The sequence below is a fragment of the Ovis aries genome, chromosome 7 (genome assembly GCF_016772045.2).
Source record: "Ovis aries strain OAR_USU_Benz2616 breed Rambouillet chromosome 7, ARS-UI_Ramb_v3.0, whole genome shotgun sequence".
NCBI classification, from domain to species: Eukaryota; Metazoa; Chordata; class Mammalia; order Artiodactyla; family Bovidae; genus Ovis; species Ovis aries.
The window spans coordinates 19449736-19521824 of record NC_056060.1 but is presented as its reverse complement, the minus strand read 5'-3'; positions in this window follow the sequence as shown (position 1 = coordinate 19521824).

The following is a 72089-nucleotide window of genomic DNA, read 5'->3' as shown; positions in this document are numbered from 1 at the left end:
TTGAGAAGATAAACAAAATTAACAAACCTTTAGCCAGACTCATCAAGAAAAAAAGAGGGAAGAATAAATCAACAAAATTAGAAATGAAAAAGGAGAGGTTACAACAGACAATGTAGAAATACAAAAGATTATAAGAGACTATTGTGAACAACCATATGGCAATAAAATAGATAACCTGGAAGAAATGGACAGATTCTCAGAAAAGTTCAATCTTCCAAGACTGAACCAGGAAGAAATAGAAATGATGAACCACCCAATTACAAGCACTGAAATTGAAAATGTGATCAAAAATCTCCCAAAGAAACAGAAGCACAGGACCAGATTGCTTCACAGGAGAATTCTATCAAACATTTAGAAAAGAGCTAAGGCCTATCCTTCTAAAACTCTTTCAAAAAATTGCAGAGGAAGGAACATTTCCAAACTCATTCTACAAGGTCACCATCACCCTGATACCAAAACTAGACAAAGACAACACACAAAAAAGAAAACTACAGACCAATATCACTGATGAACATAGATGCAAAAATCCTCAACAAAATATTTGCTAACAGAATTCAGCAACATATCAAAAAGCTCAAACACCATGATCAAGTTGGGTTTATTCCACGGATGCAAGGATTCTTCAATATATGCAAATCAATAAATGTGATATACCATATTAACAAATTGAAAGATAAAAAGCATATGATCATCTCAATAGATGCAGAAAAAGCCTTTGACAAAATTCAGCACCCATTTTTGATTAAAACTCTTCAAAAAATGGGCATAGAAGGAACCTACCTCAACATAGTAAAGGCCATATGTGATAAGCCTACAGCAAACATTATTCTCAATGGTGAAAAACTGAAAGCATTTCCCCTAAGATCAGGAACAAGACAAGGGTGTCCACTTTCACCACTATTATCCAACATAGTTCTGGAAATCCTAACTACAGCAATCAGAGAAGAAAAAGAAATAAAAGGAATCCAGATCAGAAAAGAAGTAAAGCTCTCACTGTTTGCAGATGACATAATACTGTACATAGAAAACCCTAAAGATAGTATCAGAAAATTACTAGAGCTAATCAGCGAATTTAGCAAAGTTGCAGGATAAAAAATCAATACACAGAAATCACTTGCATTTCTATATACTAACAATGAAAAATCAGAAAGATAAATTAAGGAATCAATCCCATTCACCATTGCAACAAAAAGAAGTAAATATCTAGGGATAAACCTACCTAAGGAGACAAAAGAACGGTACACAGAAAATTATAAGACACTAATGAAAGAAATCAAAGATGACATAAACAGATAGAGGGATATTCCATGTTTCTGGGTAGGAAGAATCAACATTGTGAAAATGACTATACTATCAAACATAATCTACAGGTTTAATGTGATCCCTATCAAATTACCAATGGCATTTTTCACAGAACTAGAACAAAGAAATTTCACAATTCATATGGAAACAGAAAAGACCCTGAATAGCCAAAGCAGTCTTGAGAAAGAAGAATGGAGCTGGAGGAATCGACCTTCCTGACTTCAAATTTTACTACAAAGCTAGTCATCAAAACAGTATGGTACTGGCACAAAACCAGAAATACAGACCAATGGAACAAGATAGAAAGCCCAGAAATAAACCCACACACCTATGGGTACCTTATTTTGGCAAAAGAGGCAAGAATATACAATGGGGCAAAGACAGCCTCTTCAATAAATGGTGCTGGGAAAACTGGACAGCTACATGTATAAGAATGAAATTAGAACACTTCCTAACACCATACACAAAGAAAAACTCAAAATGGATTAAAGACCTAAATGTAAGACCAGAAACTATAAAACTCTTAGAGGAAAATATAGGCAGAACACTCGATGACATACATCAAAGCAAGATCCTCTATGACCTACCTTCTAGAGTAATGGAAATAAAAACAAAAATAAACAAGTGGGACCTGATTAAACTTTACAGCTTTTGCACAGCAAAGGAAACTATAAGCAAGGTGAAAAGACAGCCCTCAGAATGGGAGAAAATAATAGCAAATGAAACAACTGACAAAGTATTAATTTCCAAAATATACAAGCAGCTCATACACCTCAATACCAGAAAAACAAACAACCCAATCAAAAAGTGGGAAAAAGACCTAAACAGACATTTCCCTCAAAGAAGCCATACAGATGGCTAACAAACACATGAAAAGATGCTCAACATCACTCATTATTAGAGAAATACAAATCAAAACTACAATGAGATATCGCCTTACACTGGTCAGAATGGCCCTCATCAAAAAGTCTACAAATAATAAATGCTGGAGAGGGTGTGGAGAAAAGGGAATGCTCTTGCACTGTTGGTGGGAATGTAAATTGATACAGCTACTATGGAAGACAGTAAGGAGATTCCTGAAAAAACGAGGAGTAAAGCCACCATATGACACAGCAATCCCACTCCTAGGCATATACCCTGAGGAAACCAAACCTGAAAGAGACACATGTACCCCACTGTTCACTGCAGCACTATTTACAGTAGCTAGAACACGGAAGCAGCCTAGATGCCCATCAACAGGTGAATGGATAAAGAAGCTGTGGTACATATACATGCTGGAAAATTACTCAGCCATAAAAAGGAATGCATTTGAGTCAGTTCTGATGAGGTGGATGAACCTAGAACCTATCATACAGAGTGAAGTGAGTCAGGAAAAGAAAGATAAATATCATATTCTAACGCATATATACGGAATCTAGAAAAATGATACTGAAAAATTTATTTACAGAGCAACAGTGGAGAAACAGACATAGAGAATATGGACATGGGGAAAGGGGAGGAGAGGGTGAGATGTATGGAAAGAGTAACATGGAAACTTACATTACCATATGTAAAATAGATAGCCAACGGGAATTTGCTCTATGGCTCAAGAAACTCAAACAGGGGCTCTGTATCAACCTAGGGGCTCTGTATCAACCACAGGATCGGATGGGGAGGGAGATGGGAGGGAGGTTCAAAGGGAGGGGTTATGTGTATACCTATGGCTGATTCATGTGGAGGTTTGACAGAAAACAGCAAAAATCTGTAAAGCAATTATCCTTCAATAAAAAATAATTTAAAAAAAGAATATGGGACTATTACTCAGGGTAGCCCAATAACTATTAAATTCAATTTGTAGTTAAAAAACATGCCTCCCTTCCCCCACCCCCCACCCCCACACACAAAACAAATTCTAGGCCTAGATGGCTTCACTGGTGCATTCTATCAAACTTTAGCAAAAGGAAATTATACCAGTCATACACAAACTCTTCCAGATTATTAAAAAGGAGGGAATACTTTCTAACTCATTCTATGAGAAAGTTATTATTACACTGATACCCAAATCAGAAAAAGAAGAAAAGAGAACTACCAATCTACATCCCTAATAAACACTGACAGAAGACAAAATAATAGGAAATTGTAATTAAAATATACAAAAAGTATATCAGTGCAGTGGGCTTTATTCCAATAATGTAATATTGGCTGAACATTTAAAAATCATGAAGTGAAAAATGATCATTTCTGTAGATGTATAAAAAAATTTTGGTAAAACCTGATATCCATATCTGATAATAATTTTTTTTAAAAAGCTTTCATAAAACTGGGAATAGAACAGTTTCTCAATAGGGACTATCAATAAAGACCTCAGGTGACCTCATATTTAATTGGTGAAAGACTGAATGCTTTCCTTCTAAAATCAGAAAAACCTAAAATATCAGTTCTTATCATTTGTATTTAATGTTGTACTAGAGATTCTCTCCAGTGAAATAAGGCAATAAAAAGAAAGAAAAGAATAGATTGAAAAGAAAAATGTAAAGCTCTATTTAGAGACATCTGCAAGTCATCTATATAGAAAATTCAATGCAAACTATCAAAGTAACTAGAACAAACAAATTAATTAGCAATGCTACAGGACAATAATCAATAAACAGAATCTATTTCTTTTTTATTAAGGTACGTCCAAGGAGCAGTGGCTGCACGGACGCAGAAGGGCCAAGAGGAGCTACTCCACGTTCAAGGTCAGGAGGGGAGGCTCTGAGGAGATACCCCTCGTCCAAGGTAAGGGAAACCCAAGTAAGATGGTAGGTGTTGCGAGAGGCATCAGAGGGCAGACACACAAACCATAATCACAGAAAACTAGTCAATCTAATCGCACGGACCACAGCCTTGTCTAACTCAATGAAACTAAGCCATGCTGTGTGGGGCCACCCAAAATGGGCAGGTCATGCTGGAGAGGTCTGACAGAATGTGGTCCACTGGAGAAGGGGATGGCAAAACACTTCAGTATTCTTGCCTTGAGAACCCCATGAACAGTATGAAAAGGCAAAATGATAGGATACTGAAAGAGGAACTCCCCAGATCGGTAGGTAACCAATATGCTACTGGAGATCAGTGGAGAAATAACTCCAAAAGAATGAAAGGATGGAGCCAAAGCAAAAAAAATACCCAGCTCTGGATGTGACTGGTGATAGAAGCAAGGTCCAATGCTGTAAAGAGCAATATTGCATAGGAACTTGGAATGTCAGGTCCATGAATCAAGGCAGATTGGAAGTGGTCAAACAGGAGATGGCAAGAATGAATGTTGACATTCTAGGAATCAGCGAACTAAAATGGACTGGAATGGGTGAATTTAATTCAGATGATCATTATATCTACTACTGCGGGCAGGAATCCCTTAGAAGAAAAGGAGTAGCCATCATGGTCAAGAAAAGAGTCCGAAATGCAGTACTTGGATGCAATCTCAAAAAAGACAGAATGATCTCTGTTCGTCTCCAAGGCAAACCATTCAATATCACAGTTATCCAAGTCTATGCCCCAACCAGTAATGCTGAAGAAGCTGAAGTTGAAGGGTTTTATGAAGACCTACAAGACCTTTTAGAGCTAACATCCCCAAAAGATGTCCTTTTCATTATAGGGGACTGGAATGCAAAAGTAGGAAGTCGAGAAACACCTGGGGTAACAGCCAAATTTGGCCTTGGAATACGGAATGAAGCAGGGCAAAAGCTAATAGAGTTTTGCCAAGAGAACACACTGGTCATAGCAAACACCCTCTTCCAACAACACAAGAGAAGACTCTACACATGGACATCATCAGATGGTCAACACTGAAATCAGACTGATTATATTCTTTGCAGCCAAAGATGGAGAAGCTCTATACAGTCAGCAAAAACAAGACCAGGAGCTGACTATGGCTCAGATCATGAACTCCTTATTGCCAAATTCAGACTTAAATTGAAGAAAGTAGGTAAAAGCACTAGACCGTTCAGGTATGACCTAAATCAAATTCCTTATGATTATACAGTGGAAGTGAGAAATAGATTTAAGGGCAAGATCTGATAGATAGAGTACCTGATGAACTATGGATGGAGGTTCATGACATTGTACAGGAGACAGGGGTCAAGACCATCCCCATGGAAAAGAAATGCAAAAAAGCAAAATGGCTGTCTGGGGAGGCCTTACAAATAGCTGTGAAAAGAAGAGAAGTGAAAAGCAAAGGAGAAAAGGAAAAATATAAGTATCCGAATGCAGAGTTCCAAAGAATAGCAAGGAGAGATAAGAAAGCCTTCCTCAGAGATCAGTGCAAAGTAATGGAAGAAAACAACAGAATGGGAAAGACTAGAGATCTCTTCAAGAAAATTAGAGATACCAAGGGAACATTTCATGCAAAGATGGGCTCGATAAAGGACAGAAATGGTATGGACCTAACAGAAGCAGAAGATATTAAGAAGAGGTGGCAAGAATACACAGAAGAACTGTACAGAAAAGATCTTCACAACCAAGATAATCATGATGGTGTGATCACTCACCTAGAGCCAGACATCCTGGAATGTGAAGTCAAATGGGCCTTAGAAAGCATCACTACAAACAAAGCTAGTGGAGGTGATGGAATTCCAGCTGAGTTATTTCAAATCCTGAAAGATGAGGCCGTGAAAGTGCTGCACTCAATATGCCAGCAAATTTGGAAAACTCAGCAGTGGCCACAGGACTGGAAAAGGTCAGTTTTCATTCCAAACTCAAAGAAAGGCAATGCCAAAGAATGCTCAAACTACCACACAATTGCACTCATCTCACATGCTAGTAAAGTAATGCTCAAAATTCTCCGAGCCAGGCTTCAGCAATACATGAACTGTGAACTTCCAGATGTTCAAGCTGGTTATCAAAAAGGCAGAGGAACCAGAGATCAAATTGCCAACATCTGCTGGAGCATCGAAAAAGCAAGAGAGTTCCAGAAAAACATCTATTTCTGCTTTATTGACTATGCCAAAGCCTTTGACTGTGTGGATCACAATAAACTGTGGAAAATTCTCAAAGAGATGGGAATACCAAACCACCTGACCTGCCTTCTGAGAAGTCTGTATGCAGGTCAGGAAACAACAGTTAGAACTGGACATGGAACAACAGACTGGTTCCAAATAGGAAAAGGAATACATCAAGGCTGTATATTGTCACCCTGCTTATTTAACTTCTATGCAGAGTACATCATGAGACACGCTGGGCTGGAAGAAGCTCAAGCTGGAATCAAGATTGCCGGGAAAAATATCAATAACCTCAGATATGCAGATGACACCACCCTTATGGCAGAAAGTGAAGAGGAACTAAAAAGCCTCCTGATGAAAGTGAAAGAGGAGAGTGAAAAAGTTGGCTTAAAGCTCAACATTCAGAAAATGAAGGTCATGGCATCTGGTCCCATCACTTCATGGCAAATAGATGGGGAAATAGTGGAAACAGTGTCAGGTTTTATTTTGGGATGCTCCAAAATCACTGCAGATGGTGATTGCAGCCATGAAATTAAAAGATGCTTACTCCTTGGAAGGAAAGTTATGACCAACCTAGATAGCATATTCAAAAGCAGAGACATTACTTTGCCAACAAAGGTCCGTCTAGTCAAGGCTATGGTTTTTCCTGTGGTCATGTATGGATGTGAGAGTTGGCCTGTGAAGAAAGCTGAGCACCGAAGAATTGATGCCTCTGAACTGTGGTGTTGGAGAAGACTCTTGAGAGTCCCTTGGACTGCAAGGAGATCCAACCAGTCCATCCTAAAGGAGATCAGTCCTGGGTGTTCTTTGGAAGGAATGATGCTAAAGCTGAAACTCCAGTACTTTGGCCACCTCATGCGAAGAGTTGACTCATTGGAAAAGACTCTGATGCTGAGAGGGATTGGGGGCAGGAGGAAAAGGGGACGACAGAGGATGAGATGGCTGGATGGCATCACCGACTCGATGCACATGAGTTTGGGTAAACTCTGGGAGTTGGTGATGGACAGGGAGGCCTAGCATGCTGCAATTCATGGGGTCGCAAAGAGTCGGACACAACTGAACAACTGAACTGAACTGAACTGACATATAACATTAGTACAGATGTACAGCATAATGATTTGATGTTGGTATACACATTGAGAAATGATCACCACAATAAGCCTACTTAATGTCTGTCACCATGCACACTAAAACCTTTTTATTTCTTGTGATGAGTTTTAAGATCTAATCTCTTAGCAACTTTCGAATATGCAACGCAGTATTATTAACTATAGTCACCAAGCTATACATTACATCCCTATGGCTTATTTACTTTATAACTAAAACTTCATGCTTTTTGATACCCTTCACCCACTACACACTCATTGCTCTGGTAACCACCGGTCTGTGCTCTGTTTCCTTTTTTTAGATTCCAGATAAAAGTGAGATAATATAGTATTTGTCTTTCTTTGTCTGAATTGTTTTACTGAGCCTAATGTCCTCAAAGGCAATCCATGTTGTCACAAATGGCATTCTTTTTTATAGTTGGATAATATTCCATTATGAATATAAACCACATTTTCATCAAGATGGATTCTTAAAGTTGTTTCTGTATCTGGATATTATAAATAATACTGCAGTGAACATGGAGGTACATACATCTTTTTGAGTTGGTGTTTTTATTTTCTTTAGCTAAATAACCAGATGTAGAATTGCTGGATCATATGGTAGTTCTATTTTTAATTTTTTAAGGAATCACCATACTGTTTTCCATAATGGCTATACCAATTTATATTTCCATTTACAGTGCACAAAAGTTATGTTTTCTTCACATCCCAATACTTGCCATTTCTTATCTTTCAATAATAGTATTCTGAAACGTGTGAGGTGATAGCTCATTGTGGTTTTGATTTGTATGTCCCTGATGATGAGCATCTTTTTATGTACCTGTTGGCCATCTGTGGGTCTTCTTTTGCAAACAATCTGTTCACATATCCTGCCCATGTTTCAGTTGGATTTTTTTTTTTTTTGCTATTGAGTTGTTTAGGTTTTTATATATTTTAGGTGGTAAGCCTTTATCAGACACATGATTTGCAAGTATTTTCTCAGTAGGTTGCCTTTGCATTCTATTGATGGTTTCCTTTGCTGTGTAGAAGATTTTTAGTTTTATACAGTTCCACTTGTTTGTTTGTTGTTGTTGTTTTTGGTGTCAGATTTTAAAAAGTCACTGCCAAGATCTATGACAGGGAAATTATTGCCTATGTTTTCTTTTAAGAGTTTTATAGTTTCAGGTGTTACATTCTAGTCTTTAATCCATTTTGAGTTAATTTTTGTCTGTGGCATAAGATAGTGGTTCACTGTTATTCTTTTGCATGTGGCTGTCCAGTTTTCCCAACACCATTTATTGAAAAGATTGTCCTTTCTTCATTGTATATTTTTTATTCCTTTGCCATAAATTAACTGACCATATATGTGGAGGGTTATTTGGGGGCTCTCTGTTCTGTTGCACTATCTACACTTCTGTTTTTATGCCAGTACCATACTATTTTGATTACTATAGCTTTGTAATATAGTTTGAAATCAAGGAGCATGATGCTTCCAGCTTCTTTTTTATTTCTCAATATTGTTTTGGCTACTCAGGGTCTTTCATGGTTCCATACAAATTTTAGGATTATTCATTTTATTTCTGTAAAAAAATGCCACTGGAATTTTGATAAGGATTTCATTGAATCTATGGATTGCTTTGGACAGTATGGACATTTTAACAATATTAATTCTTCCAACCCATGAGCAGGGAATATCTTTACATTTATTCATGTCTTCTTCACTTTCATTAATATCTTATAGTTTTCAGCATACAGGTCTTTCACCTTCTTGGCTAAATTTACTCCTAGTTACTTTATTCTTTTTGATGGAATTGTAAACAGGATTGTTTTCTTAATTTCTCTTTCCAATAGTTTGCTTTTAGTGCATGAAATACAACAGATTTTTGTATATTGATTCTGTATCCTGTAACATTACTTAATTCATTTGTTAGTTCCAATAGCTATTTAGTGGAGTCTGTAGGGTTTCCCATATATAATATCATGTTATCTGCAAATACTGACAGTTTTTCTTCTTCCTTTCCAATCTGGATGCCCTCAATGTATTTCTTTTTAATAGAAATCAAGAATCAGAAATTGAAATGTAAAAGTCTGCAAATGTAAATGTACCATTCCTAATAATATCAAAAAATGTAAATTAGTGAAATACATCTGATTTTTAAGTGTGTAAACTCTGTGCATTTAAAGTTACAAAATTCTGATGAAATAAATGAAAGATAACCTAAATAAATACACACAAAGATGTAGAGAAAAGACATATAGATACCAAGGGGGAAGGGGATGGGTGAATTGGGAGATTGGGATTGACATGTGCACACTGCTATATTTAAAATAGACAACCAACAAGGACCTACTGTATAGCACAGGAATTCTGCTCAATACTCTGTAATAACCTAAATGGGAAAAGTGCTTGAAAAAGAATAGATATGTGTATATACATATAACTGAATCACTTTGCTGTATGACAGAAACCAACACAACATTGTAAAGCAATTATACTTTAACAAAAATTAATTTTAAAAATAAGTAAAAAAAATTTTTAATGTAACCTAAATAAATATGTAACTGTATTCATAGCTTGGATAGCTTAATATTGCTAAGATATCAGTTCTCTCCAAGTGGATCTATAGATTCAACACAGTCTCAATCAGAATCCCAGAAGGGTTTTTTGTAGAAACTGTTATGCTTATTTTAAAATCCATGTGAGTCAAAGGACCTAAAATAGCTAAAACAACTTTGAAATAGAACAAAGTTGGAGAACTTAAGCTACCAGATTTTAAGACTTCTAAAGCTACAGTAATCAAGAAAGTATGGTATTGATATGAAGAGAGACAAATAGATCAGTGAAGTAAAATAGAGTCCAGAATACACCCATGTATGATCAATTGCTTTTCAAGAAATGTGCACAGGCAATTTAGTGTGGAAATGATGTCTTTTAAATGGATGATGCTCAAACAATTGAATATCCATGTGTAAAAGAAGAAAACAAAACAAAACCCACTTCATCCTAATCTCACACTATCTAAAAGAATGAACTCAAAATGGAGCAAAATCCATAAATGATGAAATTGATTAATTCAGTTCAGTTCGGTTGCTCAGTCGTGTCTGACTCTTTGTGACCCATGAATTGAAGCACACCAGGCCTCCCTGTCCATCACCAACTCCCAGAGTTTACCCAAACTCACACCCATCGAGTCAGTGATGCCATCCAGCCATCTCATCCTCTGTCTTCCCCTTCTCCTCCTGCCCCCAATCCCTCCCAGCATCAGAGTCTTTTCCAATGAGTCAACTCTTCGCATGAGGTGGCCAAAGTACTGGAGTTTCAGCTTTGGCATCAGTCCTTCCAAAGAACACCCAGGACTGATCTCCTTTAGGATGGACTGGTTGGATCTCCTTGCAGTCCAAGGGACTCTCAAGAGTCTTCTCCAACACCACAGTTCAAAAGCATCAATTCTTTGGCACTCAGCTTTCTTCACAGTCCAACTCTCACATCCATACATGACCACAGGAAAAACCATAGCCTTGACTAGACGGACCTTTGTTGGCAAAGTAATGTCTCTGCTTTTGAATATGCTATCTAGGTTGGTCATAACTTTCCTTCCAAGGAGTAAGCATCTTTTAATTTCATGGCTGCGATCAACATCTGCAGTGATTTTGGAGCCCAGAAAAATAAAGTCTTGACACTGTTTCCACTGTTTCCCCATCTATTTGCCATGAAGTGATGGGACCAGATGTCATGATCTTCGTTTTCTGAATGTTGAGCTTTAAGCCAACTTTTTCACTCTCCTCTTTCACTTTCATCAAGAGGCTTTTTAGTTCCTCTTCACTTTCTGCCATAAGGGTGGTGTCATCTGCATATCTGAGGTTATTGATATTTCTCTTGGCAACCTTGATTCCAGCTTGAGCTTCTTCCAGCCCAGCGTTTCTCATGATGCACTCTACATATAAGTTAAATAAGCAGGGTGACAATATACAGCCTTGACGTACTCCTTTTCCTATTTGGAACCAGTCTGTTGTTCCATGTCCAGTTCTAACTGTTGCTCCTGACTTGCATATAGGTTTCTCAAGAGGCAGGTCAGGTGATCTGGTATTTCCATCTCTTTGAGAATTTTCCACACTTTATTGTGATCCACACAGTCAAAGCCTTTGGCATAGTCAATAAAGCAGAAATAGATGTTTTTGGACATCATCAAAACTAAGAACTTCTGTTCTTTGATAGATATTAAGAGAGAGAAAAAAATAAATCACAGACTTAGAGACAATATTTTCAAAGAAGCATTTCAGAAAGACTTTATGTCTACAGTATACAAAGAACTGTCAAGACTCTGTGATGTATGTGTAATTATTAAGGCAGGCAAAAGATTTGAAGATACATTTCGCTAAAGAAGACATACGGATGATGCAAGGAAACATGCTTGACATCATTAATCATTAATGATCTAGGAAATTCTAATTAAAACCACTGTATCTCACTGGAATGTCTAAAATTAGACAGACAGACCAAACCAAGCATTGAGTGAAGGAAGTAAAACAATCGGAAGTCTCATGCACTGCTGGTTGGAATGTAAATCACGCAACCACTTTGAAAAAAAGTCTGGCAGTTTCTCAAAACATTAAATTTATACCTACCACGTGACCTAGCCATTTCACTCCCATATATTTAACCAGAATAAGTAAAAGCATATGTTCATACAAAGACTTACACATGAATGTTGTTCCTAGCAACTTTATTCAAACTACCCCAAAACTGGAAACAACCCAAATGTCCATCAACAGGTGAATGGCCAAACAAATACAATATATCTTGTGCAATAGGATAGTTCTCAGCAACATAGAAAACAATAAACCTTAGTACATACAGCAACATGGATGAGTCTCAAAAGAATCACACATGGGATCGCAAAGTGAAGTAAGCTAGACCAAAAAAAAAAAAAAACAGTACACACTGTATGATTCTATTTACATAAAATGCTACAAATGCAAACTAATCTGTAGGGATAGAAAACAAATCAATGATTGTGGAGAAGAATTACCAAGGAGAACTTTAGGGCACAGTGAATATTTTCATCATCTTGATTGTAGTGATGGTTTCCTGAATATGCACATTTGTCAAAATATATCATAGTATACACTTTAAGTCAATTACACTTCAATAAAATTGTCAAATAAACAAAGAGAACTAGGAATGGAGGGCCCAGGATGTTTGAGGAAGGTTACTTGAGAATACTTTGGGAGTCATGACTCTTGAAGATGAAGGATTCAACAGAAAGAATAGCAATTGTTTTTATGAGTACTGCTGATGCTTATTGTTCACTTGCGAGTGTGCTAAGACACTTCAGTTGTGTCTAACTCTTTGCTACCCCATGGACCATAGCCCCCCAGGTTCCTCTGTCCACAGGATTCTCCAGGCAAGAAGACTGGAGTGGGTTACCATGCCCTCCTCCGGAGGATCTTCCCTACACAGGGATCAAACCCATGTCTCTCGCATCTCTTCCGCTGGCAGGGAGCTTCATCCAGTAGTGCCACCTGTTAGCTTGCTCTTTTGTATTTACATACATGGGGTAACTGAAGCTCAGAAAAGCTTAACAGTTGTGCAAGTTCAAGTTCACAAAGCCAGTGAGTGGAAGAATAAGGCTTGGGATTCAGAGCCCACACACTTCACCAGATCATGGGGAACTTCCAGAACAGACCCACAGGAAGACCTAGGTTTCCACCAACAATGAGAAGGTGCTAACACGAGTCCAATCGCAGTGGTTCTAGCCCTCCTGGCTCTGCTAGGCCACGTAGACTCGGAGCTCCCCGGCCCCACCAGCCCTTCCCCTCCTGTTTCTTCTTAGATGCTCTGAGGCCAGGCAGGCAAAGCCATCCCTGACAAGTTTCAATTCTGGCAGCACTGATCTCATGAATTCCCAGCCAGGAGGCTGGGAGCCAGTGCTCGAAGAGACATTTGAGAAGATGAAGGCGAAAGCTGTCGGGAAAAGTGACGCATGCAGGCATGCCTGGAATATCTGCAGGTTCAGCCGCTTCTTCAAATCCTCCCAGGGCAGGGGGAGGGGGAGGGGGCACATAGGCCAGTCATGACAGGTGCCCCAGGATGTCTCATTAGGCCTGGGAGGGCGTTGGAAGAACCACAAGGGAGAGCCGCAGACACAGTGAAGCCTCAGGGGGTTTGCCAGAGGAATCAGACACCACAGAGGGCTGAAGGTTGCATTAGGTCAGAGTGGCTGGCAAGGCCACGCCTCCTCCCGATCTGGCTCTGGACTTGTGAGAGGAGGATCCCACGTGTCCCTACACTTTACAGACGGTCAGGATGCAGCCATTCCCAGCCTGGCACCATGCAGATTCTCCTGCAATCAGAGAGTCTGAGACAGTCATGCTGCAGGAATGGAGACTCCTTCCAGGGCCCAAGAATGGGCTCTTGTCTGACACTCAGAAATGAATTGTCGGAGGAGACAAGAGACTGTTGGAAAGGGGCACCGGGTGGAGAGAAGGAGGCTAAGGGAACCCAGGACTGCTCTGCCACATGGCTCACAGCCTCGGGTTTTATGGTGATGGGGTTAGTTTCTGGGCTGTCTCTGGCCGATCACCCTGACTCAGTGTCCTTCCTGGTGGCGCCACATCACTCAGCCAAGACAGATGCCAGCAAAGAGGATGCTGGGAGGTTGGTAGGACATACGCACTGGCATCTCTTCTCTCCTTTTAACCTTTCTCTCTTTTTGACCAGCTCTTCTAGTTGGTGGTGGCTTGGTAGTTCCATATTCCTTACGAAGATCTCCTATCCTAAAACAATTCACACACATGGTTCCTGCGGTGCCTGGCCAGGGTGGGCCGTTTCAGCCAGTGTTTCCCCTAACAGTCACACTCTAGGAAAGCTGGTGAGGGGGTCCTGTCAGGCTTTTTGACATGTGTCAGGGGCTTGTAACACTACATCACCTTCTCTTTGTGTCGCTGACAGTAGCCCAGATCTGCATTTCCTCAACAGTTCCCCAGAGGGTGACTGCATCAGGAACATAGAAGGGAATTCCTACCAATCTACCCCTCTCCAATCTCCCCCTACCCTACCATGCTAGTTTCCTACGGCTGCTGTAACAAATGAACACAAACCTAGTAGCTTACAACAAAGAAATTTGTTTCTTTAAATTTATTATTTGTTTGGCTGTGCCGGTGGAATCTTCAGTTGTGCCATGTGGGATCTTCAACATTCACTGAGGTATGTGGGATATAATTCCCTGACCAGGGATCGAACCCAGCCCCCTGCATTGGGAATGCAGAGTCTTAGCCACTGGACCATCAGAAAGTCCCAACAACAAAATGTATTACCGTGCAGTCTGAGGTCAGAAGTCTGAAATGGCTCTCATTGGGCTGAAATCAAGGTGTTGGCAAAGCTGCTTTCCTTTCCAAGGCTCTAGGGGGCAAATGCACTTTTCTGCCTTTTCCAGCTTTGAGAGGTCACCCACATTCCTTGGCTCCTGCCCCTTGCATCTTCAAAGCCACCATTTTGCCGAATGAAACATCTTTCTCTTATTGCATCGCTCGGACTCTGATTCTTCTGCATGCTCCTTCTCTTACAATGAGCCTTGTGGTGACACTGGGCTCACCTGGATAACCCAGCGGAATCTATGTTAAGGTCAACTGATGAGCAACTTTAGTTCCATCTGCAACCTTAGCTCTCTTCCTCCATATCACCTGACATATTCATAGGTTCCAGGGATTAGGGCAAAGACATCTTTGGGGAGTTATTATTCTGCCTATCACTCCCTCCCCCTCATATACAAAAAGCTCATATGTCTAGTTAATTATAAGGATTAAACAATTGTTATGTTTCCAAGAAAGGAGAGGACAAAGGTGAATCATAGGAGCTTCTTCAATTTGCTTTGGGCAAGAAGGTTGGTGAACAAAAGAAATGTTGCTTTAACTTGTGGCATTAAAAAATCACCAATGACACCCCACTGCTCTCTCTCTCTGATAAAAAGATCTTGGAAACCATTCAGGTAAATGCTTATCTTTATAAAGGTACTTGCAATTCTCCAAATTCGTGAAGGGAGTGATGCCGAACACCCAGGATTTCACCCTGTAGTTGGAATAAAAAGCTAGTATTGACAAAAGGGTTTTAGAAAATTCCTCCTAGCCAGTTCTGTCCTTTCTTAATTCTGAAAAGGTTGCCTCCTTTGGGCAGCCAATTTGTTGCCTGTTTACAAGTTCACATCTATTATGGCCATGGTTTTCTCAGTGTTAAGCAACTAAGGGACAGACATGGAGTCAAGCACTCATTAGAGCTCCTCTCTGGATTCCAATAACACACACTGTCAGTCTTAAAAACATGCTGGATCTAGGTTGGGCACCTGCTGGTATGTATAAGTAAACTGTGGCTGCTATAACAATTCATCACCAACCTAAAACAACAGGAATGCATTTTTTTCACAGTTCTGGAGCCTAGAAGTTTAAAAATCAAAGTGTCAAATGGTTGGATGGCATCTCCAACTCGATGGACATGAGTTTGAGCAAGCTCCAGGAGTTGGTGGTGGACAGGGAAGCCTGGCGTGCTGCAGTCCATGGGGTCGCAAGGAGTCGGACCTGACTGAGTGACTGAACTGAACTGAGCAGGGCTAGCTCTTTCTGGAGGCTCTGAAGGGAGTTTGTTGTTCCCTGCTTTTCTTCTAGCTTCTGATGGCTATCGATACAATGCTTGACATTCTCTGGCCGGTGGCTGCATAACTTCAGCCTCTACTTCCCTCTTCACATGGCCGTCCCCCTGGATTTCTCCTCCTCTGCGTGTGTCTTCTCCTTTTCTTATAAGGACACCTGTTAATGAATATAAGGTCCACCCAGTTAATCCAGGATGATCTCACCTCTACATCCTTAACTCATCCAGAACTCTTTCTTAAGTTACATCTACAAAGACCCTTTTCTCAAATAAGGTCACATTCACAAGTAGGATGACTTAGGACTTGGACATCTTTGGAGGACCACAATTCAGCCCCCTGCAGAGTAGAATTTGCCCCCAAATGGCACTGGGCAAAGTTCTGGCACTGAGCCCAAACTCTATCCCTCCGGTGTAGCAAACTAGCCAAGGCCACCCACAACATCACTGCACTTCAACCCTTTGCCAATGCATACATCTTTTCTAGCCAAAAATGTTCTCTTATATGCCTGGAAAACTCCAGGTTATCCTTCAAAATTCATCTCAAGGATCTCCTTCTTTATAAGGTCCTCCCTGGCCCAGCTCCACAAGAGATACTGATCAAGCCATCTTTGTGTTTCTGTTTCTCCAGCAAATCTGGTGTGTTCTTTTACTGTAGCACCTATTATAATGATCACTTCACACATCTGTTTCTCCCACTTAGGCTGTAAACAACCTAAGGATTCAAACATTTTCATACCTACATGCTTCCATTCATTCAGCAAATATGTACTGAGAGCCTGCTTTGCATTAGGCACATACGAGCAGCTAAGGGGAAGCACACACAGACATCTTATAATGTGAAAACACAGCTTAACTCAGATCTAGGAAAACAGTGGAATTTCTCTGAGAATATGGTGTCCTTTGAGCTGATGGCTGAAGAATATAGTAGCAGTTAGCTAGAGAGAAGAGGTAAGGTTATTCCAGGCAAAGGGAATAACATAAGCAAAGTTCCAGTGGTGAGAGTAAGCTTAGCTAGTTTAAGGACCTGGAAGAAGTTAAATGTGGCTGCTGCAGGACTGGACCTTCCTATGCTTTCAAAATGAGTCTGGGGGATTTTCCCGGTGGTCCAGTGGTTAAGAATCTGTCTGCTAATGCAAAGGACATGGGTTAGATCCCTGGTCCAGGAAAATTCCACATACTGCAGGGGAACTAAGCCCATGCGCCACAACTACTACGCCCGTGTGCTGCAACTACTAAAGTCCCTGTGCCCTCGAGCCTGAGCTCCTCAACAAGAGAGGCCACTGCAATGAGAAACCCAAGCACCACAACTAGAGAGTAGCCTCGCCACAACTGAAGAAAGCCCACGGTGCAGCAGTGAAGACCCAGTGCTGCCAAAAACAAATAATAAATAAATCTTCCTAGAAGTTGGGGTACAGGTAAGGGCCAGAGCACACAGGATTTGTAGCACATAGGACTTATAAAAGTGTTGGTCATTATCCATCTTTATGTCCCTACTTAACCAATGAATGAATGAATATTGACCACCATCTACTGAGATCACACCAAGAGTACTTTTGCTTTTGCCATGTATGCAAAAACAAATTTAAAAATATATCTATCCTTTCAAACTGAATGAGTATTTATAGCAACTTGACTCAGTTGAAAGTCTCAGTTCAGTTCAGTCACTGAGTCGTGTCTGACTCTTTGCAACCCCGTGAACTGCAGCATGTCAGGCCTCCCTGTCCATCACCAACTGCTGGAGCCCACCCAAACCCATGTCCATTGAGTCGGTGATGCCATCAAACCATCTCATCCTCTGTCGTCCCCTTCTCCTCCTGCCTTCAATCTTTCCCAGCATCAGGGTCTTTTCAAATGAGTCAGCTCTTTGCCATCAGGTGGCCAAAGTATTGGAGTTTCAGCTTCAACATCAGTCCTTCCAATAAACACTCAGGACTGATCTCCTTTAGAATGGACTGGTTGAATCTCCCTGAAGTCCAAGGGACTCTCAGGAGTCTTCTCCAACACCACATTTCAAAAGCATCAATTCTTCAGTGCTCAGCTTTCTTGACAGTCCAACTTTCACATCCATTCATGACCACTGGAAAAACCATAGCCTTGACTAGACGGACTTTTATTGGCAAAGTAATGTCTCTGCTTTTTAAATTTAGGTAATCAATTTTCATCTTTTAATTGTTTTATTTAGGCCATTTACATTTAATGTCTTTATCGATATTCTTATGTTCTTATTCTCCTAGCCCTGTACCCAGTAAGGTACCACCTTGACACTTCTCCTTTCTCTTGATTAGAAACTGTATTTACATCACTGAGAATCTGAGAGGTGATGGGACAGCCCAAGAGCTCAGAGCCCAAGGGCCAGGGGCAGAAGCCAACCCAGTAGCCAGACTCACTCAAGCCTTCCAGCGGCTGGAGGAGAAGTCAGCCCTGTGGGAGACGCCAGTTCTCCTGGGGATAGAGGCTGTCTGTACCTAAAGATTTGGTCTTTAAGAATATCCACAGATTGCTCTGTATCCTACAGTTTTGCCATCTGTCCAGTGGGACTAATGGGCCTTTCCAGAGAGCAGGGTCAGGGGAGCTGGATGCTGAGCAGACACAAGGAGAGTGCGCACAGAAGCAGCTCACAGAGCAGTCCCTGCAGGGTCCCCTGACTCTCAGCCAGCCTCTGGTGGAAAAACTTCCTATTTCCAAATACTTCCCCAAGTCAAGTTTATCAAAAAAAACTTTGATAAATAAATGCAAATACTTTTTTAGGGCCTACTTGTCTGGCCTGGGCTCCCTGGCAAGGAGGAGTCTAGAGTCTGCCGAAAGTTAAAGGCCGGTGAGAGAAACCCATGTAATATCAACGTTTGTTTCCATGTTGTCAGTAAATGAGCAATGGCTAAGGTCTGAGGCAGGGCAAGGAAGAAGGGATCAGGGATGGCAGGTAGGGTCCCAGTTCTCCCACATTCTTTTGTTCTCTCCAAATAAGGTCACATCATAAGTGAGATTCCAGTTGACAGGCCAGCCTCCCATTGGAGAAGTCATGTAGACAGCTTCAGAGAAGAGAAGCCTTAACCTGAAAATCAAGAACCCTGAAGTCTTCTCTTAAAAAGTGCTTCTCCTCTGCCCTGAGATGAGGGGACCAGAGTTTGTGAGGACAAACGGAAAAGAGGGTGTAGAGCCAAAGTTCTCAGGCCGCACTGTGGCAGGCTGGACGTGTGTGCACGTGTGTTAGTTGCTCAGTTGTTTCTGATGATAGCGACCCCTAAAGACGTCTACACTCTAATCCCCAGGACTTGTGAATGTATTGTATTACATGGTGCAAGTGTCTATGCATGCGTGATTAAGGGTATAGATCTTCAGACGGGAAGATTATTCTGGATTACCAGGGTGTCCCCAGCCTAATCACCCTTAAAAGCTGAGAACATTTCCAGGCTGACATACAATGGAAAAAGGCAGGAGAAATTTAAGGTGGATGTAATGAGTAGATTTGACTCATCATTGCTGGTTAAAGATGGAGGATGGGGGGAGGGGACCACAGCCAAAGAATGCTGTCAGCTTCTAGAAGCTGAGAATGGTCCTCCAGTGACAGCCTACAAAAAGGCAGGGACTTCAGTCCTACAAATGTAAAGAGCTGAATTCTGCCAACAGCCTGAGTGAGCAAAGAAATGGATTCTTCCCTCTAAGCCTCTAGAAGGGAATATAACCTGTAGTAATCTTGATTTTGACTCAGTAAGACAAGCATTAGTCTTCTGCCTTAAAGAATTGTGAAATAATAAGCAGGTGTCATTTTAGCTGCTAGATTTATGGCAATTTGTTACAGCAGCAATAGAGAACAAATATATCTCACTTAATAGACCTATTCCAGCGGGCGCAGGGAACTGGGCAGGAGCCTGCCTGGGCTGAATGGTCTTGTAGCTGACTAGAGTAGGTTGTGTGAAGATCTACACCTGTGAAGGGATTGGCTCCCTAAACCCTAGAAGATGAGGGTGTGGGCAAGATGAGAGTAGAATCAGAAGAAGACCACCAACATTACTTTCTATCCCCAAAGAGTAAAGGGGATTCAAAAAAATATTCCCTGACCCCATGGATGGTCAGGGGGTCTTTCTATTCTTCTGACTAGCTTAAGTACCTCAATGAAGCCTGCAATGATCCCATGCCCATAGGGTTCTCTCAGTTATCTAGAGGCAGCTGTGGCTGGGACAGCGAACTGGAATCCACCATCCATTGATGAAAGCAAGGAGGTGTGGAGAGGGATGTACCCCCAGAGGACTTCCCCAGCCTCAGCATTCTTCCTAACTGTAGGAGAATCATGTCTTTATGCTAAGTAGCTTCAGTTGTGTCTGACTCTGTGCAACCCCAGAGACGGCAGCCCACCAGGCTCCCCGATCCCTAGGATTCTCCAGGCAAGAACACTGGAGTGGGTTGCCATTTCCTTCTCCACTGCCATAAATATGGAAAGTTTCTAATCACTTGTTTCCAAGGGAGTGGTGGGGTGGGCAGAGAAAGGAATCCCTACCCTGGGCCTAAATGTAGAATGGAGCCTACTTTACATCTCTGGGCTGGACACACAGAGCACTGAGCACCAAGACAGCAGAGGAACACAGTGGGCCCACAGTGGGTAACTGCAGTGCCCCCAGGGAGCTTGGTCTCCAGCCACAGGCTGGTGGAGGCCAGGGGTTGCTGCAGCCTGGTCTGCTAACACAATTCTCTGTCTCTTCAGGCACGTGCCTAAGGGCCCGAGGCACATACATTCAGCTTCCCTGGTGGCTCAGCTGGTAAAGTGTCTGCCTACAATGCGGGAGACCCGGGTTCAATCCCTGGGTTGGGAAGATCCCCTGGAGAAGGAAATGGCAACCCACTCCAGTACTCTTGCCTGGAAAATCCTATGGACGGAGGAGCCTGGTAGGCTACAGTCCATGGGGTCACAGAGTCGGACACGACTAAGTGACTTCACTTTCACTAAGGGCCTGAGGGGGAAGGGTTTTCCAGAGAGACAAGATCTTGGTCAAGCTCTCAGGATCCTAGGAGCCCCTGAGCCAAGGGACAACCCCACTGCCTGGAGTACACACGCTCCCCAAGCTGGCTCACGACTGGCTCCAGGGGATCTTCCCAAGCTCCCACGACTCCCCCAGGGTGTCCAGCGCTGTATGCCCACTTATCCAGCAGGTGAAGAGGTGGCACGGACACCTGAGACCAAGGGGAGGATCTACAAGAATCCAAGGTGAAAGTCTCTCAGTCGTGTCCGACTCTTTGCAACCCCACATAGTCCATGGGATTCTCCAGGCCAGACTACTGGGGTGGGTAGCCATTCCCTTCTCCAGGGGATCTTCCAGACCCAGGGATTGAACCCAGGTCTCCTGCATGGCAGTCGAATTCTTTACCAGTTGAGACACAAGGGAAGCCCAACAATACCGGAGTGGGTAGCCTATCCCTTCTCCAGGGGATCTTCCCAAAGCTTCACCATTTTCTCAGTTCTTTGAAAGTTACACATTCAAGACCTTCTCACTCTGTCCCCAAACTCCCTCCCAGCCATTCTCTTGCCACTCCCTGCTGCATTCAATCACTTAGTCCAACGTGCTGTGCACGCTTAGGCCTCTCTGACTTTTCTTAGCCAGACATTTGTCTAGAAGGCTCTACCCTGTCTCATGAAAATAAATCCAGTCTTCAAAGTACCCTCATCATCCTCTCTGGAGACTCTCCTCTAACTTTCTTATGTTCTACTCCAACTGGAGCAGAATCATTGCTTTACCATTAAAAATATTTATATTAATCTTACTTGGCACAGACCTCACTTACAAACATTTGTTTCAGGGTAATGGTTTGAAATAGTCAATGAATTCTACGCCCTCCTCATACTTCCTTCAGCCCAGATTCCTTCCACATCTGAACTGAGTCATCCTTCCTTGGTTTAGGGGGAGGCTGACAGAGCAAAAGATACAGTCTGTCCTCAGAATTTGAGTTTCAATAGTCTGGTCACAAAGCATTATGGAAACAGTTTGGTTGCTGGGAAGATTTCGAAGTTTCCTGTCCTTTCTTCTAATTCTCACCTTCAGAGATTAGACCAGACCCAGGACGGACGCAGCAGCTTAACGTCGTCACAGTCTGTGATCACGGTGCCCTTGCAGTTGAGATGTGGCGTGTACATATATACAGTGTGGTATATACATATATGTGTGTGTTCATACCACATCTTCTTTATCCATTCCTCTGTCGATCGGCACTTAGGATGCTTCTTCCTATGTTCAAACGTTTTTTCTTTTTTTTTTTTTTGGCTGTGCTGGATCTTCATTGCTGCCCAGGCTTTTCTCTAGATGTGGCAAGTGGGCCCCCCTCTAGCTGTGGTGCACTGGCTTCTCATTGTGGGGTCTTCTCTTGCTGTAGACCAGGGGCTCCAGCACGCAGGCGTCAGTAGTTAGAGCATGTCGGTTCAGTAGTTGTGGCCTCAGGCTCTAGACCGCTGGCTCTGTAGTTGTGGGGCAGCGGTTTAGTCTCTCTGCTTGTGTAGACACTTCCCAGGTCAGGGATTGAACCTGTGTCTTCTGCATTGGCAGGCAGATTCTTTGCCACTGAGCCACCAGGAAAACCCCAACCAACATCTTTTGAAGCTGTGTCTAGTGTTCTGTATTAGTTTCCAGGGCTGCCATAACAAAGTAGTGCAGCTGGGTGGCTTAAAACAACAGAAATGTATTCTCTCGGCATTCTGGAGGCCAGAAGTCAGAAGTCAGAGTTTGACAGGGCTGTGCTACCTCCAAAGTCTCTAGGTGAGAATGCTTCCTTGCCCCTTCCTGCAGGCAGTGGCCCTCAGGGTTCCATGGTTTGTGGCAGCATCACTCCCGTCTCTGCCTCTGTCTTCACAGGCCTTCTCCCTTCTGTGCCTGTGTCTTTGTGTGTTCTTTCGTTTCCTAACAAGGACCCCCAAACAGATTGGATTTAAGGCCCACCTTAATCCAGTAAAACTTCCTCTTAATTAGTTACATCTGTAATTATTTCCAGATAAGGTCATATTCATGTGGACTGCAGATTAGGACTTCAGCATGTCTTTTTGAGGTACACAATCAGACTCACAACAGTTTGTAACACACCACCTTATATTTGCTTCCTTCCTTCCCTGTCTCATTTACCTTTTTTTTATCACCCTGTGGCTACCATGGACCCACACCTCCAATAAGGCCTTAGCATATACATTTTTTTTATTATTGGAATACAATTGCTTTACAAAGTTCTGTGAGTTTCTTCTGTACAACGAAGTGAATCAGCTATCTGTGTACATATAGCCCTTCCCTCTTGAGCCTCTTCCCATCCCAGCCCCCATCCCACCCATCACAGAGCACCGAGTTGTGTTTCCTGTGCTTTATAGCAGGCTCCTACTAGCCGCCTGTTTTACACAAGGTAGTATATATATGTCAGTCTTAATCCCCCAATACTCCCCCACCCTCCCCTTCTCCCTCTGGGTCCACATGCCCAGTCTCTATTACTGCCCTGGAAATAGGTTCATCAGCACCATTTTTCTAGATTCCATGTATGCATTAATATATGATATTTGTTTTTCTCTTTCTGACTTCCTTCTGTATGGGCAGAGTAAAGTAAGGTCCATCTACCTCTCAGCAAATGGCCCAATTTCATTCCTCTATATGGCTGAGTAATATTCATTGTATATATGCACCACATCTTCTCATCCATCCACCTGTCATTGGATATTTAGATTGTTTCTTTGTCCTGGCTATTGTAAATAGTGCTGCAGTGAACACTGGGATACATATGCCTTCTTGAATTATGGTTTTCTCAGGGTTTCCCAGTAGTGGGATTACTAGGTCATAACACCTTTGGAGAAGGCAATGGCACCCCACTCCAGTACTCTTGCCTGGAAAATCCCGTGAATGGAGGAGCCTGGTAGGCTGCAGTCCATGCAGTCACGAGGAGTTGGACAAGACTGAGCGACTTCACTTTCCCTTTTCACTTTCATGCATTGGAGAAGGAAATGGCAACCCACTCCAGTATTCTTGCCTAGAGAATCCCAGGGATGGGGGAGCCTGGTGGGCTGCCGTCTATGGGCTTGCACAGAGTCAGACACGACTGAAGCGACTTAACAGCAGCAGCAGCAACGTCCTTCTAGTCAAGGCTATGGTTTTACCAGTGGTCATGTATAGATGTGAGAGTTGGTCTATAAAGAAAGGTGAGCGCCAAAGAATTGATGCTTTTGAACTGTGGTGTTGGAGAAGACTCTTGAGAGTCCCTTGGACTGCAAGGAGATCCAACCAGTCCATCCTAAAGGAGATCAGCCCTGGGATTTCTTTGGAGGGAATGATGCTGAAGTTGAAACTCCAATACCTTGGCCACCTGATGGCAAAGAGCTGACCCATTTGAAAAGACCCTGATGGTGGGAAAGATTGATGGCGGGAAGAGGAGGGGACGACAGAGAATGAGATGGCTGGATGGCATCACCAAGTCAATGGACATGGGTTTGGGTGGACTCCGGGAGTTGGTGATGGACGGGGAGACCTGGCGTGCTGCAGTTCATGGGGTTACAAAGAGTCGAACACAACCAAGTGACGAAACTGAACTGAGCTGATGGTGGTTCTATTTTTAGTTTTTTAAGGAACCTCCATACTGTTTTCCACAGTGGCTATCAATTTACATTCCCACCAACAGTGCGAGGAGTTTCCCTTTTCTTTACCTTCTCCAGCACTTATTGTTTGTAGACTTTTTGATGATGGTCATTTTGACTGGAGTCGTGGATTTGATCCCTGGGTTGGGAAGATCCCCTGGAGAAGGAAATGGCAACCCACTCCTGGAGTCTTGCCTGGGGAATCCCATGGGCAGAGGAGCCTGGCAGGCTACAGTTCATGGAGTCACAAGAGTTGGGCACAACTTAGTGACTGAACCATCATTCTGACTGGTGTGACGTGATACCTCATTGTAGTTCTGACTTGTATTTCTCTAATAATTAGCAATGTTGAGCATCCTTCCATGTGCCTCTTGGCCATCTGTATATCATATGCATTTTGATTCAGAATATATTTCCTAGGATATCAATGCAAAGATTTGTTAAGTTTGAGACATCCAAATAGAGATATCTATCAGGTGGTTAAGACTGAAGCACAGGGGAAAAGTCTGGACCAGAGGAATAAATTATAGTATCTGTTGTACAACAAAGTAAGTCAGCTATCTGTATACATATATCCCCTCCCTCCCATTCCCCCTTCCCACCCCTCCAGGTCACCACAAAGCGCCAAGTTGCTCCTGAGTCACAGCCTCCCACTAGCTCTCTGTTTCACACATGGTAGTGTATACATGTCAATGCTCTTCTCTCTGTCATCCCATCCTTCCTGCTCTGTGCCCACAGGTCTGTTCTCCTTGTCTGTGTCTCTATTCCTGTGCTGCAAATAGGTTCATCAGTATCATTTTTCTAGATTCCATAAATATGTGTTAATGAATACAATGTTTATTTTTGTCTTTCTGACTCACTTCTCTCTGTATGACAGACTCTAGGTTCACATACATCACTACAAATGACCCAATTTCATTCCTTTTTATGGCTGAGTAATATTCCATTGGATTTATGTACCACATCTTCATCTTTATCCATTCTTCTGTCGATGGATATTTATGTTGCTTCCATGTCCTGGCTATTGTAAATAGTGCTGCGATGAACTATATAAGCTGCTCTATAGGAGGAAGCTCAGCTTGGTGTTCTGTGATTACCTAGAGGGATGGGATGGGGTATGGGAGGGAAGGGATATATGTATACAAATAGCTGATTTACTTGGTTGTACAATAGATACTATAATTTATTCCTCCAGTCCAGACTTTTCCCCTGTGCTTCAGGGGTACACCTGTCTTTTTGAATTATGGTTTTCTCAGGATATATGCCCAGTAGTAGGGTTGCTGGGTCGTATGGTAGTTCTATTTTTAGATTTTTAAGGAACCTCCATACTGTTCTCCATAGTGGTTTTTATCAATTTACATTCCCACCAACAGTATAGGAGTGTTTCCTTTTCTCCACACCCTATCTAGCACTTATTGTTTGTAGATTTTTTGATGATGGTCATTCTGATTGTTATGAAGTGATATCTCTTTGTTATTTTGATTTGCATTTCTCTAATAATTAACGATGCTGAGCATCAATGAAAACAGGCTCAATGGACAAGAGAGGGCAGAATTTTGATGACCAAGTGTTGAGGGGTAAGGTAAGCAAGGAAAAAAGTAGCCCAATGAGTGTAGAAAACATTCAAGAAATTTGCCTGTAAAAGGGAGGAAAGAGATGGGATGACAGCTGGAGAGGACGTGGTGGTGTCCATGAAGATTGCTTTAAAGATAAAGACGTGAACATATTTAAATATTGATGAAAAGAGATTAACAGGAAAGTGAAGATGCAGCTATAAGTGAGGGATGGGGAAAGAGTGGGAAGGTGAGAGGCTCTAGAATCAAGAGCATAAGCCTCCTGGGTGACAGGAGGGTAAGAGAGGATACAGGTGAAGTTCAGACAGGTTTGAGGTTTGACAGCAAAATTGGGGTAATTTTATCAGTGAAATAGCGGCAAGTTTATTGCTGATGGCAGCAGGGGGCTGAGATGTAACAGGCTGGGGAATGATCGAGTTGGAAGTTTGAGGATAAAGACTGGAATGGCCCGTGTGGAGAAGAGGAAGCAAAGCCCCTGAAGAAACCTGAAGAGATGACCTGACATGCAGGGGAACCAGGTGACCGCGGACGGTGAGTGAACTGTGACCTTGGGGCATGTGACTGTGGCAGGCTTTGGAGATACTCTCAAGCAATGTCAGTACAGGCGTGAAGAAAACCATGTGGTTAAGCCCAGACAGGGCTGGGGTTTTACAGGACTTTTACAGGGTTGAGGGACAGTGGTGGAGAAGCCCATGGAAAGCTGGGTGAGGAGGGAAGGGAAGGGAAAACAGGAGGGGGCTGAGAGAGAGGCTCAAAGTGGCAGGTCGGGGACCTGGAAGTCGGAGGCTGGAGCACAGGTGGGGACAGTGTGTTTGGGCAGACACTCATGCAGCCCTGCTGATACGAACCAGAGACCACCCGCCCCCACCATCCATTTGCGATTTTGCTCCCCTTAACTAGATTATGAGTTCTTTGATATGCAGGGCTACTTGGCCATCAATTAGATAGATAGGTTTGCATCAAAGAAAACTTTCAATTCCTTTACCCATGAGGACTTGCCAGGTGAAGGTCCTCATTTAAATGGGCGTCACAGAGCACACACAGACATGGGCATACACAGTGTGCAGAGTGCAGGCCTCTGAGCATATGGACTGAGGCCAATGCAAGAACTCACCACTAATAACGCTAAAGGCATCCCTGCTATTCTTTTCAACCAAGACTCCAGCCACATCAGCTGCCCTCTCCAGTCAGGGCTGAGGACTGCTGGTGCCAGTAAGAGCCTCCCAGGCCAGGAACCTGCCCCCCAACCCCTGCTATGGGCCTGAAGCCGCAGGCTCCACAGAGCCGGCTGCTCCCTGGCCCTGCCTACAGGGAGCACGACCCAAGGGTGCCAGCTGGCCTTGCCCACAGTCTGAGAACTAAGCTAAGCAGAGTGGCTCTGGCTGCCCCTGAGGGCCCTGATGGCCAGTCCATCCAGACGATTCAGTTCTTCATCCGGCCTGTGCTGCTCATTCTCCTGATGGAAGAGCTCCAGTCACCCCCATATTTTACCCAAAGAAAGCAGGGCTAAGGGGAGAATATGGTCTGAGGTAGTAAGAAGCAAATGCCTGCAGATTTTCCTCGACTATCCTTCCCAAAGACATTAGCACTGGACTTCAAGTAACCTCATTAGACCCAGAGCAAGGCAGATGCCTCTGAGCTGAAGGTGGGGTGGTAAGGAGAGAGGAGCAGGAAATGCAGGTTTTCTGGACCTCTTCTTGCCAACCAACCGAAAATACTCACACTATTACCAACAAATCTGCCTGGATTTGAGGTCTCTAAAAGTCAGTCCCCTGAGCTTCTGCCACTGACAATTTCAGATGGTGATTTGACTTAGAGAAACGACTTCCAGAGAAGGGTCTTGTGAGTCCTGGGCTAGATGAGTCTCTCTTCCTGGGCCTCAGGGAAGCTGGGACGAAGCAAGCAAGAAGAAAGGAGACTTTCCATTCCTGCTGCCCAGTCTGTCCAGCCCAGGTGGGAGTGCGTGCAGTTGGCTGCCTACGGCTGCCTGGGTACAGGGCTCCAGGCTGAGAATGGTTCACAGTGGGTGACAGAGGATGAGATGGTTGGATGGCATCACTGGCTCAATGAACATAAGTTTGAGCAAATTCTGGGAGATGGTGAAGGACAGGGAAGCCTAGCGTGCTGCAGTCCATGGGGTCACAAAGCAACAGACACAACTGAGCAACTGGGCAACAACAACAATGCTGGCCAGGCAGCAGGAGAAGGCTCATTCCTCTCTACTGCGCCTCAGGCGGGATCTGGCCTGTACCTCCCACAAAACCCCTCTCACAAGACTGCTGGGGGATCGGTGACTCTGGCCTCAGCAGTGATGCAGAGCTAAGCAGGAGGTTCATGGAAAGAGGGGCTCGGTGGCAGGACCACGGGGTGGCTTCCGTGTTGGCCCGGCCCTCTGGCCTGAGGCAGTGGAACTAGTGGAGCATGTCTACCTGAGTAGGGTTGGGAGGTAGAAAAAAGAGAGAAAGGGAGAGTGCCTTTCAGGGCTCAGGGATGTGTGTGTGTGTGTGTGTGTGTGTGTGTGTGTGCACATGAAAACATTGCTCCTGTGTGGCAAAAGGGAAGACTTATGTGGAACTATGGCACAATTACACTCATCTCACACGCTAGTAAAGTAATGCTCAAAATTCTCCAAGCCAGGCTTCAGCAATACGTGAACTACGAAATTCCAGATGTTCCAGCTGGTTTTAGAAAAGGCAGAGGAACCAGAGATCAAATTGCCAACATCCGCTGGATCATCAAAAAAGCAATAGAGTTCCAGAAAACATCTATTTCTGCTTTATTGACTACACCAAAGCCTTTGACTGTGTGGATCACAATAAACTGTGGAAAATTCTGAAAGAGATACCAGACCACCTGACTTGCCTCTTGAGAAACCTGTATGCAGGTCAGTAAGCAACAGTTAGAACTGGACATGGAACAACAGACTGGTTCCAAATAGGAAAAGGAGTACATCAAGGCTGTATATTGTTACCCTGCTTATTTAACTTCTATGCAGAGTACATCATGAGAAACGCTGGGCTGGATGAAGCACAAGTTGGAATCAAGATTGCTGGGAGAAATATCAATAACCTCAGATATGCAGATGATACAACCCTTATGGCAGAAAGTGAAAAAGAACTAAAGAGCCTCTTAATGAAAGTGAAAGAGGAGAGTGAAAAAGTTGGCTTAAAGCTCAACATTCAGAAAGCTAAAATCATGGCATCCAGTCCCATCACTTTATGACAAATAGGTGGGGAAACAGTGGAAACAGTGTCAGACTTTATTTTTCTGGCCTCCAAAATCACTGCAGATGGTGATTGCAGCCATGAAATTAAAAGATGCTTACTCCTTGGAAGGAAAGTCATGACCAATCTAGACAGCATATTAAAAAGCAGAGACATTACTTTGTCAACAACGGTCCGTCTAGTCAAGGCTATGGTTTTTCCAGTGGTCATGTATGGATGTGAGAGTTGGACTGTGAATAAAGCCGAGTGCTGAAGAATTGATGCTTTTGAACTGTGGTATTGGAGAAGACTCTTGAGAGTCTGGTGGACTGCAAGGAGATCCAACCAGCCCATCCTAAAGGAGATCAGTCCTGGGTGTTCATTGGAAGGACTGATGTTGAAGCTGAAACTCCAATACTTTGGCCACCTGACACTAAGAGCTGACTCATTGGAAAAGACCCTGATGCTGGGAAAGATTGAGGGCAGGAGGAGAAGGGGACAACAGAGGGTGAGATGATTGAATGGCATCACTGACTCAAGGGACACGGGTTTGGGCGGACTCTGGGAGTTGGTGATGGACAGGGAGGCCTGGCGTGCTGCAGTTCATGGGGCTGCAAAGAGTCAGACATGACTGAGTGACTGAACTGACTGATGTGGAATGTTTGTGCAGAAGAGGCTATGAGGAGGGCATACTTCAGTATAGGATGGGCTAGTGGTTATGGTGTTTATCAATCATATATTTGTATTGGTTATCCACAGCTGTGTAACAAATGACTCTGAAACTTAGTGGCTTCAATGAACAACATTCATCATCTCATGGTTTCTGTAGGTCAGGCACTGGGGCACAGCTGGTTTGAGCATCTCATAAAACTACAATCAGGGTGTCAGACTGGCCTGCAGTCACCTCAAAGCCCAGCTCTCCCGGCTGTTGGCAGGTCACTAGTTGTGAGCTAGAAGCCACCCTCAGGTCCTTGCCACACAGAACTCTCCGTAGGGCAGCTCACAATGTGGCAGAGCAAGTAAGTCAATGAGAGAGAGAGAGAGCAAGAGTGAAAATGAAAGAGAGAGAGAAGAGAGGGGGATGGCCTCATGATCTTGTATACGTAAGCTCAGAAGTGACATCCAACATGTCTGCCACATGCTACTCATTAGAGTGTCACTAGGTCCAGCCCACACTCAGGGGAGGGGACTGCACAGGGACATGACTACCAGGAGGTGGGATCACTGGGGTCTGTTCTGGAAGCTGCCTACCACATCCGTTGATTCATTCAGCAATTATTGTATTTAATGAGGACCTGCTGAGTGGGGAGGATAGAACAAAATGGTGACTGTCACTTGAAGATTACGGTCTGGAAGGTGAGGCACATATTAGCTAAAGAAACACACAAAGTAGTGTCAAAATCTACTACAGCAAATGACCCCAAAATGTGGAGGGCAGTGGGGGATGGCCTCACAGGGTGCCATGAGAAGGTTTCACCAGGGGACAGGTCAGGGGGCTCCCCAAGGAAGGGTTGATTGGACAGTGAGCTCGCCTGTGAGAAGCCCAGGCGTTAGCTGGGTGATGAGAGGAGGTGGGGATGGCAAGGGGCACCTTGCAGGATAAAGGAACTGCACATCTGTGTATACTAGCGGTGAGTGTAAGCCAGGAGCACGTTGTGCGCAAGTGTGTGTGTTCTGTTCCTAGACAGATTTGAGTGTTTACACTGTGTAGGTGGATGGCAGGAAGAAACAGCACTGCCCTTACACTTAAAGACCCTAAGGAAGGGACAGGAAGGCAGCAAAGGACAGAATCTGAGCAGCACTCTCTCTGAACCTCCAGAATTATGTCTCCTCACTTTTCTCCCCACTCTTCCACCCTCCCCGCACCCTCTCTGGAAGATTTCTTTGGGGAATCGTATATGTCCTCATAAAAAGCAAAAATCTGCTGATGCGGCCTAATGCATTATCCTGCAAAGCAGAGCTGTCTTCGGAAACTAGCTCTCCCCCGGCCCAGCGGAGAGGCTCCATTCTGCAAACCAGCAACTCCCTTGTTAAAGAGATGGCATATTGATTGAGGCCAAAGTGACTTTTTATGGGTCCAGAGACAGGAAGGCGGAGGCCTGGCAGGAGGGAGGTGGGGAAAGTTTGGCAGCCAGTGGGAAGGACAGAACAGTGGTGGGAAGGAAACTGGGAGTGCCCTGGTAAGGACAAGAGCCTTTAGGGTGTCAAGGGAGCCAAGTGTGGAGGAGGCAGTGAGGCAGGATGTGGTACGGTGTGTGGCTCGACCCTAAACACCTGTGTCTGAGGCTGATGAATTTCACACACTGCCTGGTCGTGCAGAGACAAGCCCAGACCTATGCAAATCGGCAGAATTGAGCAAAAGCCCACATGATCCCTGTCCTCTAGGCACCCCACAAGGACTTTCCTCTTCCCAGCAGCACCTTGGTGGCTATGCAAGCCTTCCCAGTGTCTGGAATCCTGCCCCAAGCCCTCGGCCCAGCACTGAGGGTGCGACGCCCATTCATTCATGTCTTCATTCATTCAGTAAATATCCACTCCTGTGGGCCTGGCACTGTTAGTTTCTGGGGACACAGTTGTGGTTCCTGCCTTCATAGGCTCTTTCATTCAAATAGCAAATAATCATCGAACAATTGTTCACTAACCTTGGGCTGACAAAAGTGAAAGTGATATGATGAAGAAACACAAGTGAGAGCTAGCATGGTTTGGAAGGCATTGTGGAGTCAGGGAACGGGCTCCTTGTATGTACGTTGTCCTCCGGTCCTTGCTAAACCCTGCAGAGGTGACCTGGTCTGTCTGGGTGTCAGCCTTGCCTTGGGCCCCATGACAATCCTGCAAGGGTCCACTGATGGTGTGACATGAGGTCTATTTTCCCAGATTAAAAGTACAGTGATCTGCACTCTTCTGACCCACTGGCTCTGTAGGTTCCCTGAGACTGACCCATCTCTATACTGTGCTGGCCTTCCCACTGCCTCTGCTCTGGGCTCCCCTTACCCCATGACACAATAGTCCCCTGGCAGCCTTGGGAGCTCCCCATAGAAAGCCATCTGCCTGGCCCCTCTCCAGGGTCCAGGAACATTTTCTTGGAAAATGGAACCACTGGAAGTGAAGGAGTCCCCGGGTCGGGTAGAATGAGAGGTTAATTCAGGTTCACACTGACAAGTTGTTCCGCCATTTATATCCTAGAAGAAATGAGATAAAGTCTCCTCCATCTTTACATTCCAACCCCTTCTATAGCCTGAACCATGATGCGGACTGACGTACCAGCCCCACCATGTTTCTGGTCCTCATCTCTTGCCCCCAGCCTGAACTTTTATCTTCTGTGAATTACTCTTCTTTCTTCCCTGTTCAAACACCCAGTCCTCTGAGCTCAGGATCTTCAGAGCCCACGAATGCTTTTTTCCCTCCACCACAAAGTCTGACTTTAACAAATGAAAATCTTGCTTTTATGACCGTTATAATTTCCATCATTTTAAAGCAGTGGTTCTTAACCTTGGCTGCACTTTGTAGGGACCTGAAAAGTTTCCGTTCCGGGAACTTCTGATTTAATTGGTCTGGGGCTTAGCCTGGGCGACAGGATTCTTAAAGCTCCAAGATGAGTTTAGTGTGCAGCCAGGGTCAGGAACCACCAGTTTAAAGAGTCCCATTTATGAATAGCAATGATTTCTTTTTTCTTTTTTTTTTTTAGCAATGATTTCTTTTGCCCCCACTAATCCTGCCCTCCCCATGAAGAAGCCTAAGCCTCAGCATCATTCACTGATTCAACACATGTGATTTGGGCCCCTTCTATGTGCACTGTTCTAAGTGCATGGGACACAGCGGAGAACAAAAACAGACAAAAATCCCTACCCTTGGAGAGGGGATGTTCTAATCAGGAAAGTCAGGCTAGAAACAATAGCAATAATATGGGGATTTCCCTGGTGGTCCAGTGGTTAAGACTTTGCCTTCCAACACAGGAGGGATGGGGAACTAAGATCCCACGTGCCTTGTGGCCAAAAAAACCCCAAAACCCAAAACAGAAATTCAGTGGGGAGGAGATCTGTGGACACAGTGGCTGGAAAGGGTGGGAGAGAGTGCATGGAAACATATACATTATCATATGTAAAATAGATAGCCAGTGGGAATTTGCTGTATGACTTATGGACCTCAAACCTGGGCTCTGTGACAACCTAGGGAGTGGGATGGGGTGGGAGGTTCAAGAGGGAGGGGACATATGTATACCTATGGCTGATTTATGTTGATATATTACAGAAACAAACAATATTATAAAGCAATTATCTTTCAATTAAAAATAAATTAATTTAAAAAACAGAAACAATATTGTAATAAATTCAATAAATACTGTAAAATGGCCCACATTAAAATAATCTATTAAAAACCCAATAAAAATGTTAAAACCAGTAATACTTAATAAATTTCAGAGTATTAATACATTCTCAAGTGAAACATGCTAAGAGGGAGGAAAATGTCAGGGTAAAGGTATCAGGGATGGAGAAAGATCATCCATCTTTTCCATAGACTTTGTGGAAAAGATGTGATTTGAGGAAAGACTTGAAGGAGATGAGAGAGTGGATGAATGCAAACCCCCAAATTGAGAACCATGGTAGATATTTCACAATATTATCCTGCTGCTTTATTTAGAAGGACGAACAGGAAGTGCTTCCATTGGTGACTGAATGTTGTAAGCAGAGAGGAGTGAGTGAAAAGAATCCATCAGAGATGACTCTCAGATTTCTTACCAAGTGTCCTTTACCGAGCTGGGGATACTGAGATCTGGAGGTGACGCTCCAGAATTACACTGTGGATATTCTGATGTAAAGGCATCTAAGTAAACCAACACATAGACCTGGATGTGACCAGTCTCAGCCTATGAAACACATCTGTCTTGCCATCTGGTTTTTACAATTTAAAATAACTGGAAAAAATCCAAAAGAAAATAATTATTTCCAGACATGTGAAAATTATGTTAAATTTTAATTTTTAAATGGTTGAGAAAAATTGAAAGAAGAAGAATATTTCCTAACACATGAGAATTATATAAAATTCTAATTTCAGGGTCCATAAACAAAATTTGACTGGAACACAGCCACCATGCCTATTCATTGTCACATTGCCCATGGTTGAGTTTGCAGTATAATGTAATGTCAGAGTTGAGTAGTTGGAACAGACACCATTGAGCCCACAAAGCCTAAAATAGTTACTGTCTGGCCTGTTACACACAAAAATATTTGCTGAACTCTTGCATAGATGATTGAATCCATGTATCTGGAGCTCAGGAGGGTCATCTAGACTGATGATATAAATACAGGCATCATTAGCATCCAGAGGGACTTCCCAGGTGGTGTTAGTGGTAAAGAACCTGCCTGCCAAAGCAGAAGATATAAGAGACGCAGGTTTGATACCTGGGTGGGGAAAATCCCCTGCAGGAGGGTACGGCAACCCACTCCAGTATGTTTGCCTGGAGAATGTCATGGAAAGAGGAGCCTGGTGGACTACAGTCCATAGGGTCGCAGAGAGTCAAACACAACTGAAGCAACTTAGCACACACATACAGCATCCAGAGGTATTTAAGCCATGGATGGCAATGAGATCAGAGCTTGAGAAGAGAAGGGGCTGAAGTCAGGCCCTGAAAAACTTAGATATTTGAAATTTGGATGGAGGAGAAAGAGGCTGGAAAGGAGATGAAGAAGCAGTAGTCAAGAGGCTGGAGGAAATTCCAGAGACTATATCGTCACGGAAAAAAAGAAAAAGTCGGCCGACCAGGAGGTCAAAAGATCAATGCTGCTGAGAAGTCCAGTATCGTGAGAATGGGAAGTGTCTAATGGGTTTAGCAACAAGAAAGTAATTAGTAGCCGTGGTGGGACAATATCAGTGAAGAACAGAGGGGAAGCCAGACTGGAATGTGATGAAGGATGAAGACAGGATAGTGAGGAAATGGGAATGTAATATGAGGATAATTTTTCAAAGAAGAGCAGCTAAGAAGGGGACTGCATCAGCCTATATGGATAAAAAAAATGATGGCTAGAACTGGAGGAAAGTCAAGGAGGTTTTATTGTTGGTCATTGCTGTTTGTTTTAACATCCAATTGCTTGTAGGGTATTTGGTTGGCAAAAGAAGAGAATGAAGGAACAGGAGAGAGAACAACCAAGGACAGAACACAGGGCCCTTCCCTGGGCCCTGTGGAAGCTCACTGGCAGAAGCCCTGCCTGGGCCCTTCCTCTACCACTGTGAACCCTCGGAAGTTGTGGGAATAAGCCTGGACAAGGGGATCCCTTGCCTCCTATGCAGGTGCAATAGAAAGGGAGGCTCCCTGGAACCAAACGAAGCCTAAAATCCTGGCTCTGCCTCTGTGTGACCTTAGCAAGTGACCACTTGGAGTTTCAATTGCCACATCCATAAAGTAGAGCTAAGGCTCCCTAGTTCACAAGACTGGTGAGAACCAAACGCCATGGCATTGATGAACCAGGCACTGTCCCTAAAACGTGGGAGACACTGGACAAGTGTTAGATTCCCTCCTCCCTGTCCCAAACCACTCCCAGCCCAGCTACTTCTTAGACTTTGTCTTGGGAAAAAAGAGAAAAGAATCTTGGACACAAACTTGACCTACATTCAGTGCCAAGTCTCTTGTCTTTCAGGAAGGGAAGAGAGACAATTTCAGGGATGTGCTCAGCCAGCTGGCCCGGACTTGACCAGATGCATTGTTTTGGAAGCTCCTACAAAGGAAGGATCCTGAGATTCCTTATTCCAATTAGACCCTGGCATGAGCCCTCTGGGGCTTCCCTGGTGGCTCAGATGGTAAAGAATCTGCCTGCAATGCAGGAGACAGTTTCAATCCCTGAGTCAGGAAGATCCCCTGGAGAAGGAAATGGCAACCCACTTCAGTATTCTTGTCCAGAGAATTCCATGGACAGAGGAGCCTGGGGGGCTACAGCCCATGGGGTCAGAGAGAGTCAGACACAACTGAGAGATGAAATACTTTCACTTTCATGAGCCTCTGGGCTTCCCTGGTGACTCAGGGGGTAAAGAATCCATCTTCAATGCATTAGACACAGGAGATGAGGGTTTGATCTGGGTCAGGAAGATCCCCTGGAGGAGGGCATGGCAACCCACTCCAGTATTCTTGCCTGGAGAATTCCATGGACAGAGGAGCCTGGCAGAGTACAGTCCATGGGGTTGCAAAGAGTTGGATATAACTGAGCAACTAACACACACACACATGATTCCTCTGGCCACCAGAACTCTGGAAAGTGAAAGTGAAGTTGGTCAGTCATGTCCAACTTTTTGTGACCCCCATGGACTGCAGCCTACCAGGCTCCTCCATCCATGGGATTTTCCAGGCAAGAGTACTGGAAAGAATTGCCATTTCCTTCTCCAGGGTATCTTCCCAACCCAGGGATCAAACCTGGGTCTCCTGCATTGCAGGCAGACACTTTACCATCTGAGCCACCAGGGAAGCGTTTGTCAAAGTAGGAATTCCTAGACCATTTTGTCAGGTTCTGGTTTTGTAGAGGGTTTTGTAGTATTGCGGAGTTAAGGGGTTGTCTAGAATTGTCAGCAGTGCACCAAACTTTCACCTCCAAAGAACTGTCAGGAGAAAATGGTTTCTCTTTTGACTGCTGAGAACCCATGGAGATGGACAGTGCCCAGCAAAAAGGAAGGTGTGGCCAAGATCAGGAGACATGGGAGACTGACAGAGCCCAGCATTACCACACTTGTGGGGCCATCTGCACGGAACACCTGCCTCCTGCAACCAGCCTCTCAGGCTGTGACTCAGAAGCATCCCGTTCTAAGCATCATCTCCCCAACCTGTTGTTTTGAAAAGATAAAATGGATCTATTTCACTGGCATTTCCCTCTCAAAGCTGGCACAGAGGCTGTAACTCCTGCTTTATCTCAGTCAGGGAAGCATTTCATCATTTTCTAGGACAAAAATCCTATGAAAGGGGCAGACCCGACTGGGCTTTCATCATGATAGATCAACGCAGCAGGCCAGGAAGGGAGAGAAGCCATTTGTTCTGACAAGTGAATCAAGGTATCAAAGCCACATCCTGCAGTTATTTAAATTAAATACTATACTATGTTGAATGGAACATATATAATTAATAAAGGTACCCCCACCTTTTCTATAGTCTTATGGGGCTGCAAAGAGATCATTACCAGAACAGACTTCTCCCATAGCACCCAGATGATGGGTGTGTACTCATGAGTTGATATGTACAAATGCGTGTGTGTGCAATTGAGCACGTATGCATAAGTGTTTCTTGTAGCTAAGGAGTCATTTACTACAGAAATCCCACCTAACCCAACTTAAGTAAAAGGGAATTTATTATAAGAAGCTGGAAACATCTCACTGTAACAGAGACATTGGTCAGTTTCCCTACCTTGTCAGAGTTTGCACCTTCTGATTGGATGAGACCACCCCATCACTGACAGCCACAGCCCATTGGACCAGGACCTCTGACCCATGAGGCATTAGCCGGCTTCTCAGTCCCAGAAATTTGGGACTGGGACACAAACGTGTGAGTTAGAGGACTTCCCTAGTGGTCCAGTGGCTAAGACTCTGCACTCCCAATGCAGGAGGCCTGGGTTCGATCCCATCAGGGAACTAGATCCCACATGCCATAACTAAGATATTGCATGCCACAACTAGAAATCCCACATGCTGCAACAAGGATGGAAGATTCTGCATGCTATGACCAAGACCTAGCGCAGCCAAATATTTTAGAGAACCACGTGAGGTAGGTCTTTGGTGTTGGTATACCCAGGAAGACACGTCTCGAAGACATGTGTCGATATCTGAATGACATGGTACCTGAGCACAGTGATTCTCAAATTTTGCATGCTGAAGGATCACGCAGGACATTTGTTTAAAATGTGGTTTACTTGGCTGCATCCCCAGGGATACAGGGCTCTGAATTTTTAACAAATGCTCCATGTGATTTGAATGCAGGTACTTCAGCAAGACAGCAAGGGAAGCAGATGAGCAGTGAAAAGGCCTTAGACGGGAAAGCAGCTGCCTCGGTTGACAGTGGCTTTGTTTTTCAGTTCCAGTCCCTCGTAAGGCCCTTTTGTCTTTCCTGTCCTTGTGTTTTGTCTATTCCTTTGATTCCTAGAATATTCTAAGTGGATTTCTGTTTCTTGCTACCAAAGAATTTCTAAAAGCATTTCTGCTTATGGAACCAAAAGTGACTGGTTCCCATTAGCTATAGCTGGTTGGGGGCAGGGGCTTCCCTGGTGGCTCAGACAGTAAAGAATCTGCTTGCAATGTAAGAGGCACGGGTTCAATTCCTGGGTCAGGAAGATCCCCTGGAGAAGGGAGTGGCTACCCACTCCAGTATTCTTGCCTGGAGAATCCCATAGACAGAGGAGCCTCGCTGTCTGCAGTCCATGGGGTTACAAAGAGTCAGACATGACTGGGCATGTACGGCACTGCAGTATTTCAGACACTCAGCCTTTGGCAGGAAATTTGGACACAACTGAAGCGACTTAGCAGGCAAGCACACACAGTGGGAGGGGGGCAGGACCACTTGCTACATTGGCCCACCTCTTCAACGGGTATGATAGCAGGTCCTTTCCAAGAAGGAGTGCTGTTGGAGAAGACACCCCAAATACATGCACCACAGTAGACTTTTCTGAGAGGGTGTGAGGGCCTGTGGGCACTTGTCTGCCTGTGTGTGCACGCACGTGCCCAGTTCTGCTCTGCTCCTGTGAGGCCTGGGTATGGTATTTTCTCAGGGACAAGAGTATAATTGTGAGTGGGTGTGTGTTACTAAATCAGTCTGTGCACATGAATGGGAGAGAACCAAGCCAGGGTTATAATTGTCCACATTAGAGACTCATTAACTGTATCATTGCATCTACTCACAATATACCAGATCATATTTAGAAATGAGCTTCTTAAAGAGATAGAATAGAGACGCCTGTTCTTTGAAGCCTGGTGAGGAGCGGATACCATTTGGAAAGGTAAAAGATGATAAGGATTGCTGCTCAGAAGACCTGGGGTTGGACCGAGTCAGACACCAGGAATCTCAGGGGTCTATCCCCAGCATCCCCAGCAGGCAGCAGGTTCAGTCTCCCTGGTGTGGGAATGCAGCCCCAGAGCCAGGAGATAACAATGCCTGGTGAGAAGTCCCCAGGGGGATGAGAGCTCACTTAGTGATCAGAAAAAGAGTTCTGGTACTATCTCAACAGAAGGGTTTTTATCTACCTCCATGAGACTCTTGCAGCATCCTAAGGGCACTTCTACATCTCTGACAGTCACCACAATTAATTTTTCATTATACAACAAAGAAGAAAAAACCTCTCTTCCCATAGACCTCTTCCAGCACTTTATCTGTATCTCTCTGATGTTATGTAGTCTTGCTATTTTGTGCCATATAGTGCCATTCCTGAGCGCCCTTTGGAGGACACCCTCAATCACTCACCTAGATCCCCCTCAGATTCCCTTTCGCCGTGTTCACCGCGGCCACCACCGCCCCCCCCACCCCCCACTTTCCCTCCACCTCCCTCAAGCTTCTGTGTACTTTGATACTAATTGTTTGCAGCTGTGACCTTCTTCTGAGGCTTGCCCTTGAGCTCCGGGAGCTGCCACAAACATATCCACATATTCAGAGTTACAGGTCTGGGAGTGCCTGGGAGTTAACTCCGCACCCCTCCCCACCTCCCAGCCATGACAGGCCGGTACAGGGTTAGAAAGTCCACCTCTCTTGCCTGAGTTCATGCAAACTCTCAGATGCAATGTATATCCTAGAGCTCCCCAGGGGTCAGGCAGAGGTTTTGACTTCAACTGAAATCCTTTCTTTCAGTGATTCTCTTTCCTTCCTGATACTACTTCCTCCACTCCCTTACTGATTTCTCCTTGGAACACTTTCTTAGCAAATCCCTTGCCCTCAAATCCTTGCCTCAGAGGCTGCTTCTCAGAGAATTCTCTTCCTAGTGCCCCATTTCTGCCCACAGCCCCCCAAAAGGCAATTCCACATACCGTAGGACTTCACCTCCTTGGCCACATATTATGAGACCAGGTGGATTCCTTATCCATGCAGAGGCAATTCAATTCTCAAAATGAATAAGCATGCTACATGTGAGAGCTAAAACTATAAAAACTCTTGGAAGAAAATGGGAGTCTTTCTTAACCTCAGGTTAGCTGATGGTTTCTTAAATACACAGTCTGCTTGGGCTGCTACTACAAAATTTCATAGACTGTGTGGCTTAAGCAACAGACTCACTTCTCCCAGCTCGGTTCCTGGTAAGAGCTTTCTTGGGGCTTCCCAGGTGGCCCTAGTGGTGAAGAACCCCATCTGCCAATGCAGGAGACATAAGAGGCACAGGTGTGATCCCTGGGTCAAGGAGATCTCCTGGAGGAGGGCATGGCAGCCCACTCCAGTATTCTTGCCTGGAGAATCCCATGGACAGAGGAGCCTGGTGGGCTACAGTCCATAAGATCACAAAGAGCAGAACACGACTGAAGCGACTTAGCACACACACACAGCAGCTTGCCTATTGGCTTGCAGATAGCTAATTTCTTTGAGTGAGCAAATTCTCTGGAGTCTCTTCTTATAAGGGGCACCAAACCCATCTTGAGGACCCTACCCTCATGACCTAACTCCTAAATATCCTATCTCCAAATGCCATCACACTGGGGGTTGAGACTTCAACAGATTGATTTGAGGGAAGACAGTTTGTGTGCCAATAAGCACACGAAAAAATTCTGAGCATCATTCATCATTAGAGAAATGCAAATCAAAACCACAACAAGATACCATGTCACAGCCACTAGGATGGCTAGTCGGTGTCTGAAAGTCAGTCACCAACATCAGGGAGGAAGTAGAGGATGTAGAACCTTTATATATTGCTGGTGGGAATGTAAATGGTGGCACCACTTTGGAAAACATTTTGACAGTTTCTCAAAATGTTAAACCTAGAACTACTGTGTGACTCAGCATTTCCACTCCTAGGTATGTACCCAAGAGAAACGAGACATAGCCGCATAAAAACATGTACACCAATGTTCATAGCAGCATTAATTACAGCAACGAAAAAGTAGAAACAACCCAAATGCCTCTCAATCGATGAGTATATAAATTAAATGTGGTATGTCTATACAACGGAATATTATTCAGTGATAGAATGAAGCACTGATATGCTCTGTCACGGATGAAACTTGAACCTGCTGTGCTAAGTGAAAGAAGCTGGACATAAAATATTACATAGTGTTTCGCTTCGTTTATGTGAAATTCCCAGAATAGGCAGAGAGACAGAGGGGAGATCTGTGGTTGTCTGGAGGTGTTGTGGGGAAAGGAGGTGGTTGGAATGAAGCATGACTGCTAATACATCCAGAATTCTTTTGAGGGTGTTGAGAATGTTCTAAAATGCAACCGTCACTGCAATTTAATTTTAGAACATTCTCAACACATATATAAATATATATGTATATATATATTTAAAAACCCACTGAACTTAAAATAGGTAAATTTTATGACATAGGAAATATATCTCAGTAAAGTTATTTAAAAATAAAACTTCATAGCTGGGTCCACTCGATCATCCTTTGTGTCTTTGTGATAAACTGGATCCTTCTCCTGGGTTTCTCCTTTACTGTTTTCACACAGCCACAACTCACCACACGAATGACACCAGACGTGTGGGAGTTTTCCACACCAAGCAGCAATTCTTTGTGACGCCAGCTGGGTGACTTACAATTCAATGCAGTGTGACACTAATCAGAGTTAGCTCAGACCCCACAGACTTAGTTCCACAAAACTGTCCCTGTCTCCACCTCAAACTTCAATTACAAATCTAGGTTGTCATCTGTGCTTCTGACCAACCAGCTATAAATCAGGGCTTCCCATAGTCTGTCTTTGGGTTCAGTCATTTGCTAGAACAGCTCACAGAACTCAGGGAAGCACTTACGTTTACCAATTTATTGTAACTGGTATGATAAAGGATATAGATGAAGAACCACATGAAGAGATTCAAAGGGTGAAATTCAGAAGACTCCCAAGCACACAGGCATCTGTCCCCATGAATCCGGCGTGTGTCACCCTCCTAACACACTGATATGTTCACACGCCTGGAAGCTCCTCCAACCACATTCTGAGGATCTTTGTGGAGGCTTCATAAAGTAGACACGATCAATCATTAACAAAATCTCCAATCTCTTTCTCCTTCCCCTTCATGGAGGACGAGGGTAGAGCTGAAAGTTCCAAGCTTCTAATCACGACTTGCTCTTCCTGATGAACAGACCTCATCCAGGAGCCCACCAAGCATTACCATTAGAAAAAAGACAGTCCTACTATAAAGAACGCTGAGCACCATAGAATTGATGCTTTTGAACTATGGTGTTGGAGAAGACTCCTGAGAGTCCCTTGGACTGCAAGGAGATCCAACCAGTCCATCCTAAAGGAGATCGGTCTTGGGTGTTCATTGACTGATGCTGAAGCTGAAACTCCAATACTTTGGCCACCTGATGGCGAAGAGGTGACTCATTTGAAAAGACCCTGATGCTGGGAAAGATTGAAGGTCGGAGAAGAAAGGGACAACAGGGGATCACCAACTCAATGAACATGAGTTTGGGTAAACTCCGGGAATTGGTGATGGACAGGGAGGCCTGGCGTGCTACAGTCCATGGGGTCGCAGAGAGTTGGACACAACTGAGCAAATGAACTGAACTAAACTGAACTGAATCATCTATATATCGAATCTAATGAAATTTACCCCCAAAAAGCTGCTAGAATTAATGTTGCACTATTATAGGATACAAGATCAATATATAAAAATCAATCATATTTTATAGTTTTCAGCAATGAACAGTCATAAGTTGACATTTTAAAAATATCAATTACAATAGCATACACAAATACTACTTAGGGACAAATCTGAAAAAAGATGTGAAAGATCTAAACCCTGAAAACTATGAAACATTACTGGGAAAAGTTAAAAATCTAAATAAATAGAGAGGGACATCCCCAGTGGTCCAGTGGTTAAGAATCTGCCTTGCAATTCAGGGGACATGGTTTGATCCCTGGTCGGGGAACTAAGATCTACATGCTGTAGAATCCATCTACAACAAAAGATTCTGTGTGCCACACCTAAGACCCAAGGCAGCAAAAAAAAAAGTAAACTAAATAAATGGTGAAACATGTTGTGTTCAAGGGTAGGAAGACTTAATAAGATCTTATTTCTCCCCGAATTAATATACAGATTTAAAGCAATCCTAAGCAAAATACTAGCAGGCTTTTTTGTAGAAATTGATACGCTGGTTCTAAAATTCATATTGAAATACTGAAGACCTAGAGGAAACAAAATAAAGTTATAAAAGATGGAAAAAGTGGGAGGACTAACTGCCTAATTTAAAAACTTACTCTAAAGCTACAGTTATCACGATAAGTATTGCTGTAAAGACAGGCAAATCAATAAAAAAATAAAATAGACTCTAGAAATAGATCCACACAGGGACAATTGATTTTCAGCAACAGTGCAAAGGCTATTTAATGGAGAAAAGATATTCTTTTCAACAATGCAAGAACAACTGGCTTTCTATATGCAAGAAAATGAACTTTGATTCATACCTTGCACTATTAACAAATATTAACTCAAATGAATCATAGATCCAAATGTAAACACTAAAACTACAAAACTTTTATTTTTTAAATCTTATTGAAGTGAGTTGATTTACAATGTTTTGTCAATTTCTGCTGCACAGCGAAGCAGTTTGGTTATACATATATATATATTCTTTTTCATATTCTTTTTCTGTTATGGTTTATCACAGGATATTGAATATATAGTTCCCTGTGCTATACAGTAGGACCTTTTTGTTTATCCATCCTGTGATCATTGTTTACACATGCTATCCCCAAACTGGCTTCCCTGGTGGCTCAATGACAAAGAATCCCCCTGCAATGCAGGAGCTGTGGGTTCGATCCTAGGGTCGAGAAGATGCCCTGGAGGAGGAATTGGCAAGCCACTCCAGTATTCTTATCTGGGAAATCCTACGGACAGAGGAGCCTGACAGGCTACAGTCCATTGGGTTGCAGAGTCGGACACGACTAAACACACACACACCCCAGCCATCAGATTTGTTTATTTTACCTACACCATCAAGTAACAAGAACTGAAGTCCTTTCCAAGCTGACTTAAATACTCAACTGTTGTTCATGGGGTCACAAAAGAGTCAGACATGACTTAGCAACTAAACAACAACAACAAATCCCAAACTCCCAATTCTTCCCTCCCCTCCCTCTCCCTTGACAACCATAAGTCTGTTCTCTGTGTCTGTGAGTCTGTAAAACTATAAAACTTTTAGAAGAAAACATAGGATAAAATCTTTATGATCTTAAGTGAAACAGATTTCTTAATACAATCTATAAAAGAAAAATTGATTTAAACTTTTTTAAAGATTAAAACCTTCTGCTCTTTTAAAAATACTATTTTAATTATTTTAATCTTTTAATTGGAGGATGATTACAATGTATTGGTTTCTCCTGTACAACAGTACAAAACAGTGATAACTCTCTCTCTATGTGTGTGTGTGTGTGTGTATCCCTCCCTCTCCAGCCGCCCTCCCAGGCCCCTCAGTCTCACCCCATGGGTCATCACAGAGTGCCAGGCTGTGCTCCCCGTGTTACGTAGTAGCTTCCCACTATTTATTTCACACATGGTCGTGTACATGTCAATGCTACTTTCTCAGGCTGTCCTACCCTCTCCTTCCCTTGCTGTGTCTACAAGTCCCTTCTCTCCATCTGCATCTCTATTCCTGCCCTGCAAATAGGTTCATTAGTACCATTTCTCTAGAGTCCATATATATGCATTAATATACCATATTTGTTTTTCTCCTTCTGACTTACTTCACTCTGTATAGCAAGCTCTAGGTTCATCCACTTAAGTTTAATTGATTCACATTCATTCCTTTTTATGACTGAGTAATATTCCATGGTATATACGCACCACAACGTCTTTATCCATTCATCTGTTGATGAACATCTGGGTTGCTTCCATGTACTGGCTATTGTAAAGAATGCTGCAATGAATATTGGGGCTCACACCTCTATTTGAATTATGATTTTCTCAGGGTATATGCCCAAGAGTGGCTTTGCTGGGTCATATGTTAGTTTTTTTCCCAGTTTCTAAGTAATCACCATAGTGTTTTCTGTAGTGGCTGTATCAATTTATATCCCCACCAATAGTGCAAGAAGGATCCCTTTTCTCCACATCCTCTCCAGCATTTATCATTTGTAGATTTTTTATGATGGCCATTCTGACTGGTGGGGGGGTAGTACCTCATTATAGTTTTGACTAGCATTTATTTAATAATGAGCAATACTGAGCATCTTTTCATGTGCCTCTTGGCCATCTGTATATCTTCTTTGGAATAATGTGTTTAGGTCTTCTGCCCATTTTTTGATTGGGTTGTTTGTTTATCTGATATCAAGCTGCATGAGCTGTTTGTATATTTCGGAGATTATTTCAATGAACTTTGATTCATACCTTGCACTATTAACAAATATTAACTCAGATGAATCATAGATCCAAATGTAAACACTAAAACTATAAAACTTTTATTTTTTAAATCTTATTGAAGTGAGTTGATTTACAAGGTTTTGTCAATTTCTGCTGCACAGCAAAGCAATTCAGTTATTCATATATATATATTCTTTTTCATATTCTTTTTCTGTTATTCTTTGTCAGTTGCTTCATTTTCAATTATTTTCTCTCATTCTGAGTGTTGTCTTTTCACCTGGTTTGTATTTTCCTTTGCTGTGCAAAAGCTTTTAAATTTAATTAATTCCTACTTGTTTCTTTTGTTTGTTTGTTTTTATTTCCATTATTCTAGGAGGTGGGTCAGAGGGGTTCTTGCTGCGATTTATGTCAAAGAGTGTCCTGCCTATGTTTTCCTCTAAGAGCTTTATAGTTTCTGGCCTTACATTTAGGTCTTTAATCCATTTTGAGTTTATTTTTGTGTATGGTGTAAAAGAATTTTGTTCTTTTGCATGTAGCTATCCAGTTTTCCCAGCACCACTTATTGAAGGGGCTGTCTTTTCTCCATTGTATATTCTTGCCTCTTTTGTCAAATATAAGGTGCCCACTGATGCACGGGTTTATCTTTCTGTCTTATTCCATTGATCTAAATTTCTATTTTTGTGCCACTATCAAACTGTCCTGATTACTGTAGCTTTGTAGTATAGTTTGAAGCTTGAAGCCAGGAAGGTTGATTCCTCCTGCTCCACTTTTCTTCTCAGGATTGTTTCAGGTATTAGGAGTCTTTTGTGTTTCCATACAAATTATAAAATTTCTTGTTCTAGTTCTATGAAAAATGCCACTGGTAATTTGATAAGGATTGCATTGAATCTGTAGAATGCTTTGGATAATGTAGTCATTGTCACAATATTGGTACTTCAGATCCCAAAACATGGTATATCTGTTTGTGTCTTCCTTGATTTCTTTCATCAGTGTCTTATCGTTTTCTGCATACTGTTCTTTTGTTTCTCTGTGGTTGTTCAGTCACTAAGTCATATCTGATTCTGGACTGCAGTGTGCCAGGCTTCTCTGAACTTCATTGTCTCTGGGAGCTTGCTCAAACTCATGTCCGTTGAGTCAGTAGTGCTATCCAACCGTCTCATCTTCTGTTGCCCCATTTTCCTCCTCCCCTCAATCTTTCCCAGCATCAGGGTCTTTTCCAATGAATTGGCTCTTTGCATCAGGTGGCCAAAGTATTGGAAGCTAAGGTAGATTTATTCCTGGGTATTTTATACTTTTCGTTGCAATGGTGAATGGAATTTTTTCCTTAATTTCTCTTTCTGATTTTTCATTGTTAGTGTATAAGAATGCATCAAACACCATAATCAAGTGGGGTTTATCCCAAGGATGCAAGGATTCCTCAGTATACACAAATCAATCAATGTGATGCACCATATTAGCAAATTGAAAGATAACCATATGATCATCTCAACAGGTAAAGAGAATGCTTTTAACAAAATTCAACAACCATCTTTGATAAAAATTCTTCATAAAATGGGCATAAAAGGAAACTACCTCAACATAATAAAGGCCATATACAACAAACCCACAACAAGCATTGTTGTCAATAGTGAAAAACTGATAGCATTTCCTCTAAAATCAGGAACAGTACAAGGGTGCCCACTCTCACCACTACTATTCAATACAGTTTTGAAAGTCCTAGCCCAGCAATCAGAGAAGAAAAAGAAAGAAAAGGAATCCAGATTAGAAAAGAAAAAGTAAAATTGTCACTGTTGGCAGATGACGTGATATAATACATAGAAAACCCTAAAGACGCCACCAGAAAATTACTAGAGCTAATCAATGAATTTAGTATAAAGTCACAGGGTTTTCCCAGTGGTTTAGCTGGTAAAGAATCTGCCTGCCAGTGCAGGAGATGCAGGAGACTCAGGTTCAATCCCTGGGTCGGGAAGATCCCCTGGAGAAGGAAATGGCAACCTGCCCCAGTATTCTTGCCTGAAAAATTCCATGGACAGAGGCGCTTGGCAGGCTACAGTCCACGGGGTTACAAAGAGTCAGACATGACTGAGCGACTGAGCATGCAGGCACTCACACACAGGATACAAAATTAATGCACAGAAATCTCGCATTCTTATACACTAACAGTGAAAAACCAGAAAAAGAAATTTAGGAAACAGTCCCATTCACCATTGCAATAAAAATACTATTAAGAGAATAAAAGATATATCACAGACTGGAAGAAAATATCTATAAATCATTTACCTGTTGAAGAACATGCACACAGAATATACTTACAAAACTAAATAAGAAAACAAACAACCGAATTAAAAATGGGCAAAAAAAAAAAATATGGATAGTAGATAAGCACATGAAATTTTCAACATAATTAATCTTTTGTTATTTTTGTTGTTTTTAGTTGCTAAGTTGTGTCCAATTCTTTTGCAACCCCATGGATTGTAGACTGCCAGGCTCCTCTGTCCGTCAGATTTCCCAGGCAAGAATGCTGGAGTGGGTTGCAATTTCCTTCTCCGGGGATCTTCCTGAGCCAGGGATTGAATCCACAACTCCTGCCCTGGCGTGCAGATTCTTTACTGCTGAGCCACCAGGGAAGCCCAATTAATCATTAGGGAAAAGCAAACTAAAACCACAATGAGACATTAAAATGGCTAAAATTAAAAATACTGACCATACCAAGTATTGGCAAGGATGCAGAGAAACTGGAACACTGCCAGTGGGATTATCAAATTGTGCAACTACTTTGGAAATAGTTTGTTAGCTTTTTAGAAAGATAAATATAGACTTGCCACATGTTTCAGCCTTTCCACTTCTGAATATTTACCCAAGAGAATATAAGCGCATATCCTAACAAAACCTCACAGATGAATGTTCACAGAATGCTTATTTGTAAAAGGCAAAAACTGTAAATGACTCAAAGGTCCATCAACAGATGAATAGATTAAACAAATGGCAATGTAACCGTACAAGGGAAAACTACTCAGCAATAAAAAGAATGAAATGCTGATAGATGCAACAACATAAGTGAATCTCAAAATAATTGCCCTGACAGAAACGATATAGACAGAAAAAGGCTCCATACTGAATGATTCCAGTTATGCAAAATTCTAGAACGAATCTATACTCAGTCAGTTCCATTGCTCAGTCATGTCCAGCTCTTTGTGACCCCGTGGACTGCAGCACACCAGGCTTCCCTGTCCATCACCAACTCCCAGAGCTTGCTCAAACTCATGTCCATTGAGTTGGTGGTACCATCCAACCATTTCACCCTCTGTCATTCCCTTCTCCTCCTGCCCTCAATCTTTCCCAGCATCAGGGTCTTTTCCAATGAGTCAGTTCTTTGCATCAGGTAGCCAAAGAACTGGAGCTTCAGCTTTAGCATCATTCCTTCCAGTGAATATTCAGGACTGATTTCCTTTAGGATTGACTGGTTTGATCTCCTTGCAGTCCAAGCGACTCTCAAGAGTCTTCTCCAATACCACAGTTCAAAAGCATTAATTCTTCAGTGCTCAGCTTTCTTTATGGTCCAACTCTCACATCTATACATAACTACTGGAAAAACCTTAGCTTTCACTAGATGAACCTTTGTCAGCAAAGTAATATCTCTACTTTTTAGTATGCTGTCTAGGTTGGTCATAGCTTTTCTTCTAAGTAGGAAGTGTCTCTTAATTTCATGGCTGCAGTCACGATCACCGTCAGCAGTGATTTTGGAGCCCAAGAAAATAAAGTCTGTCACTGTTTCCATTGTTTCCCCATCTATTTGCCATGAAGTGATGGGACCGGATGCCGTGATCTTCATTTTTTGAATGTTGAGTTTTAAGCCAGCTCTTTCACTCTCCTCTTTCACTTTCATCAAAAGGCTCTTCAGTTCTTTTTCACTTTCTGCCATAAGGGTGGTGTCATCTACATATCTGCGGTTATTGATATTTCTCCTGGCAATCTTGATTCCAGTTTGTGATTCATCCAGTCTGGCATTTCACATGATGTACTCTGCTTATAAGTTAAATAAGCAAGGTGACAATATATAGCCTTGACGTACTCCTTTATCAATTTGGAACCAATCTATATTGACAGACAGCTTATCAATGATCAATCAATGATTGTCTGATATGATAAGCAGTCTCTAAAATGACTCCTTAAAATTGCCACTTCCCTTGTGTAATTCCTTTTTTTTGAGAGTGGGCTGGACCTATCTACTCTGATGAATAGAATATGGTGAAAATGATGAGATTTCACTTCTGAGATTAGGTTATGAAGAGATGATGATTTCTCTTTTTCTCTCTGATGAAAACAGCTGTCATGTTGTAAGCTGCACTAAGGACAGGCTGATGGGAAATGGAATGGGAATGGAGCTTGTTAGAAATTGAATCCTGCCAACATACATATGAATGAGCTTAAATGCAGCTTTTCCCCTCATCATGCTGTGAGAGGAGGCCACAGCCCAGGTCCACATCTTGGTAACAACCTTGGGAGAGCCCTTGAGGCAGAAGCACCCAGGTAAGTTGTGTCCAGGTTCCTGACCCACAGAAAATGAGAGATGATAAATGATATTGTTTTAAGCTGACACATTGAGGGGTTATTCCTTACACAGCAATAGATAACTAACACATATGTAGACTGGAGTAGGGGCAGGTGTCAGAGAGAGAGAGATTGCAAACTGACATGAAGAAATTTTTGGTGGTGAATGGATGTGTTCATTATCTTGATTGCTGTGGTCAAGGGCGTACACATATATCAAACCTTACAAATTTATACAGTTTAAGTACGTGAAATTTTTAGCATGTTAAGATATAGCTCTACAAAGGTGTTTTTTGAAATGTTTGCTGAAAAGTCAAGTAAGTAAAGGACTTCATAACAATTCAATAACATGGATTGAATAACACGGAGGATTCAATAACATGGAGGCTATCAGGAGTGACTTACTATCTGGATTTGCCGAGGACCGAGGTGCTTCCTAGAATGCACGATATTCCATTTTACAAACTGAGAAAGCCTCAGGCATATAAGAGTGAGCTGGTTACCCTATTGTTGACACTAACAAGAATAATAGGTGCATCCATTGTGGAAATCAATTGCAACCTTGTCTAAAGTTGACTTAGTGGGACAACGGGGACACTACAGATAGCCATCGCTTCAGGAGTTGTGTTGCTATAGGGAAGAGAGAATGGTGGGAAGAGCTGGAAGGGGTATGAGCTCAAAGAAGTAAGCTTTTTTTTTTTTTTAATCGGAGTATAATTGCTTTAGTATGTTGTGTTAGTTTGTACTGTACAGCAACGTAAATCAGCTCTACATACGCACATATCCCCTCCCTCCCGTCCACCCCCATCGCACCCCCTATGGCGTCACAGGGCCCTGAGCTGAGCTCCTCGTGCATAAAGCAGCTTCCCCCTGGTTTCTCTTTTACACATGGTAGTATACACACCAGTGCTGCTCTCTCAGTTTGTCCCACACTCTCCTTTCCCCTTTCCCCCTCACCGCCATATCCATGAGTTCATTCTTTGTATCTGCATCTCTATTCCTACTTTGCAAAGCTGTTCCATCTCTCTAGATCCCATATATAAGCATTAATATATTGCATTCATTTTTCTCTTTCTGACTTACTTCACTCTTATGGTAGACTTTAGTTTCATCCACATCAGTACAAATTACCCAATTTTGTTCCTTTTTATGACTGAGTAATATTACATCATATACATCTTCTTCTTTATCTTTATCCATTCCTCTGTCAATGGAAATTTAGGTTGTCTTGATAGCCTGACTATTGTAAATAGTGCTGAAATGAACATTGTGGTACACGTGTCTTTCTGAATTATGGTTTTCTCAGGGTATATGCCCAGTAGTGGGATGGCTGGTCATATGGAAGCTTTATTTTTAGCTTTTAAGAAACTCCCCTAGTGGTTGTATCAAAATGGGACCTAATTAAACTTAAAAGCTGGTGTACAGCAAAGGAAACCATAAGGTGAAGTCGCTCAGTCGTGTCCGACTCTTTGCGACCCCATGGACCGTCGCCTACTAGCCTTCTCCGTCCATGGGATTCTTCAGGCAAGAATACTGGAGTGGGTTACCATTTCCTTCTCCAGGGGATCTTCCCGATCCAGGGATCGAACCCGGGTCTCCCGCATTGGAGGCAGACGCTTTAACCTCTGAGCCACCAGGGAAGCAAGATGAAAAGATACTTAGAATGGGAAAAAATATTTGCATCCAAAGTAACTGATAAAGGATTAATCTCCAAAATATGCAGGCAGCTCATGCAGCTAAATATCAAGAAAGCAAGCAATTCAATCAACAAATAGCAGAAGACCTAAATAGATATTTCTCCAAAGAAGATACACAGAGGGACCAAGAGGCACGTGAAAAGATACCTATCATTGCTTATTATCAGAGAAATGCAAATCAAGACTACAACGAAGTGTCATCTCCCATCAGTCAGAATGGCCATTATAAAAAATCTACAAACAATAAATGCTGGAAGCAGGTTTTAAGATGGGAGTCATTATAGCTAATTTGAGTGCTAAGCTAAGTAATCTAGTACAAAGAAAATTTTTTATAACACTGAGAAGAGATATTTGCAGAAGAAAAGGCCTCCAGTGGGTGAGAACTACTCGTTGAAGGCAGTTTCCTCGAGTGTCCTGAGGATCCCTACCAGGCCACAGAGGCTCCCAAATGGATCATAGGACCCAAAAGTACAAGTTCTCTCTTCAATTCTGAGAGCTAAGTGACTCATGCTTCTATAGTCTCTCCTATTTTGAGGCAACTAAGGGTTACTTCCTAGTAACCCGTGGGCTTCCCAGGTGGCACAGGGGTGAAGAATCCTCCCGCGTTGGCAGGAGGATTCACGAGATGCGGCTTCAGTCCCTGGGTCGAGAAAGATCCCCTGGAGTAGGAAATGACAACCCACTCCAGGATTCTTGCCTAGAAGTTTCCAAGGACAGGGTAGCCTGGCAGATTTCAGTCCATGGAGCCACAGAGTTGAACACTATTGAACACACGTACACACACGACCTAATGAATGAGCCATGAAATGTTACTAAATGTGCTCTTCATCAATGAAAATGGCCCCAGACTTTGATTGTGTCCTTTGCTAAGAAATTTGGCTGCCAACAAATCTTTAGCAATGTTGTCAAATTCCTACCCTGTGTGCACATTTGCAGATGGTTAGAATTTCACAGTTTGGGGGAAGCATTTTCAGTATTTCATCAGTATTACCCCAAACTGACTATGGTTTTCTCATTGTTAATGACCTTGCTATTTTTATTAAACGTCTCTTTTCACTGAGCTTTAACATTATCCATTTAGCTTTTCATAGGTCGTTAGGTTAATTTCACAGTCTATAGTGATTCAGGTTTGCATCAATGATTTTTAACCGATAATATTCCTGTAATAGACTTCAAGACCCTGTAAGTCTGATGTTTCCATGTGAATTACTCATATCTCTATTGCCTAAGGAGGAAGGTGCATGTGTGCCGCACTGCTTGTGAATATTATCTACTTGAATAAGTAAAATAAAATTATCGAGTTATTTTTAAGCTTTTAGGAAATTGTTTTATAGCACAAAAATTTAGTAGGTATGTTCATATTCTTCAAAGGTAACTAGCACATGAATTATTTATTCTGTTGACAACATGATATATATAACTTGCTGTATTTCTTCTCTTTGTAATCCTGGAGTTTTTTCCTAAAGGAAATTCAAGCAGATGGGAGAACACAAATCCTCCTATTCTCTCTGTAGGATTTGCATGCATGCTTAATCAGGTCTGACTCTTTGTGACCTTAAGGTCTATAGCCTGCCAGGTTCCTCTGTCCATGGAAATTTCCAGGCGAGAATACTAGAGTGGGTTGCCATTTCCTCCTCCAGGGGATCATCCCGACCCAGGGATAGAACCCGAGTCTCTTGCGTCTCCTCCATTGGCAGGTGGATTCTTTTACCACTGGGCCACCTCCCTGTAGGTGCCACAATCAAAAAGTTTGGGAGCCCTGATTCTAGAGGGCTTTTTAGGGCTTCTCAGGACAAGGCTTTGTGCCAGCTTGGGCAGAGTTTACATCACCCAAATCGTGTCAGCCATGGTTTTCCTGATTCCAGGCTAGCCCCACAATTGTCCACAGGCCAGTCCCTCTTCCTAAGGCGTGCCCAGTGGACACTGTGGCTTTGCTGCACAGGAATAACATTCCATTTTCTGGGCTGTGTCTTTCCTTTTTTCTCTCTTCTCCTTTGGCTTCTCTCTTTTCCTTGCCCCAGGACTGACTGTTCTAACTATAGTTTTCTAACAGGTGTGCAGCCAGGGCAGGAAGGCTGTGGTTCAGCTGTCCCTAGACACATGGATTCTCTCCAACTGTCTTGCTGGAACCACGGGGCCCTGAGCACACTCACTGAGTGAGAATAACCCTACCAGGGTCATGGCAGGGGGAGGGGCAAAGCCAGGGGGAACTTTTCATTCCCAGGGTAAAGTAGGGACCAGGAGAGTATGCAGGTTATCCCTAGACCTGGGAGCACTGCTCAGGTTCGATAAGGAATCAGAGTGAGGTCCTGTTTCCCCATTCATGGTTGATACTGCCAGATGTCTGCTTAATATTTATCCCCACCTCTTTCTTTCTTAAATTATATAACCCTCATCTGAGCCTCACCTGGCTAGAGTAGGCACCCACTATGGAAGAGCTATTGCTGTATCATTTAATCCATGCATAAACTCACTGTGCAGAAGAGTTTGTGCCTACGCTCAGTGATTTACCTGAGATCTCACTGCCAACAGGTGGCAGATCTGGGTTCCAAATCCAGGTCTGTCTGACTCAGAGATTTATCCTCTTCCCTCTCTACCTCCTGTCTCCCTAAGAAGAGAAAGAACACCCATGCAGAGGTGGGAGCCTTACAAAGCATCTGTGAGACCCAGGCTTATCTCTGGGGATAAGATCATCCCACAGAACATATGGCAGGCGTTCCCCAAATTTCACTCCCCTCTCCTAGTGTGTGGCACAGAACTTATCACAGAGTACATGCTCCATGGGGAAAGAAGAAATGAAGAAGAGAGACAACGGGAAGAAAAGAGAGAGGGAACAAGACATCAATCAGACATGTCTTTTTAAAATATTTATTTGGCTGCACCAGGTCTTAGTTGCAGGCAAGAGAACTCTTAACTGTGCACGTGGGATCTAGTTCCCCAAGCAGGGATTGAATCCAGGGCCCTCTGCATTCCAAGCACAGAGTTTTAGCCACTGGACCACCAGGGAAGTCCCAGTTAGGCATATCTTAACTACCTTCCCCAGGCCCAGCCCCAGGGCCCAAGTTTAGTGATAGTCTATCAGTTAGGACTTACATTCAGTTAAGAGAAACAGAGATGGAACTTAAACATGTAGAGTCTGTTGTTATTTTCCCCCCACACACAACCAGAGAGGTAGGTAGTGGCGTCGATAGTGACTCACAGATGTCAGGTCTGCAGTCTCTGCTTCTCCTCATGGTCACAGAATGGCTGCTGCAGCTCTAATCATCACAATCTAGGCAGAAAGAAAGAAAAGCCGATCTTTCTTAGAAGCTTTAAATGTATGTCTTATTGGCCAGAACTGGGCTGGGAAATGGAACGTCTTAGTTTTATTTGGTTTTAGCAAGGCTTCTTTGCTCTGTTACATCTTTCCCTGCCTCCTTCTTCACTTCTCAGTCCCAGGAAATGATCTCTAAAGTACAAAGGCGGCTCAGCTCATACACGTACCCTAGTAAGAAAGGACAAATCAGGTCCTGCTGATTTGAAGATTCCAGCTGATGATGAAGATTCTAGAAAAGGGATCCAAACCCCAGAAGTTTCAGACTTGACTTTCAGAGTACAAGGTCTGCTTCCGTCTGACCCACTTGGCTTTCGGTAGCTTTATGCCTCCTTTGGGAGACTCCTAGTCCCCAGAACACAACAGAGAGGGCAGGAACTGACCACAGCCATCTGGGAGCAAGTTCTGGGTCAGTTAGGATGCCTTCAGCTACAAGTAACAGAAAGCCTCAACTCAAAGTATCTCTGAGAGAGTTTATCGTCTCACATTACCAGGAAACCCAGAGATGGGAAGAAAGAATTCCATACAGGATACTTCAGCACTCCAACTTTTCTCTCGCTGGTTTTCTGAGAGCTGTCCCACCCTATGTGTTGGCTGATAGCAAGATGGACACAGATGTTTCCAGGCACCACACCTGGATGAAGAAGAGAGACTGTTTATTAGGGCTATGGGTCTATTTATCAGAAGTGAGGAAAGCTTTCCCAACAGGCCCCTGCAGAGTTTTCTTCGTGTCTCTTCTGGCGTCTCCACATGGCCTGGGCCTCCTCACACCATGGAGGCTGGGTGCCATCAGCAGAGAGAGGGACAGAGAGAAGCAGACAGAAGCCATATCTCTTGTCATAACCTAGCTTCAGGAGCCCTGCAATGTCACCTCAACCGCATTCTCATGGAGACAGTCACAAAGCCTCATCCAGCTTAAGGAGAGGGGAAATGGACTTTAACTCTTGATGAGAGAACGAATACGGTGTAGCCACTTTGGGAAAATACAATCTGTTGTGTCAGAAGACCCCTTCACTCTTTGCAGAGCCTCCCCTCTCCCCCGACACACCCTGATCACTTCCATATCCAGGTCTTACCTGGCAGGATCTAGATCACCTGCAGAACTCTACTGCAAGGAAGTCTGGGAAGTGTTGTTTGGAGCTTTCTAGCCTTTTATAGCCTGGCTTTCCCTAGTGGCTCAGTGCTTAAGAATCCACCTGCCAATGCAGGAGACGTGGGTTCTATCCCTGGGTCAGGAAGATCCCCTGTAGAAGGAAATGGCAACCCACTCCAGTATTCTTGCCTGGGAAATCCCATGGACAGAAGAGACTGGTGGCTATAGTCCAATGGGGCAGCAAAAGAGACAGACATGACTTAGCAACTAAACAACAATAGCCTCTATAGAACAGGAATGTAAGCTGAAGTGGTTTGTATTAGGTGGAGAATGAAACAGCTTACAAGTCTGCCACAGTTAAAAAAGAAGAAAGAGGGAGTAAATAAATCATCGGAAAGTGGCTCACGGGGTCTGCTATAGATCCTTACCTTTTCCGATTTCTACTGCTTAACTCTTTCCTGCAGCATTCAACAGGTATCTATTGAGCATCTCCTGTATTTCAATCAAGCTAGACTAAAAAAGACAGATAGGGATTTTAGAATCTGTGAAAGACAGGCTTAAACAAATGAATAGTTGTTATAAATAACTATGCATTTACAATTGCTGTAAGGACTTTACAAAGAAGTGGTATATTCTGTTCTTCCTGTTCCCACAGAGATACCTTGCCAGCCAGTCTGATAGGAAACTTCAGGCATTAGAGACTGTTCTGAGCCTTTCTTCATAAATTATCTATAGTCATTACAGGACAAAGCTTATCTAGGTGTTCAGATATTACTCAGTGTATTAACTACTCAGAGTTAAGCAGTAAAGATTAGAAGGGTAAGTAAGTGTTTCAATAAATGTAAAATTCTTTAACAGGCTGGTATCAGCAATATCTGGACAGACTTGGCACTAACCAAAGGAAAATGAAGACTTTGGCCTCAAATATGAGAAAAGTTCGATTCCAGATATAATCCTGGTACTGACAAGTGGGGTCTGGCTCAAGGCAGAAATGTGAAATTCCAGTGCCAAAGCCAACATTAACTACTTGTTTCAAGAGATATAAACATTAGACTTTCTCAACATCAGCCTTGGGGAATGAAACCTAAGTTCCCAGGGAAAGCCTGCCATTCATTTTCAGGGGAAGGGGGTTGTTGACAATGGGATGAGGTGACCGTGATTGGACTATGTGTCTGGGAGCAATTACATCCGTGCTGATTAGCACCAAAGGTGCTCTCATGACCTGTGGTCCAGTGATCCCAGAAGGTCTGTGTTTTAGGCTTGTTAGAATGGATTCCCCATTTGGACTAACCACACATGGCTCTTTGGGTAGCTAACCAAAAGCTATGCTGATGACATTGCAATATACATTAAATCATATGTTATTTCCTCAATTAACATAATGAAGTCAGGGGAATAAACAGCACAGCTTCGCACCCATTCTTTTCCTCTCTGATGTTTTCCTCTTAAGAAATAAACACACAGCTTCATTAACAACAAACTCAGAATAAATTAATAGGAGCTGAAATCCGTGAAATTAGATTCACTTTTCTAATTAGCTGAAGAGTTCACAGATACTGGGGCGGTCTTTATCACAGGCTCTCTTCCTCTCTGGAAGGGGATGACTGTTTGTGATCTCAGAAAATTAAGCACCACCCCCTCCTTCTTACATTCTACAAAGGAATTTCCAATTGAAGTGTAAATGTGAATTTCCTTTGGCCACCTGGAAGATCATTTTGAAGTTGTGAATCTTGAGCAAATTCCTCATTAATTCCACCCCATGGTTGGGAGATTGTGTGATACGGTAATTTCCATTTTCAAAGGATTTGTCTTTTTCCTAATAATGTCCTCAGCTACGTTGGCATCCTTCTCTATGAAGTTCAAAATGATTTTGAGACTGTTTGTCTTTCATTCTCACATCCTAGATGGAAAAAATAGGGGGCAGGAGAGAAAGCAACTGCTTTCCTGACAGTAAGTAAAGAAAACTGAGGTCAAGGAGCCAGAGGCCGAGAGAGACAGGGATCAAAGTTCTTAATATAACTCAGTGGGTCAGTGATGGCCCTGGAACGCCCCGATTCTATTCAATTCCCTCCTCCCAGCTCCCCAACCATCCCAACTGCCCCCCAAAAGTTCAAAATTATCAAACAGATCCATGAGGCTATAAGTGAAAATTCTGGAAGTCTGACACTGCCCCTTCTAATGATTCACTGTAGGTGACCGATGAAGGAATTGGCTCCTTATCCATAGCAGTTAGCACTTTCTAGGAATTTCTTCACTCGTGTATGCATTCAGTTATTTGACAAAATTTTACTGAGCACCTACTAAGTGTCAGATACTATTCTGGGCACTGTAGATAGAGAAATGAAAACAGTGAATGAAAATCGTTGCTTTCACAGAAGTTGTTTTAGTGCGGAAGACAAATAGTATATAAGATAAATAAACAAAATATAAGGTTTGTTAAAAGGTAATCAGTGCCAGGGAGAAAATAAAGTAGGGGGAGGATTTAAAATGTCAAGGTGCATGAGGGGCTGAATTTTTAGTTGAAATGACCTGAAAGCTGCATTGTAAGAACCCAGGAAGAGGTGGACACTAGTGGATACAGTAGAAGGTAACACAGCCTTGTGTGGAACAGGAGTCCAGGTGTTTCCTATAGTCTCTTTTGAAGTACATTTACTCCTCCTGATTATGCATTTGTGAAAGTGGCTAATATCTATCCTTCCTAGAAGTTAAGACATTAATTAATACCTGTACTGAGTTGGAAATAGGGTCTTCATAGGTGTAGTACATTAAAATGAAGTCATACTGGATTATAGTGGGCCCTAAATTCAATGACTGGTGTCATTATAAGAAAGCCCTACAGAGGGACTTCCCCGGTGGCCCAGTGCAGGGGGTCACAGGTTCAATCCCTGCTCCAAGAAGATCCCACATGCCATGAGGCAACTAAGCCCACGCACCACTACTACTGAGCCCATATGTTGCAATTGCTGAGCCCTAGAGTCTGTGCTTAGCAAAACAGAAGCCACTGCAATGAGAAGCCCAAGCGCCACACCTAGAGAGTAGACCCCACTCCCTGCAACTGGAAAAAACCTGTGTGCAGCAACAAAGACCCAGCACGGCCAAAATTCAGTCATCAATTTTGAAAAAAACAAAGGCCATACAGAGACACAGAGAACATGCATGGGAAGACAACCATGTGAAGATGGACCCAGAAGTCGCAGTAATAGAGCTACAAGCCACCAATGGAATGCCAAAGATGCCCCGCAACCTCCAGAAGCTAAGAGAAAGGCATGAAACAAATGCTCCCCAAGGGCCTCCAGAAGAAACCAACCCTGCCAATACACTGATTTTGGACTTCTGTTCTCCTGAACTGTGAGAGAATACATTCCTATTGGTTTAACACTCCCCATTTGTGATCATTTGTTCCAACAGTCGTAAGAAATCAATACAGACTTTGGTAGCTGTAAGTGGTGCTGCTATAACAAATACCAAAAATGTGGAAGGGCTTTGGAATTGGGTAAAGAGTAGAGGCTGGAAGAACTTTGATGTGAAGTTAGAAAAAGCCTAGACTGCCTTGAAGAGAGCATTAGTGAAAATATGGACCTTAAAGGAGATTCTGTTGACAGGAGGAAGTTAAGAGAATGTTTCTATCATCTTAGAGAAAACAAATAACATCATGTACAGAAAATTGAGGGGCTTCCCTGGTGACTTAGATGGTAAAGAATCTGCCTTCAATGTGGCAGATCTGGGTTCAGTCCCTGAGTCAGGAAGATCCTCTGGAGAAAGGAATGGCAAGGCACGCCAGTATACTTTCATAGAGAATTCCATGGACAGAGGAGCCTGGCTGACTACAGTCCATAGGGTCACAAAGAGTTGGACACAACTGAGTGACTTTCACTCACTCACAAAAAATTGATAGAAATATGAACACTGGAGATGATTCTGGTGAGATCGCAGATGAAAATGAGGAGCAGATTATTGGAAAATGGAAGAAATGTGACCCCTGTCATACGGTGGTAGAGAACTGGGCTGAACTGTGTTCTAGTGTTGGGTAGCAAGAAGGTCTTCTAAGTGATGAACTTAGATGTTTAGCTAAGGGTACTTCTAAGCAAATTGTGGAAGGTGGAGCCTGGTGTCTTCTTGCTGCTGATAGTGAAATGTGAAAGGAAAGAGATAAATTAGAAAGAACTATTACGCAAAAACGTGGAGAGAGAACTACAGAGGGGCTCATATTCAGCACCTTTGGTTCTTTATACTATCAATTCAGTTCATTCGCTCAGTTGTGTCCAACTCTTTGCGACCCCATGGATTGCAACATACCAGGCCTTCCTGTCCATCACCAACTCCCGGAGTTTACTCAAACTCATTTCCATTGAGTCGGTGATGACATCCAACCATCTCATCCTCTGTTGCCCCCTTCTCCTCCTGCCTTCAATCTTTCCCAGCATCAAGGTCTTTTCCAGTGAGTCAGTTCTTAGCATCAGGTGGCCAAAGTATTGGAATTGCAGCTTCAGCATCAGTTCTTCCAATGAATACCCAGGACTGATTTCCATTAGGATGGGCTGGTTGGATCTCCTTACAGTCCAAGGGACTCTCAAGAGTCTTCTCCAATACCACATTTCAAAAGCATCAATCCTTCGGCGCTCAGCTTTCTTTATTGTCCAACTCTCACGTCCATACAGGACCACTGGAAAAACCATAGCCTTGACTAGACAGACCTTTGTTGGCAAAGTAATGTCTCTGCTTTTTAATATGCTTTCTAGGTTGGTCAGAGCTTTTCTTCCAAGGAGTAAGCGTCTTTTAATTTCATGGCTGCAGTCACCATCTGTAGTGATTTTGGAGCCCCAAAAAATAAAGTCAGCCACTGTTTCCCCATCTATTTCCCATCATGGTCCATGATGGGACCAGATGCCATGATCTTAGTATTCTGAATGTTGAGCTTTAAGCCAACTTTTTCACTCTCCTCTTTCACTTTCATCAAGAGCCTCTTTAGTTCCTCTTCACATTTTGCCATAAGGGTGGTGTCATCTGCATATCTGAGGTTATTAATATTTCACCCGGCAATCTTGATTCCAGCTTGTGCTTCATCCAGCCCAGCGTTTCTCATGATGTACTCTGCATAGAAGTTAAATAAGCAGGGTGACATTATACAGCCTTGACGTATTCCTTTTCCTATTTGGAACCAGTCTGTTGCTCCATGTCGTGTTCTAACTGTTGCTTCCTGACCTGCATACAGATTTCTCAAGAAGCAGGTCAGGTAGTCTGGTATTCCCATCTCTTTCAGAATTTTCCACAGTTTGTGGTGATTCACAGTCAAAGGCTTTGGCTTTGTCAATAAAGCAGAAATAGATGTTTTTCTGGAACTCTCTTGCTTTTTCGATGATCCAACGGATGTTGGCAATTTGATCTCTGGTTCCTCTGCCTTTTCTAAAACCAGCTTTATACTACACTAGGAGCCCAAAAGTTTGGAAGTGGTCTGAGTCCCTCTAGACCAAAAGAGAGGCTTTGGACCAGAGAAAATGCTCAATCAATGCTGACAAATAGGCAAACGGACATGTGCAACCTGCTTTCCCGGATGACTAAGCAAGTCACTTGCCCCTGGGAGGGAGAGATTCCCCAGCCCTGCCCTTTGCAGTATCGCCATCCCCTCGCTGTGTGCTCTGACTTCAGCCCCCTCCTCCCCACACTCACTCCCAGATGTGGGTCCAAAGCTAGAAGGATAAAACCAATGGTCATAAGTTCCTGCCTGGTCACCGCTCGGGGTCATCACGTCTGGGCTACATGAGGGGAGTGGGCTCCCCTCTGAAGCACAGCAGCTCGGGGGCAGAGCCCCAGAATGCTGGTAAAGAACAGAAAGGAAAGAGGGCAAGAGCATGCACAGGAATGTCCCCACCACAACCTGGCCTCACCAGCCACAGAACCATAGACCATGAGGGGCCTGACCACAGCACAGGTAGAAATGGAGGCCTGGAGAGGGGCCTCTGGTCAGTGGCTGGTGGCACAGCCACGCCTCAGGCCTGGGAGCCTGACTTCTAGCCCACTCATTCTCTCTGGCAGTGATTCTGCAGCCTGCAATGACCTGGGTGTGCAGGCTTGCAGGACTTGCCTCAGGCACTGAAGATGGGGTGTGTGAGGAAAGAGAGAGGAGTTTTTCCCTTCCCCAGGGAACCCCCCAACAGAACCCTCTCCCCACCTGAGGCCTCCTATCAGCAAGGACCCTATGAAAGCAAGGCCTTGGGAGTGTCTCAAGGTCCAGAACTTGCCATGTTCTTCCTGGTCCCTCAAAGGGAAATGCTGCCCCAACTCCAGCCATCCGGGCTCACCTCTTATCCGCAGCCTCTTGCCCCAGCTGCCAATAGAGCAGCCCCAACACAACCTTCACCAGCCGCATTGCATCAGCTCCTACCTCTCCCGACCCTCACGCCCTCTCCAGGCCGCCCACCTGAGTCACCCCCAGAGTTCACAGCCTTACTCCTCTCACCTGCCCTGCCCCTCCTCTATGCTGGGCCCAGGGGACAGTGGTGACTCAGAGCCAGCCCTTCCCTTGGGTCCTTCCAGACACGGACAAATAGCTCTTTCACCTCTGATAAGTAGATTGATGCTTTCCTTTCGGAAGAGGCTCTTATAGCCTGGAAAATGTTGTCCCTTCTGTGTCCAGAGCAGCTCTGAGAGCACAGCAACACAGATCTGAGGTCCCTCTCGGCAGCCTCACGTCCTCCCTGGGATTTTCCATAAATCCTTGGGTGATGGAGAGAAAAGGACTCAGAAGAGTGAAGGAGGACTGGAGAGACACACACCCATAGGCGCCCTCACACACACAGCCTCGGCTGGCACATCCCACTCAGACATGGGCACGCATATGCCATGAGGTGCGTGCACACAGATATGCAAACACGAGGAGCACACTTGTACTTGCACACTCACACACGCAGGCACAGGCATAGCAGCACAAACTCATGCTTAGACACATAAATGCCTGCACAGAGTCACACCCAGGTAAATGCACACACAACCATACCTACCTACACAGAGGCTCAGGGGCACTCACATCATCATGCAAGGTCAAGTGCAAATACAAAAACAATATGGAGGTACACACGGGCTGCAGCCACAGCACACAGTAGGCACAGCAGGCACGTCCAGTGCCTCATGTTGACTCTACCCCAGGGCTGGGTGGTGCCCCCTACAGCCTGGGGTGTAGCACAGCCCCCACCTGGCTGGGCTGCAGCCTCTGATTTTGGGAAAAGCAGAAATGGAAAAAGGGAGGGAAATGCATTCTGAGGAAGTTCTTAGCTGAGGGATGCCTTCAGGGGCCCAGGGACAGGGGAGTCTCAGAAAGAAGTATCAGGTGATTGCAAGTCTGGGGGTGTCCACTAGCCACACTCCTCTCACTGCAGGCTGCTGCTGCTGCTGCTAAGTCACTTCAGTCGCGTCCGACTCTGTGCGACCCCATAGACGGCAGCCCACCAGGCTCCCCCGTCCCTGGGATTCTCCAGGCAAGAACACTGGAGTGGGTTGCCATTGCCTTCTCCAATGCATGAAAGAGGTAAGCGAAAAGTGAAAGTGAAGTCGCTCAGTCATGTCTGACTCACTGCAGGCTAGGAAGCTCCAACCCACTGTCCAAACTGACTGGCTACTGCCTGGACCTGAGGGGACTTCTGCTGAGAGTGAGGGAACCAAAGCCACCTGGCCCTTGCCCTCGCCTGACCTCCACTAGGAATCCCAGACACAGACCTGCTGCTCCGGCGGATTTCTAGGGGTGGGGGCAGAGGAATCGATGATGCTCAGAGCATTCACAGCCAGTGGAGAAAGCTGCCCTGGACCTCCCTGACACCAGAAATAAATGATTCTGTGAACAGAAAACCACTCAGACGTGGCCAGCGTGACCCACTGGTGGGTGCTTCTTCCTTAAGGGACTGCCGCTTCCAGCTGCTGTGGGCCCTGGCCAGGCTGTCCGGGCAGGCAGGGTCAGAACACACAGCATCCAGGCCCTGAGACCCACGACAGCCCAAGCCACAGCCGCCAACAGGTCTGCTGGCAGCCTCCCGACCCCGGGCACATGTGGGACCCAAACCCCGGGGCCCATCCTCTTAGAGAGCAGCTGCTGGGAAGGATCTGTCTGTGGACAAAAATGGGGTTCTGTTTCCTTAAACAGAAAATCTGGTTCCTTTATCGTCTCACATAACTCCAAGGCTGCTGACAAACTCGAGAAAGGACGAAATCAGGAGCCGCACAAGATCCCTGGCTCGCCTGAACCTCCACCACCTGCTAAATCTGCCCAATTGTCTCCAGGCGTCCCAGAAGGGGACCCACATGTGCTCACGGATGAAGCTGCTCAGTTGCTCTACAACAGCTGCAGATTCACTCCCCTTCCACTAGAGACTGCGTCCGCCTGACCCCGCCACTTCTGTGGGGGAGTTCTGGGTCCCTCTAGCACCATCGTGGAAGTGAAGCCTATTCCCCAGCCAGGCAAAGTGGGGCAACACCTCTCTCCTCCCTTGCCATGCTCAGTCAGAGGGGTCCAGAGCAGGGCGCTTTGGTCCCTGCTGCCCTATGGAATTTCAGGGAAATGAGATTTGCCATTCTGACCATCCCAGTCATTCACCCCTCCCAACCTTAGCATTCAGACATGAGCCCCTGGAGGCTGGTAATGGAAAGCGGCAAGGCTGGACCCAGAGCTGCTTTGTCCCTAATGACTCCACTGGGAAAACCCATGGGACTGGTTACCTCTTCTGAAAGAGAACACTGTCTCTCCGGTTGCCAGAAATATCTAGCTTTATCTGAATTCTAGAGATGGACGCTGGTTGGGCTCGAACAAGGAGCCCATTACACACAGACACATTTACACCCTGCAGAAGTAGTGGCTCTACCTTAATGTCAGAAGCAAGGCCATGGTTTGGTGCCACCCACCATCCACTCCGCTTCCCGGGTGGCGGAGTAACAAAGAACCCGCCTGTCAATGCAGGAGACACGGGTCTGATCCCTGGGTTGGGAACATCGCCTGGAGAAGGAAATGGCACCCCACTCCAGTATTCTTGCCTGGAAAACCCTGGGCTACAGTCCATGGGGTCAGAAAGAGTTGGACACAACTGAGCATGCACTCACACACACACACACACACACACACACACACACACACCCCACAACTCCACTTGAAACTGCCCAGCTGACAGTAGTGTTGTCTCCCAGGGATGGATCCCTGTGCTCTGGGCCCTGACCACCACCTCCCGCCTTTTAGTGGGCGCAGGTAAAGGACCTCAATCCCCACATTCCTCACCCCACTCAATTCTGTTCCGTACAAAATAGAGACTGTTTTATGATGAAGGGAGGGATGACTGACCTGAACTAGAAACCAACGTTCCTCCAAGAGCCCACCCCACTGCACGCCTCTGGTTTTGGCCTTCAGAGTCACAGGCCCCACCCTGCTGCTCTGAGGACCTGTGACTCCGCAGCCTTGGCAACCAGCGTCGCCAGGGACTCTGCTCACATCCCAACTTGATTTCCTTCAGTCTGGCTTGGAGAGACTGTTCTGAAACACCATAGCCCATTGCCTTCATCTTCTGTGTTTACAGGGAAGTTTGTGTGTAGCATCTGTCTCTGGCTGAACGTCACCCGAATACCCACACTCTTCTCAAAGACGATGCTAACAACATCCCCAAGTATGTTCTTCTCTGGCTCAAGCAGCCTGAAGAGGCTTCTTGGGAGAGAAGAGGCCCCTAGAAGAGCAGATCTGTGTCTCAGCTGGTGCAGGGTGAAAGAAAGTTCTCACAGTCGGCCATGAGGACTTAGAGGATCCACTCAGGGCTGTAATCTCCCTTGGGTGGCAGAGAAGGGCATGAAGCGGTTCAGAACATGCCACCCCCAAATACACTGCTTCCGTGTGTTGACTGTCTTGAGCTGAAGGCATTTGAGAAACAGCAGGAGCAGGCAGGGCTCTCTCCCCCACCCGCCACGTTCCACTTAAAAGCAGGTCGTAAAATTTCCCTGAAGTAAGGTGCCCTCCCTGTACCGGGAAGAGGACATTGTCATCGGCGGAGCCCAGGAGCCAATGCCTAAATGGACCTGTACAAGCAAACCTACTAAAACAAGCCTTATCTTCCACGTGCTACCCCCATATATTTTCTAGTATCTGTCCCACAATTTACTGCCCAATTCCTTTTGCCTTGTCATAGCCCCACAATTTATCATTCTTTGTATAAAAAGGGATAGATGATTCTGAGCCTAATGGCTTCTTCAGGTCTTCATTTTCCTTCTGAAGACTCCCATATGCACATAAAATATTAAATGAATATTAAATATTAAATAAATTTGTATATTTTCCGTATACTAATCTAACAATATAATCTCTTATGCGTGAGTGCTAAGTCACTTCAGTTGTGTGCAACTCTTTGCGACCCTATGGACTGTAGCCCACCAGGCTCCTCTGTCCATGGGATTTTCCAGGCAAGAATACTGGAGTGGGGTGCCATTTCCTTCTCCAGGGGATCTCCCCAACCCAGGGATTGAACCCGAGTCTCTTGCGTTGCAGGCGGATTCTTTACAGCTGAGCCACTGGAGAAACCCATAATCTATTATATTGTTACTCTATCTAACGTCTGTTTGATTCTTAGGCCGATCACAGAACCTAAAAAGGGAAAAGGATGGTTTTCCTCCCCTACAGGAGCATCTTAGAACTTAACAGTCTGAGTTGTACAAAGCGTGCTGATTGTTTAATCGCCCCAAACTTTGCTTGTTTTTGACTGCTTTAGGTCTTCATTGCGGTATGTGGGCATCTCTAGTGGTGGTGCAGGGCTTAGTTGCCCCACAGCAAGAGGGATATTAATTCCTAGACCAGAAATGAACCCCTCGTCCCCTGCATTGAAAGGTCGATTCTTAACCACTGGATTGCCAGAGAAGTCCTGCTCCAAACTTTAATAAATGCTTCAGACTTCAAAAAGTCCAACATTTCTGTCACTCCAATTCTGATGCCTCTTGCTGTAAGGTGGGGTGTCAGGTTGCTGGAAGTCAGGTGCTATGGTGAGATACCAACAGTGACGACCGAGTGCATCTTTTGACACCGGCTCCAGAAGGCATGGGGAGAGTCCCCCAGACATGAGAGATGACGCCCAAGACAGGGTCCTGCGCTATAACCCTCTATAACTGCTGTCTAAGTGCCAGCCTGCCTTTGGTTTAGTCCCATAGGGTAACTAGAAAAGGATTTCTTTGGAACATGGAAACCAGGAGGGGCATAAAGGGAGGTGATGGAAGCTGTGCTGGGAGAAAGCATGCTGTCCATGGCCTCGGGGACATGTGTGTGTGAAGATAAACACAGGGCTTAGGAGAAGAGATCAAAGAGCCCTTCCAGTCCTGGAGGTGAAACATCTCTAATCCTGAGGTGTGAGCACCCAGCCTTCCGCTCTCCTGACCCACACTCTCTCTGCCTGGAGCAAGAGACACAGTGCTGGCCATCAGTGCCTCCCTGGTCGGTTCTGGAAATTCACTCCAGGATTCTGGTGATGATTTCTTTCATGGGTACATTGACCCCAAGGAGAAGCATCCCTAATTCCTTTCTCTCTGTGTCATTCTCTCCATAGGAAGATAGGTAGCTAGGTAGATAGAGATTGTGTGTGTGATTACTATTATAATGATTTCAAAATTTGACTGTAGTCGGAGTTGTGGTCTCAAGAGGATGGCAGAATTCCTCAGAGGGAGATAGCTGCTGTTATGTTTGGGAAAACACCGTAATGGATCTTTTAATTATGCAAAGAGGGGCCCCAGGGCCTCTCTGGACCTGAGGATAAGACAAAAAGTTAAACTGCATTATGAAAAAATAAACTGCATTATGTAAAAACTCACAGGGATTTTGGAACCATCTCAGGAGGACGCCTTAGGAAAGGGGTCCCCAATAAGAAGGGAAAAGTCAGGGATCTAAGGAAAAAGGCAGCTGCTGCGAGGAGCTCTGTGTGCGAATAGCCCTCCCAGCCCTGACACCTTGGGAGACAGCACTGGTTTCCCTCCCAGCACTCTGGGGTCCTTTACCTAGATGTTAATGAAAAGCATGACCTAGAAGGCTGGAATGCTGAGGTGTCTAGAGTACAGATTTCAACTATTTTGCTCCCTGGGTTGCAGATTTTTATTATAAAGCAATAAATTGGCATTTCGGTGTCTACCTCTGCCTTCCTAGGAGTCAGGGAAGGTTGGAAGCAGCATGAGGAATGGTGAAATGAAAAGCGGCAGCAGCCACCAAAGAGAGGTTCAGGGGTTGAACAGAGATCAGCCAGGGCTATTTGACTTTGCTTCTGTTTTGTGGTTTTCAAGGTCACCCTCTGTTCCATTGCTTCATCGAATCGTCAGTAAAATCTGCATCACTTGCTAATGATTTGTGGAGTCTTATTTGACCATGGGGGGATGTGATCATGCTAAGTCCTGCCTCAGCGTGGGCACGGTGATAGCAGACACTTGATTCCACCTGTGCCCCACCAGACCTGAACGTGTTCCATTCAAAGGATTGTCCCTAAGGGACTTTCCCAGTGGTCCAGTGGTTAAGACTCTGTGCTTCCAACACACAAATTGTGTATTCGATTCCCTGGTCAGAGAACTAAGATCCCACATGCTGTGCTGTGCCATGCTGTACAGACAAAAAAATTTTAATTACTTTTTTAAAAACAACTGTCCTTAATTCTCAGGTTCTGTCCTTGTATCTTTCATGATGGGATATTTTTGTCTTGATAAAATTAAAATTTCTGCCTACTATTGCTTCCCTTTTTATTTATTTTTAATTGAAGTTTAGTTGATTGACAATATTAGTTGCAGATGTACAACACAGTAATTCAATATTTTTATAGATTACACTCCATTTAAAGTTACCTCCCTTAATAAAAGAAAAAAAAAAAACCTTTCTTACTGGTCCTTGGAATTCCAGAGTTGGACATAAAGCCACACTGACTGTCCTGCGCCTCACATGAATCTTACCAAGGTCACAAATGCAGGGACCCATGTGATGAGAGTGGCTCTCGCTTTCATAAAGCTTTTTGCTGCTCCTGCATCACCGTGTGCGGTTTTACTGCTCACTGTAACATCGGGAAGGACAGCGCAATCTTTCAATCAACGAAACCAGCCTATACAAGCCACAAACAAGTTTTATGGACATTCCATGTCTTTGGGCATACTTCTCGGGTTTTTTTCTGAATAAGCATCAGACAAAGGAAGGCACATGTATTTTCATCTGACGTTCATTTCACAGCGTCAGAATCTTTCATCTCCTCAATCATGGGTAAATGCCTGTTAGTCTTTACTACACATCATGAGGGAAAAGCTCTTTCGTGTAGTCTTTTTCCTCGTCCTGGAGTGCCGTGGCCCTTTCATCCTACGTAAGGTCTCCATCTCCCCAGGCTCTTGGACCCATGCCTCCTCCCAGAATCTCCCTCCTCTCAGACCACGTCCAGTTGAAGCTCCTCCTCCAGGCTCTGCCCTTGGTCCTCTTCCTTCTCCACACCAGTGCTTCTCACAGTGTGCTCCGGACATGCATTCAACCTGTCCTGGTGGCCTGTTAAGCACGCGGATGCCTCCTGCGGGCCTCAGGAGGCTGAGAATCAGCCCGAGTTGGAGCTCGAAGCGACCTGAAATGACACAGAGCCAGCTGGGAGCCTCTCTCCTTCCCGCCCCGGGTCAGATGGGCAACCACTTGGGAACACATCTATCTATCCCATCTCCTATCACCTCTTTTAAGAAGGCTTCTCCCAGTCATGATGCACAGCCACGTCTGTCCCCTCCTGTCTCCCTGGCAGTCAGCAAGGGCATTCCTCTGGCACTGTCCTGGGCCTTCACAGTTCTCGGGTGTTTAGGCCCGTGTGCCCCAAGGCCACCGGGAAGGAGCTCGTGGCCAGCACCTCAATGTGCGTGCAGAGAGCCAGCACAGAGCCGGCGGTTGCCCCACGCGACACCCGCTATGCACACAGCCCCGCCAGCCCTTGGCGGTACTCCACTGCTCTGCCTGCCAGTCCGTCACACAACAATCTCCCCTTGTTGCTGTGACATGCGTTTCTTTGATTACTAATGTGGTTCAAGCATCTTTTGAAATACTCCTTAGCATTTTGAGTTTCCTACTCTATGAATTGGTCATTATGCTTTGCCTGCAATTCTAAGCGGTGCTTCTCAACTGCTTGGCTCTGCCCCAAGCTCTTGGGAAGGAAAGGACCGGTCCAGCCTCATAGTTACCTCCCCCCAGAGAAACAGCTTCCATGGTTTGGAGCTGCAGCCTCCCTGGACTCTCTGCCTCCTGAATTATCTCACCCACATGCGCTCAGATAAGTGAGTACTCCTAAACCAGGGTGAAACATGTGCAAGACCCAGAAGCTCAATGACCAAGATGCTCCATCAGGGAGCAGTCTGTCTGGGCTTCCTGGGGGGAAAGAAGCCAAATTTCAGAGTTTCATTTAACCCCTGTCAGGAAAGACTAAAAGATTATTCTGGCAGGCACCCCATTGTGCGGGGAGAGGGATGGAGCAAAGTCTTGATTACCAAAGGCTCCTTGTGCCTATGCAGACCTCTGGGCTAAGCAGTGAGGTGAGTTTTGGAACGATATTCACCTGCCTGTAGAACAGGGACCCCACCTCCTTCATGTGTGCTGAAGGCCTTGAACCTTCACAGATGGAGCCTTCACACCAAAGAGGATCTGGGACTGTGACTTTTCACACTGAACCCAAAACCATTCCCTTACACTTTGGGAGCACACACAATATGTGCTGAGTCATGTAGGGCCAGAGGTATATGTATTCAGTCATGGGGGTTTGGGGGTCATGGAACATTTACTACAGTATACGTGGGTATCTGTGTGCTTGTAAGTGGGTGGGTATGTGTGTGTGTGTGCGGTTTTGCTATGTACACATGTATGAACGTGGCTGGATACAAATGGTGTGTGCATGTATATGTACAACTCTTAAAAAAGGACAAGGAAGTGAAGGGTGCCATACTATGATAAATGAAGAAAATGGAAAGCTCGTAGGAAAAGTAGAAGAAGAAATTGTTATGGGCCAAAAGCTTCGGAGCACCCCCAAATTCACATGTTGAAATCCTAACCGCCGATGTGATGCTATTAGGAGATGGGGCCTTTGGGGCGATTAGGTCATGACAGTGGACCCCTCATGAATGAAGTTAGTGCTCTTATAAAAGAGACCCCAGAAAGTGCTTTCTACCATTCCACCATGTGAGGACACAGTAAAAAGATTTTTGTCTAGGTGTAAAGAACAGATTTGTGAACGTAGCCGGGGAAGGAGAGAGTGATATAAATTGAGAGAGTAGCGCTAAAACATATACATTGCCTACTGGTAAGTTGCTGTATAAGACAGGGAGCTCAACGTGGTGCTTTGTGAGGATCTAGAGTAGTGGGGTGGGGTGGGGATGGGAAGGAGGCTCAAGAGCCTCAAGAGGATATATGTATACTTACGACTGATTCATGCTGTTGTAAGCAAAAACCAACACAACATTGTAAAGCAATTATCTTCCTATTAAAAATAAATTTAAAAAAAAAAGATTGTTGTCTATGAATCAGGTAGAGGATTCTCAATCAACCCCAAATCTGCCAGCGCCTTTGTGGGCAAAGCTTCTAGGACAGTGAGAAAGAAATGTTGGTTAAGCCACTCAGTCTACGGTATTTGTTACAGTAGCTCAAGCTGACTACGAC